Source organism: Lampris incognitus, chromosome 10, assembly GCF_029633865.1.
Source record: "Lampris incognitus isolate fLamInc1 chromosome 10, fLamInc1.hap2, whole genome shotgun sequence".
Classification (NCBI taxonomy): Eukaryota; Metazoa; Chordata; class Actinopteri; order Lampriformes; family Lampridae; genus Lampris; species Lampris incognitus.
In genome coordinates, this window is record NC_079220.1 from 46,701,447 (window position 1) to 46,773,535 (window position 72,089).

Below are 72,089 nucleotides of genomic sequence, written 5' to 3' on the forward strand. Positions count from 1 at the left end.
CAATGGAGGAATGCCCAGATCTAAGTTGATTGGAACGCAGGATTGTAGTGGGAGCGCAAACGCTTGTTCATGACATCGGGTGGGGTGGGGGGTGGGGGGTTGTTTTTCTTAATAAACAGAGTGAGCAATCATATGACACAAATTGCCTGGCAAGCCGGGTGCTGAAAGGGCCTCAGACTTCATCATTGCCATGAGTGGGCAGAATGTGCAGTCATCGAGCCGTGTCCTCTTCTGGTTGTTCGCCGACTTTAGTCAACTTTACGCCTCATCAATTGAGATGCCACCGGCACCTGTCAACAGCCACTTAGTTCCTTTGGATGGGCAGTAGATTTACAACACATCCAGCTTTTTCTTTTTTTTTTTTTGAGCATCGCCCATTTGACTTTGCACCATCCAGAGTGCATATAGTATATGCATTTGGCAGTAAACCAGAAAAAAAATACTGCAGTGGCAGAAATGTTCCATTGAAGTGGCTGGTAATTGATGTATGGCTTCAGTCATGTTAGGGGCTGTGTGGTAGAGAGGAGGGAAGCAATTTGTGGCTCAACTAAGGGCCCTCCCGGCTGCCTCAGTAGGCTCTCCAATTTCCCTTTCATTCTTCCCAGAGCTTTTGTCTGAGAATAAACAGCAAGCTGTGAATATCCACTCATCGCATGGGGTTTCTGTTTCTCTCTCTCTCTCTCTCTCTCTCTCTCTCTCTCTCTCTCTCTCTCTCTCTCTCTCTCTCTCTCTCTCTCTCTCTCTCTCTCTCTCTCTCTCTCTCTCTCTCTCTCTCTCTCTCTCTCTCTATCTGTCTCTCATGGACAGAAATGACAATTTTGATTCTTCTAAAGGATCTTGCCAAAGGAGATGGGGTCGCTGGGGTGGAGGAACAGAACATGGCACAGCGGAGGAGGAAAGGTGAGAGTTTGTGGGGATTTTTTTGTGGTTTTTTTTTTTAAGCTGAGCATTGATCGAGGTGGCTGTTTTGGGCTCACAGAGAGCAGGGAGGAGAGTGATTTGGTTGCATTTTGGTCTTTCAGCTGCTTAGTGAAGTGGTCCCACGTGTGCCTCTGTATAAATATTCATCTTCCCCACTGTTCTGCATCAACAGCTGAAACACTTTCATCTCGCCTCACGTCTGCTGTTGTGGAGAATATATAGCTAGATCTCCGCGCCCGGTTGTGAGCATCATGGCAGGGGTTTATGTGCCGACACGCGGTGACGTGATCAGGACAGTGAATGCCTTTAATCACACCTTTTCTAGAAATGGGTACTGTTCCAGGTGGTTCAGCATTTCAGTTTTGCGTCGTGAAGTGCTTCACCACCAATGTGGCTCAAAAGGGTGCTATATAAATAATAGGAAGTGAGTTGAACTTGCTGACAGAGTAATTCTGATATGGCTATAACTTATGGAGTCCTTAAAGACTTGCTAATATAATAAAGCGAGTAAATACAAGACCCATCCATAGGGGATATGTTTTCTCATGCTTTTACAAACAATTTTCTCAGGATGTCTTTATTTAATTAAAGCCACGTTAAAAATTTGTGAGCTTATTACTTTGCATACTTCACTGGTTTTCTTATTTTTTTGTATAGTACAAAGTGACACAGTATTTAGTGTTCATTTTTCCACCGTATAAGCCAAGCAGATCACACCAGCAGGATAAGTCTGTGTTTTGCTGTGTCTATGGGTTTATCATGCAGTACCACTGTCGATGAAAAGCCTTGCTGGTGTTTTTTCCACGATGTCCAATTTCCAGTTATTGGGAGCAAATTGAACACGCCTGTCAGTTTGCCTCCCTAATGACGTCCATCATTGTACAGTATAGGGGGAACTGGAGGGGGGGGGGAAATCTCTCACCCGGTTCCCAAACACTTCCTTCGGCTCTATTAATCTCTGCTCATTTTTATCCCATCAGCTAATAAAGTGTATCAAACCTTTTCAAAGGAGAGCAGAATAAAAAATAGCTCTTCTGTGATTAAAATGCCCAAACATATTTCTTCCCAAGGAGGAGGAGTTCGGGGCTCATCAAAGCTTTACTTTCTGCAAATTCTTTCATATTTATTCTTCCTCTGTTTTGCATAATTATTTTTCTTTTTATCTCCCGTGGTGATAGCTTTTCCTCCCAGCTGGCTGTGGGCTCTGTGGTGAGGCTGCTGCTGCTGCTGCCTCTGCCCTCAGTTAGGAATGTGCACAAGCTAATGTTGAGTTTAGTAAGAGGGGTGCTGCAGCCTGTGAAGCCTAGGGGCAAGGACCGCCGAATGGCGTGAGTGAAATTATCTGAATTATTGTAGCACATCTGAAAAACCTCTTGGCATTAATTAAACAACCCCTCTCCTGCAAGTAACTCCTGATTAGCCCATAAATTAATCCACCGGCCTGTATGCAAATTCGAAATGTTCCTCCTCGTGCTTTTAATTCCTTAACTCTTTGCAACTCCTGAAGCTGGCTCATGTGTGACGGTTTAGCCAGCCAGTTGCCTTCTCTCTATGTCATTCATAATGCATGAGCCAGATCATATCTCTTCGTTGATCAAAAATTCCTGTGCCCTGGCTCGCCTCAACCAAGGTCCCTATTTTCCTATGTCATTGTTCATTCTTTTCACACACAACCCCTTCCACGAACACATCGGCACGTACGTGCACGCTTATTTTTTCCCCCTGGCAGGATGGTAGGATGAAAAATGTGATTTTTCATCAGGTCAGGAAGTTATTAGCAATTTTGTTAATGTGCTTGCCCTTTTCATTTCCCGTTATCAGGCCAGTCTTGTGTTCTTCCTGAAAATGTGACAGGCACAACGGAAACACGACACGCGCGGTTTTCTGTATCGAAAGCTCAACGTGCTTGTTAAAATAAGCAGTTCTTCTTTTGAGGCATGTAGATTTGCATTTGTGTCACGAATCATTTAGCAAAAGCCTCTGCAGTCCGGGGTTGAATTGGTCAGAGGCTCTCAGCCCGCCCCCCGCCCCCCCGCCACCTCCACCTACCCGAGTTCATGGTCAGGAAGCTGCGGGAGTCACTGAGGTTTAAATGCTCCTACTCACTCCACTGTTCCTGGTCCTTTGAATATGCAGGGACTGTTAAGCAGATTTGTACCCCTTGTAACCATACAGCCCGAGAGCTGCTGCGGGAGTCGTAAAAAACCAAGAGGGAGGAGATGCTGAATAGCAATGAATGAACAAGTGCAGCAATGGGAACTTTTGGTCGGCCTGCTGTGTGCGTGCATGTGTGTGTGAGTACGTGTGTGCGCGCACGCGTGTGTGCGCGCACGCGTGCGTGCGTGCGTGCGTATGTGTGTTGTGCGTGTGCACACATAGACTAGTGTGATGTGAATAATAACTCTCCCTGTTCACCAGTGGCCCTGAGTGTTGGAAAACTTACGACAAATCCTCAATTTTGCAGACAAAGCACAATGCCAATGAGGAAGAAATTAGTTTTTTTTTTAAAGCTTTGTCCCATTCAACAGATTACATTCCTCTCCATCTTAGCCGACTGCACACATCTCAGTTATCTGGCTTCACTCTAAACATGCGGAGACTGTAGCCCACTATTTTATAACCCAATTCGTGATGTTAATGCCCTTGCAATTTACTTCACTTGAGAACTTTTACTCGGAGATGTTTACAGGTATTGCAGACCTTATAGCAAAATCTGAACAATATTTGGTCCAGTCGACCAACAGCTGTGCTTATTTTTCTCTTTTGTAACACTATGGTTTGATCCTTTTTTCTTTTTTAAAAATTTTTTTTCCCCCAATTGTATCCAGCCAATTACCCCACTCTTCCCGAGCCGTCCTGGTCGCTGCTCCACCCCCTCTGTCAGGCACGTGCCGTGAGCTTTGAGATTGGGTAAGCATAAAATATTTCAATACACTTAATTACACATTGTGCCAAGCACAAATGTTATGGGTGAGTGCAGTGTCAAGGAAATGCCGTTCAAGTAAATAGATGCCCTCGAACCCGCTAATAAACATTAAACGGAGTGTTACAGTGGCGGACTTTATGATAAAATGACCAAAAACAAAATGAAACAAAAATTGCCAGTCGTGGTATAATGTTTCAAATCAAGGGCCATACACGTCGGCCTTCAGTCACGATTGAGTCAGAACCACCGGGATGGACAGCGACAATTAGCCTAACTCAGAGCCGTTGATAGACAATCTGCTCTGGCCCGACTAACCTCTCCGCAAATACAACGTTCTCGACATCAATGCACATCGCATAGGCCTACATTCAAAAGGTAAAAAAGGCGGTCTTAAATAAAGTGTAACCAGTGCAGCACAGCGGTCAACTCAGATCGCCACTTCATAGCACAAAGCATACATTCAAATGTAAATTAGACACGGCGGTCTTAAATCAATAACGCATCCAGTGCAACACAGCAGTTAAATCAGATCGCCATCAGCTTATCAGGCTAGCGAACAGTATGAACCAGCAGCCATAACATAAAGTTATAGAAATATGTTATCTTACTTTAATTGAATATGAAATCCATGCGTCTCTCCTTGCGAATGAACACCTCCGGGCAGGCACGGATCTATGCACGGGCTTACCTGGGCTTGAGCCCAGGGGCCAATCAGGAGAGAGGGCCAATGAATTAGGGGAAAACATATATACTTTAATTTTTTTAGAGGCCCCAAGTCCGAAATCTCCCCCGAAACCGAGCCCCCTCCCCCTCCAAATGGTGCTTGTAGTCTATCGTCGAAATGGCAATGTGTGTCTTTCATGTTCACGTTACCTTAGCTGACCCTGGGTTGTACGTGTATCTAAATGCTACCTTAGCTGACCTTGTTTATAACCAATCAGGGCCACGTTCTGTTATAAAAAGTGGTATGCAATGCGCAGGTGCACGTTGGTTTTGAGAATGTGGGAAAACGACAGCTAGTTTACTAATTCAAATCGATGCAATCAAAATGTCAGAGTCTCAGCCACCGCGTAAATTTGAAAGTGGTTATCAAAAAAGAAAGACACAGAAACTCAAGGAGCTTCGTGAGCAAGAACTGCTTAAAAAGATTCCGAAACTTACTGGATATTTCGGTAAGGCTCCTGCTGATCAGTTGCCTGTGGGGGGAAAACTGAGCGCCGCTGCCAAAGAGCTCGACCTAGCAACAAGTGGCAGCGCTGCTAATCATCCAGCAGCAGAAGTAGCAGCAGCACTTCCAGGCCCAGCAGCAGCAGCACTCACTAGCCCTGCTCCCAACAGCACACCATCAGCCGACCCAGACGAAGATCCGGTCAAACAGCCTAGCGACGAGAACGCGGACTTCAATATCACAGCAGCCGACCCCAGAGAATCGACCGCAGAGCCCTTGGGTACTAATGCTAATGATGTAGCAGCAGCTAGCCACCCCGATCAAGCTGCCTGGTCAAACGTGGATGAGGATCCATACAGTACAGATGCAGCACGCTGGGGTAACATTAATGAAGATATGCGGACTTATTGGGTGAGTAAAGGGCAAGAATCATGCCAGAATAAAAACGTGGATTTCTCAGCTTCTGAGAGACAATATAAACATCAAAAGCGGTGTTTTTCAAAATCTTTATTCAATCGAAAGCTTGTTAATGGAGAATATGTGCCCCGTGAGTGGCTCCTTTACTCCCCATCTAAAGGAGTGGTGTTTTGTTTCGTCTGTCGCTTGTTCGGGGACATAACATCACATTCAAAGCCATTTGTTAATAATGGCTATAATGATTGGAAACATGCCCATGATGGCATAGTTGAGCATGAAGGCTCTGACTCCCACAGGAAGGCGATGCTTGCGTGGATTGCAAGGACGGCAGATAAGGGACAGATCGATTCAGACCTGAAAAAACAATTCGAGAGTGAATGTGATTGCTGGAAAGATGTGCTGAAACGGGTGGTCGCAGTTATTAAGTTTTTATCCGAGCGTGGGCTACCTTTTAGGGGTGACAGCGAGTTATTTGGTCTTCCAAGTAATGGCAATTATTTAGGCATGTTAGAAGTGATAAGCCAATTTGATCCTTTTCTAAAAGCACACATCAGTAAATACGGGAACGCTGGCCGAGGAAATCCTTCCTACCTTTCTTCAAATATTTGTGAAGAATTAATCGGGCTGATGGGTCATAAGGTGCTTTCAGAAATAATAAGTCAATTGAAGATCGCAAAGTACTTCTCAATCAGCGTCGACTCGACTGCTGATGTTTCGCACGTAGATCAACTTACGTTCATTATGCGTTATGTGTCGCCCGACGGATCCATTGAGGAGCGTTTCCTGAAGTTTTTACCAACAGCAAGTCACACAGGAGAATCGTTGTGCAATTCAGTTCTCGCTGTTTTGCAGGAGATGGATATCGATATAGCCAATTGCAGAGTCCAGTGCTATGACAATGCTAGCAATATGGCAGGGTCGTACAAAGGGTTGCAGTCACGCATACGGGAGATTAATCCACTGGTGGAGTGGGTTCCGTGCGCTGCCCATATGCTCAATTTAGTGAGAGTAACAAGTGTTAACTGCTGTCTTGAGACAGACGAGTCTTTTTTCTTTTGTGCAGTACCTTTTTAATTTTTGTTCCACATCAGCCTCGCGCAGGCAAATTGTTACCTCGGGGTTACAGCCAAACGATAACAAGCGAATTGACACGCTTAAAAGCCTATCCGATACGCGGTGGTCCGCGCATGCCCAAGCTACAAAGGCACTCTGCCTGAATTATGTTAATATCCAGCAGTCTATTAAAAAATATCTGATGACCCAAACGAAAATTTGACCACTCGTAATGAGGCACGAGCACTCAACAAGAAAACGGAACATCTCGAGACGGCTTTCCTTTGCAACTTGGGGAATACTATTCTCCAACCATTTCAAAAGACGAGCACTTCCCTCCAGGCTGTGGAACTTGACCTATGTAACGCCGCTGATTTGGTGCGCTCATTAAGAGAATTTGTAGCTGGGTTGCGAGATCAATTTGAGCGCTTTGAGTCGGCAGCAAAATGCTTGTCGCCCTCAGTTTCACAACTCTACAAATCGGACACGCAACGCGAGTCAAAACGAAAAAAACATTTTGATGAATCATCAGAACCTGACTGTCACATGTCAATGTCAGGCTGACAAACACTTTCCGTGGGGGTCTTCACTATCATTGACAAACTTGTCGCGGAGCTAGATCGAAGGTATCGTACAAGGAGGTTAACCACAACTTTGGATTTTTAAACAATCTACACAACCTCTCCCCACAGAACCTTCGTCCTTCTGCACTTAATCTGCAAAAGAAATACCGCACAGATTTGCAAAACGATTTTGCGGATGAACTGGCCCAGTTCAGGGAATTCATCAGAAATGAGGAGAAGAAATCTGCGAAGACATTGCTGCAGCTGCTGCTGCTGAGGCAAAGGAATCTGCAGGCTGTGTTTCCAAGTGTACACATTGCACTACGGCTATTCTGGACTTTACCGGTAACAAAGGCGGGAGGTGAGAGATCTTTTTCAAAGTTGGCTCTGGTGAAAACCAGACTGCGATCTAAAATGCATCAGGAGAGACTGAACTATTTGACTTTAATGTCACTTGAGAGTGACCTGCTCCAGGCCCTGGATTTCACAGACATAATCGCGGATTTTGCAGCCTGAAAAAGCAGGAGGAAATGCTTTTAAGGTAGGCTTTAATTTGCTGTATTTGTTTAATAGCAATAGCTAGCTACTACTTAGACAATGTTGTTCGATTGCAGGTTGACACTGACCATATTGCTAACTGTTGGATTGTGAATTTGACTGGTAGAGTGTGCCCTGACAAGTTGAGGGAGTGACTTAATGTGTGTTATAATTCTGATTTCACGTTGCAGTGATGCATTCTGACAGTAAAATGCGACACTGCTGTTTGTAGCGCAGACGGTATTTCAGTAAAATGTAGAGGCGTTGTCTTTATGAATATGGTGTAGGTGAATTGAGATGCAATAAACAATTAAGTCAGTTTGTTTTCATGCAGAAATGTATGTGTTTTGGACGGGGTATAGGGGCTTGGGGGCCTCAAAAAGGTGGGCAGCCCAGGGGCCTATGGTTGGTTAATCTGTGCCTGCCTCCGGGACTTTACTGTAAAAGTCTCCCGCTTGTTGGAGTTTTGAAAGTCTCTCCTTCTCAATTGAAATCAGGGCCAGTGATGAAAGGCGTCCTTGTCCGGTGCGATTTCGACTGAGGAGCTTCACGCCACTCTTCAACATTGAAAATTACCTCTCAACAGAAACTGTTGTTGCTGGTATAGTTAAGACTAATTTTAGCAACTTTTTTTGCCTCGGGAACAGTTTCAACCAAACCATGCTGAATGCGCCATCCGAGCATCTCCCCAGATGTTTTCTCTCTCACCTCCTGTATTTGGTCAAGTCCAACTAAGTCTGCCTTAAGTCTGATGAAATCGAAGTGTTTAGCATACACCGCCAGGCTCTCAAATTTGTCATTGTCAAACATTTTTTGACATTTGGTTAAATTGCATGTTGTCAGCGAGGCCAATGAAATTCAAACTGTCGAAGTTGCTAAATCTAGCCTTCATTTGTGCGAGCGTGTCATTCAAAATTCTGTGAAAAGTGTCTTTCTCTCATTTTTGATGGATTGGTTGGGTTTTGCTCGCCCCTCCATGAGGCTGAGCTGGCTGCATTTCTGGTCAAATTGCGCATAGTGCGCATCAAAGCCCTGCCGTTTGTTTTCCAAAGCTGTCATTGTATTCAAGAACAACAATAACCAATGTCCATTCCCCTTTTTTTGCAACACATTAAACAGCACATCAGTGACAATGAAAATGTCCTCATAGGTGTCGAGGAGAAAGCACGTCGAGGCCTTCATAGCCTGTAGCCATCATCATTTGGGTTTCATTATCCCAGTCAGTAAGATTATCGGTCATGGACTGAAACATGGTCCGCAAATCGGAGTAGCGGTGGCTAATTATCTGAACGAGGCGTGAGTGCGAAGACCACCGTGTCGGTGCAGCTCTTGGTATCCGTCGTTTGACGACCTCATCCAGGAGTTTTGTGTGGTTTGTCGATTTGTTGAAGAATGATGAAAGCCCTTCCACTGTTTTGAAAAAGACCTGGCATTCTGAAATAGACCTCGCCGATTATGATAGTACGAGATTTAATTTACGAGCGTAACAATGTGTGAAAATAGCCTCTGGTATTTTTTGCCTGATCTTGGCCTGAGCTCCATTTAAACTAGATGCCATAACAGTGGCTTCATCATATGTTTGTGCAACTAATTTCTAAAGCAGTTAAATTTCTCCAAAGTGCTCAAAACATAATCAGCGATAGCATCAGCAGTCCTATCACTGCTCACATCATCAAACCCTAAAATGGCTCATTTCACCTCTTGATTCAGTACGTAGCGCAGAGTGACTGATGCCTGTGCTTTATTTTTTACGTCTGTTGATTCATCAACTTCTACAGCAACAAAGGGGGCTTAAGAAATCTCAGTTTTAATGTTGTTGATGATAACGTCTCCGATTGCCTCAATCAGGTGATTTTGGATCTTATTGCAAAGGCCAGAGAAGACGGTAGACGAGCATAAATGGGTGGCTAAATTCGCATCATACTTTGCAATGAGATGAATGAGTTCCATGTAGTTGCCACTGATCAAAGAGTCCTTGCCTTCCTCATCACCCCGAAATGCTATTTCTTGCTTAGCAAAATAGCAGGTGCCATCAATCAATTTGTTTAGAATGTCTCTATTCTCTCTAACCTTTCGATTGTGAAGATCGATTGATAATCTCGTTTGCTCATCGAAAGCTAAATCGATACGGCTGGTGCCAAATTTTTTCAGTGCTACTTGGCTTCTGATGTGTACTGCGGTCTTCTCGTGTTTACTGAGCACGTTTGTCAGGTTATTAAGGTCCCCGTAGCCCGCCTGAGTCCACACACTATAATCACCCGTTGAAAACAACGTACAGGAGTAGCAAAGAGGTGGCTAGTCGCTGCACAGCCATGTAGCCATTTCTTAGGTTCGTACCAGGCTTGTTGGAATCCCCTCACAATCCTTCCCTTTGTAGTGTGAAGGTCTTTCAATGCTGATGTTGGGTGGCCTTTAGAAACCCCAGGCCCGAAGCCAGCCTGGTGGAAGGGGTGGTTCTTTTTTCTGAAAAAGTGGACCTTTTGATATATATATATATATTTAATTTGGGGGATACATTAAGTGGGGGGTTCTGGTGAATTTTACTGCATCAATTTGTGCCTTTTCTGCATCAATGTATGGTGGAAATGCCGTTATATGTAAAGGAAAACACAAAATGCAGGCACCAGGGTGTCAACTCAAAATATAATGGAATATAATGCAGGCTATTGCCAAATGACCTACACCACTCAACAGCTCTAAATATTGACATATTTAATAACTCAAATTCATTGCTTACCAAGATCAGATACACACACACACACACACACACACACACACACACACACACACACACACACACACACACACACACACACATCAGTCCAACTGCTCAGCCTACTATTGTCTCTCTAATGGTCTGGTCTCTCTTTCCTCTCTTCTCACATTCTCTTTCTGTGACATCAACCTGCCAATGGACAACAGATGAAAATTAGTCTGGTGGCTAAATCTGGCATATTACATTTGATTATGTGTTCATTAATATGCACTGTCCCTTAAATAAATACATCTTTCAAATCTCTTTGCTCTCTCTTCTCTTGTCTCTCCTCGCTCCTTTATCATTGTTGTTTCGCCCTCTCTTCTGCTGCATGTCAAGTCTGTCTCTTTCCTTTCCATTCACTTTCTCTGTTGCTGTCTCTTTCCTCTCCTCTCTCCTGGTGTCTCTCCTCTCCTGTTCCATGTCTGTTAATGTCTTTCCTCCTCGCCTCATGTTGCTGTCTTTCTCCTCTCCTCTCTCCTAGTGTCTCTCCTCTCCTGTTCCATGTCTGTTAATGTCTTTCCTTCTCTCCTCTCATGTTGCTGTCTATCTCTTCTGGATAGTCTCTCTCTCTTCTCTAGTTTTTTTGTCATCTTTGTCAATGCCTCTCCTCTCTTTTTGCTGTGCATGTATTTGTCTGTCTCTCTCCTCCCTCTATGTTGCTCCTCCTCTCCTTGTATTCTCTGTTGCTGTCTCTCTCCTCTCATGTTCCATGCCTGTTAATGTCTTTCCTCCTCTCCTCTCATGTTGCTGTCTATCTCTTCTGAACAATCTCTCTCCTCTCCTCCAACTTTTTTGTGATCTCTGTCAATGCCTCTCCTGTCTTTTTGGTGTCCATGTATTTGTCTGTCTCTGTCCTCCCTCTATTTTGCTCCTCCTCTCCTTGTATTCTCTGTTGATGTCTCTCATGTCCCTCATCATCCCCACTTGTCTCTCTTCTACTCTCTGTCAATGCATCTCTTGTTGCTGTCCATGTCTTTGTCTTGACACTTATGGAATGAGAACACTGGTCAGTTCTAATTTCCTTGGGTGCAGTTTGGAGAATGTGTTGACAGCTTCATCCAGGTCCACTGCCATATCATAGTGTGTGTGGATGAGGGCCAGGGATGACAAGCGGTCGTTTGTCATGCTGCTATGCATGAATATGTTCAGTCTCCGGAGAGTGTTGGCTGACCGTTCACACTCACAGGAGGTGACTGGCAGAGTACAAGCTATTTTGAGAAGCTTGAAGATGTTTGGGTAGATCAGCGCATCACATTCTTTGATTGCCTCAGCACATGAATTCGGCCTTTGTTCTGATGACTTGTTTTGCCACGTCAGTTTCCAGCTTTTCAGTTCCTGTCAATCAGTTCTGGTGAAGGTAAGTCATCTTGGTAAAGGTGAACTGCTTCAGAGATGTCCACTATCACATCTGAGTGGCACTGTACAGACGGAATTAAGCGCAGGAGCCTTGATGCTGTTACAGATAGTGGACTAAATCTGGATTCGAACTCCAAGATTACATGGTCTAGGAAGGGTATACCCATGTTGCCACGATAGTAGTTCTGCACAGTTTCAGCAGGTGCATTTTCCTTGTGTGTCTGCCTTCCAGCAGACATTGGTTGACTGGTAGGCTACACATTGACTTGAGCAGCCATCCTGATTGCTTACTCGTAGAGCTGGTTGAAGTCATCCTCAATTGTCTCACGTAGCTCGTTGTAGATATTCTTCACCTCATCTACCATGCTAAATGCCTCGACAGTGTCAACTGAGGTTCTTTGCAGCTTCACTGTTTTTATCCCGCCTGCAAGGTGGGATAAAACTTGGTAGACCGTGAGGAAGGTCAGGATGAAACCGAAGTTTTGGAGCCCAGACAAGAGACCATAGGCCTCTACTTTGTACTTGCCCTCCCATCCAGTGGTGACATCTTGGCCGTACTCTTCTGTTTGGAGACCAAGTGCCATGACTTCTGAAGCCTTAACAATGAAGATGAAGGCACTATAAAAGTGGCTGTAGGCATGGTGTCTTTCTGCCCATCTTGTGCGATATATGTCAGTGAGGGGTTTCTTCTTTCCAGCAGAGTGTGCATCCTTATTTACAACCTCCTTGAGTAGGTGTTCCCTCTTCGGGCTGTAGGTCAAGAATATGACGACAGACTTCATCTTGTCAATCATGTTGTGCACTGTTGGAAAGAGAACAGGAGCGTGCAATGACAAGGTTCAGGCAATGCCTGTTGCAGTGCATGTGCACTGCCTTAGGTGCATCCTTCTTGATCAGAGCCTGGACACCGACATTTTCGCTGCTCATGTTGCTGGCACTGTCATAACCCTGTCCTTGACAATCACCAATCTCAGCACAGCACATCCTTAATTGTGGTTGCAATGTGGCGGCCTGTGATTCATGGCAGAGAACAAATCTCTAGCAATTCTTCCCTGATTTTAAGTCTTTGTCCACAAATCTTACACACATTGGCATCAGCTCTACATTATGGGATGTCACCTCATCCACCATGACTGTATAGATCTGTGCATTTTTGGCCTCTTCCACAATCTGGGCCTGAATCACTCGCTTTCCTATCACGTCAATCATCTCAGTTTGGGTTTGGGGTGAGAGGTAGGTGGCATTTCTGAGCTTTGGCTTTGCCATGTGCTGCTTCAGCATCTCATTGTGGTTTGCAAGTAGATTCATCAGGGCCAAGAAGTTTCCAGGGTTGCCAGTAGAATGCTGCTGCTCAGTTGTACCTCTAAGTGCAGTACACTGGCGACCACAGTAAAGTACAGTCTCTGCTACAGACTTGAGTATGTGCCTGTTTTCTTTGATGTTGGCTTCCTTCCTACTATCCATCAGGACCGATATCTGGGTCTCAGGTTTGTCGACCGACTGGAGAAACAATCTAGCATTTTCAACTGCAGCTAAGTGAGATGATCTTGTTGAATGGTTGCCAATTACCAATGTTTTCTTATGCCATTGTGTGAATGGAGCATTGATCATTTAGCCCATCTGCTTCCTCTCCTTGGCATTCACAAACGGCACAGCACACACAGAAGGCACTATCACGCTTACAACTGTGTTTAACCCATTATTTCTGGCTGAGTTGGACCCTGTAACCCACTCTTGGGATGCGCAATGCTTTAGGTTCGGGAGGAGCTAAGGGCAGAGTGTAATAACCACTCCCACACAAATTAATCTGAACTGCACCTTTAGTGTGCTGGAAAATACAAATACAATTTACAATTCAATGAAAATAATAAACTGGACCCCTAAAATAAAGAAATAGTCCTGAAGTGTGATTTTCTACACTTCAGTGAGTCAGTGACTAGTCAGAGTTAATTGTCAGAGTGTGCACTCTGGGGTTTTGTTCAAAGGATACCAGTCTGGGTGACTGGCACAACTTGCCACACTGGATGGTAAGTAGAGTTGTCCTGCAGAGGTTCAGATCCGCTTCTTACTGCTACTCTGGTGGCTCGCCATCTATCAGCTTTCAAATGACTTCTCAGGATTCCGATCATAATAAAAAAAAACCCGACCTGTACATATAACACAGGTTCAGTTTCTTAAATTTATCTTATCTATGCTGTACAACATTCAACAATCAACATTCAAAATAATACTGAGTGTATTACTTGGGTGAAATAATAGATTCTAAAATATATTCTAAATTAATCCCAAATACTGGAATTATTTAGTTCTACAGCATGTATTTAATATACATGAACATTTCACATCAGGATGTATAACATTCACATGCTTACAGCACAATGCTACATTAACAGCCTTATTGCTAGCGTACACCGATTAGCTGAATAGCTCGATTGCTAGGCTAGCTTACCAAGACACGTGGGATGCGATAACCTCGTTAAAACGGCACTCTTCACAGCCCGTGGCTCATGCTGTAAAACCGATTCAGTCAATTACCCACTTGAAAAGTGTTATGTTTTTATCTCTCAATTTTTCTTTTTATTCTCTTACCAAGCTCACACACGTTGCGAAGCAGTTATCATTTGATAAGCTTCTCGCAGCGTCCATGCTCTCGTCTCGTGTCACTGCCCCTCCCTTCTCTATTCACACAGACACTCTCTCTATCCTAGACTCGATCAATCGAGGCAGGTAAGAATGGAGCCGATAGAGGTAACTGATTTTAATTAAGTAATAAATCATAACTATAATATGAAATATATAAAACATGAACTTAATACAAATTAATGTTTAGAACTTATATATAGTGTTTAAATACGTTTCTTTTTCTTTAACTCATTATTTCTGGCTGGGTTACATTATACCAACCACCAGCCATATTCCTCCAACCACCTGAGCTTGAATGCCCTGTTGCAGCCACCGAGGAATTGTGTTGGGAAAATTAAGTGATTTGATGGCCTGTCATGGTTCCTGAGCAAATAGTATTTCTGGCCTTCAGACATCCGCTTTAAGATTTCCTCGGCTGGTTTGAGGGCTGAATGAAAAATCCTAGGTCACTGAACATCTCATCGTCCTGACGTGCCCCAAGGTATTGTGGACCGTCCTGGGGTTGGGGATCACCCTGTTCTTCCTTGAGGGGTGCTGCACCCCCCTGACCTTCCCTGAGGGGTTCTGCATCATCCTGACCTTCCCTGGGTTCTTGTGGATCACCCTGACCTGCTTCGCTATCTGTAAACATATAGATAGATCTTAGTCAGTGGTGTAGTGGAGGTATATGCAGCTATCCACCACCATTAGTGCATGCTAAATTTACAGTCAACAACAAAATCATGCACAAAAAAAAATTATCCCTGTGATTGACAGCTGAAAACTTGATTTAGTATGGAAAACAAGCATTGTATTGGCAAGAGAGAGCCCACCAGCAGTACATTCTACTGTTTCATTCATTGAAATACGCTTTGTATATTATGCCGTTTCTCCACTATACAGTACCGTACAGTATGGCATAGGATGGCATGCATTTGTGTCACGTAACCCCTAACCCATCACGAGACAACACAGCAACACAGCACAATGGAGGAACTTGAAGCTATCCTGTACTTTTTCATTAAACAAAACCAGCTGTAAACTGATCTGGGGCTAATATCTCTTAGCTAGCTATGTCCCGCCACAGTGTCATAAATGAATTGATTGACTTCATCAACTCAGTCAGAAATCTCCGCTTAGCCACCATGCTGATTTTTGCAATATAAAACCCCATTTACTTATGCTAAAACGTTAGTGATCTAAACTGATTTGGCTGATTGTTCTCCACCACCACCCTCTTCCTCCCTAGCCCTGCTGGGTGAGTCACCGGTGGCGTGGCCCCGCTGGATATCCTCATTTGAAACTTATATCCTAGCGGCTGGCTTGGATGAAATATCTATTGACAGGAAACGTGCACTGCTGCTGCACTGTCTAGGAACAGAGGGACAATGCGTGTTTGGGACTCTCGGCACCACAAATACCTACGAACAGGCTGTGGAGTTACTGAAAAATAATTTTGCCACAAAGTGCTCCTCTCCACCGAGTCATATTCGGACGGAGACACCAACGGTCGGGTGAGTCAGTGACACAGTACGTGGCTGATCTAAGTGGTTTGGCTAGCTCATGCAAATTTGGGGTGTTACAAGACGAAATGATCAGAGACCAGCTTATATTGCACATGAACTGTGACAAGATAAGGGAAAGGCTGTTGCTAGAAAATGATGACTTGACACTTGCAGCAGCTCTACAACTAGCGTTTCAGGTCAAATTGGCTTTGGAATGCGCTGCTAGTTTGTCTGCCTCTTCCAACTCGCCAGCACAGGAAATGGGCGTGCACAGTTCACAGTCACACCCGTCTGCACTGCGCGCGCCTCCCTAACTGCGCGTGCCTCCTGAACTGTGCGCGTCTGCCTCTTCCAACTCATTCTGGTCTGCCTCTTCCAACTGCGTCTGCCTCTTCCAACTCGCCAGCAGAGGAAACGTCTGCACTGTGCGCTCCTGAACTGTGTGTGCCCCTCAGCGCGAGTGCAGAGTCTGCAGACAGCAGCGGGAGAGCATACTACTGGCCTGTCAGTCATGTGACCGCCCGCACCAGACATGTGGGAATTGTGGCTCTTCTACACACAACTCCAGAGCTCAGACCTGCCCTGCCTGTGGTAAAACATGCTCCAACTCTGGAAAACGGAATCACTTCCACAAAGTCTGTAGGTCTGCTCCGGCTAGAGCCTTCCAGCCACCTACCACAATCATCCACAATGTCAGCTCAGGACGAGCGCCATTTAAAACATGTTCATTGATGGTTGATGATGTCACCCTGCCCCTCCTCCTGGACACTGGAGCCACAGTGTCCCTTCTGAACCTGGCAACTTACTCACAGTTCTTCTCCCACGAGCCACTGGAGCCCCCCACCACCACCCTGCTTGGTTATGCCAACTCTGAGATTGACATCGTGGGCTCCCTCCAGCTGCCAGTGAGATGTGGAGAGAAGACACTGCCAGTCTTCAGGTTCAATATTACACGCCACAGGACCAACCTCCTAGGCCTCGACCTATTCAACTGCCTCAGTTTCAACCTGTTAGACACCACTGGCTCAGAGATTCACACCGTGGCCATCCCATGGCAGCAACAGTGGCCTGCACTGTTCAGTAGTGTGGGCTGCCTCGAGCTCTTCACTCACTAGCCCCTGTTAGACCTGAAAGTGACACCTGACATCCAGCCTCTTCACCGCTCTCCGCGACAACATCTCTGCTGAGCTACAGGGCATGCTCGACGGCAACATCATCGAGCAGGTGAACACATCACCCTGGATCTTCAACCTGATGGTGGCGAAGAAGACGTCTGGGAGCTGCAACTCTGAGTGGACTTGAGAGCAGTAAACAAGGCCATCATCCCTGACAAGTACCCCCTGCCAACGACAGAGAAGCTCACTGCCCAGTTCCACGAGTCCATGGTCTTCTCTAGACTGGACCTCCGCCAGGGCTACCTCTAGGTGCCACTACACCTTGAGAGCCGCAACCTCACTGCGTTTATCACCCACAAAGGGGTCTTCTACTACAAACGCATAGCTTTTTTTTTTTTATAACTTTGTTTATTGAATTTTCCGCACAATCAACATTTACAAAATAATTGTCCTCATAAGTTGTACAGCATGAACACAAAACACATCCAACAATACACTAACACACCAGAATACAATGAGGAATAAAAACACACCCTCAAAGGAGGAAAAAAAAAATCAAATCAAAACAAATTAACTAAAATAATTTCTAAAAAAAATAATAAAAAAATAAATAAATACAAGTACACATATTCCAATGCACTTGTCCGCAGGCCAGCCAACCCAGCACAGTCCCTCACAGACATCATGTACACATACACCCTGCCTCCATCACCGGAGCTTGCCACGCCCCCACCTCCATCCAACAAGGACATCAATAAAAAGGAAAGAATATGTATATATATATACACACACATCACTCTGGAATAACAGGGAAATGAAGTCGCTTAACATAAGAAAAGAAGGGGGTCCACATTGCCCAGAATTTGTTTAGAGACCCTTTGAGTGTGTGCCTAATTTTTTCCAGCTTTATACAATTTAAAACAGACTTAATCCAAAGAGCATGAGAAGGGGGTACAGAGGATTTCCAACTAAGCAAAACCAATCGTCTCGCCAACAGGGTAACAAAGGCAATAAAATCCTTATTAATATTGGTCAGTTGCAATGTGGGCGAGGGCACCCCAAATAGCGCAATAAAAGGGTCTGGCTTGATCTGTGTGTCACATACTTCTGAAAGTGTGCTAAAAATATCTTTCCAAAAACCATCAAGAGATGAGCAACACCAAAACATGTGCACATGATTAGCAGGAGACTGGTTACACCTCACACAGTTAGGATTTATGTCTTTGTAAATTTTCGCTAGTCTCGCTTTGGTCCAATGAGCCCTATGAATGATTTTGCATTGAATGAGACCATGTCGGGCGCAGACCGAAGAGGTATGTACCCTTCCGAGTGCCCTCTCCCACAGCCCATCCGATATTCCCTCCCCCAGTTCCTCCTCCCATGAGGGTTTAATGTCATTAAGTGAGGCAATTCTTAAAGAACAAATTTGTCTATAAATTATTGACAAGGTACCTTTCAGAGTGGGAAGCGGGGTAAGAAAGGTGTCAAACTGTGTTTCACCAGGAAGGGTGGGGAAATGAGGATCCAAATTGCGGACGTAACTCCGAATCTGTAAAAATCTAAAGAAATGATGCCTTGGAAGACCAAATTTAACTGCTAGTTGCTCAAACGTACTAAATGTATTGTCAATGTAGAGATCTTTAAACCCTTTTATACCAAGACTAGACCATATTGAGAAAGCACTATCAACCATAGATGGGGCAAAAGCAGGGTTCGAGGCCACCGGAGTAGAAAGAGAGGTTGTCTGAAACCCAAAATGGCGTCTAAATTGATTCCAGATCCTCAATGTTGTTTTGACACACACATTCTTGGTGAAAGAGGAATAAGGGCCTGTAATGGAGGAGTGAGCGAGGGAAGACAATGATGCCGGTACAGACGAAGCAGCTTCCATCTTTAACCAAATTGGGGACGGGGACATCTCTCCACCTCGCAACCAGAACTGAATGACCCTAAGATTAGCCGCCCAATAATAAAATCTAAAATCTGGTAGCGCCATACCTCCGTCTGACTTGGGTCTCTGCAAGAGCTCTTTTCGTATCCTAGGAGTCTTCTTATCCCATATGAAAGGTAGAATTAGGCCGTCTATTTTTTTGAAAAATGTGTTGGGAAGAAAAATCGGTAGGCACTGAAAGAGATATAAAAATTTAGGGAGTGTGTTCATTTTAACAGAATTAATTCTCGCTACTAAAGAGAGGTGCATCACTGACCAGCGTTCAAAATCATCCTTAGTGCGGGTTAAAAGCGAGGAAAAGTTGGCCCGAAAAAGGTTTTCAAATCGACTCGTGACCTGTACACCAAGATAAGTGAAACAACTATGAGCAACTTTGAATGGCAAGGTATGTAATGGGAATTTTTCCGCGGTCACATTAAGCAGCATCAATTCGCTTTTACTGAGATTCAGTTTATACCCTGATAAATGACCAAAGGATGTAATAGTAGCAAGGGCAGCAGGAACAGAAACAGAAAGATTAGATGTGTATAGCAATAAGTCATCTGCATATAAAGACACCTTGTGCTCATGTCCGTATCGAACTATACCTTTGGCCTCCGAGGTGTTGGTGTCAGAGGAATTGTACATGATATTAAATAGTCGCCTAAGATTGAAGAATGAATGTCTATTTCTAATAAATCCTGTTTGATCAGGGGAGATAATCGATGGGAGAACTGTTTCCAGGCGTGTTGCCAGAAGTTTGGCTAAAATCTTATAGTCAACATTTAACAGGCTAATTGGACGATATGATGCACATTCAAGAGGGTCTTTATTATTTTTAAGAATTAAACAGATAGTCGCTTGAGTGAGAGTCTGTGGAAGAATACCATTAACAAATGCTTCATTATACATTTCAATTAGAATAGGGGCTATTTTGGGGAAAAGCTTTTTATAAAACTCTGTCGAGTAACCGTCAGGCCCTGGGCTTCTCCCGGATTGAAGGGATTTGACAGCTCTAGACAGTTCTTCAACAGTGATTGGTTGTTCTAATTCTTTAACCAAATCCTGGTTGACTAAAGGTACATCAAGGGAGTGGAAGAAGTCATCAAATTCTGATAAATCAGCATCACTTTCAGAAGTATATAGAGACTGGTAGAAACTTCTGAACTCATCATTTATCTCCCTAGGGTCTAATGATATTCCGGATGATGTATGAATTTTGGCAATTTGATGTGATGATGAGACTTGACGCAACTTGTGTGCTAATAACTTACTGGCTTTGTCTCCCTGTTCATAGTAGGTGCTCCTAGACTTGACAAGCAGCTCAGTAACTTGATCTGTTAGCAAAGTGTCAAATTCTGCTTGCAAAGTTAAGCGCTCCTTATAAATATCTGGAGATGGTGAAACGGAATATGCGTTATCTAATTGGGCAATGCGGCGTGTTAGCATGGACAATTTATCTTTTTTAAGTTTGTTCTCGTATGTGGTGTAGGAAATAATTTCACCTCTAAGATAAGCTTTCAAAGTTTCCCATAGGGTAGACGCAGAGATACCTGGGGTTCTATTTGTATCCATAAAAAAGTCAATTTGGGCCGAAGCAAAGTTAATAAAATTTTCGTTACTGAGTAATTGAGTGTTAAGCCGCCAAGGCGGTCTCTGATTATTAGCTGTTTGAAAGACTACTCCCATAGTGACAGGGGCATGGTCCGAAACCACAATTGGATTATATAAGCACGAAGATATGGAATGGAGAAGTCTATCATCTACAAGGAAGTAGTCTATGCGCGTAAAAGTGTGGTGTACCGAAGAGAAAAAAGAGTATGCCCTCCCAGATGGATTAAATGTTCTCCAAGGGTCTGAAACCGCGAAATCAGACATAAAGGTACGGACAACCCCAGCTGAGGTTGATAAAGTAGTAGATTTAGTGGAGGGTCGATCCAAATGTGGGTCCAACCAGCAGTTAAAGTCACCGCCTATGATCAGCATATGGGAGGACATATCAGGGAGTGTGGAGAAAACCGATTTGAAAAAATCACCATTGTCCCAATTAGGACCATAAACATTAAAAAGAACCACCTTCGTATCGAATAACCTACCACTGACAATTACATATCTACCATTGGGATCAGCTATCACATTAGAACATGTAAAAGGTACTGATTTGTGAAGTAAGATAGCCACCCCTCTTGACCTACTCTGAAATGAGGAATGGAACATCTGACCCACCCATCTGCACCTAAGTATTGAGTGTTGTGATACCTTGAGATGAGTTTCTTGGAGGAAGATAATGTGAGCTTTCAACTGATGGAGGTGGTGGAGAACCCTACTGCGTTTAACTGGGTTGTTAATGCCCCTACAATTCCAAGTGAGAAAATTAAAACCATTCCCTCCAGCAGGATGAGCTACGTCAGGCTGAGTCATGTCTTAAGAGAGAGAGGACATGTTAAGGACAAGGCATAATGCAAATTAAATATTTTGGCTGACCTCAATAGTGCAAATTCAAAAAACAAAAACAAGTGACAAAACACAAGAAAAGAAAACACAAATACAGAAGGAAAAAAACCCTCCCACAAAATCCCTCTTGCCGAAGCATCTCCCCAACTGAGATGCAAGCAAACCCCTAAATACAAAAAACCTCTAGAGCGACGCATACCAACTTAGCTAGCTTACTCTTAGCTACCTGAGATTTGTGACCATTGAACTAGAATAAAGCAAATGTGCATAAGTCGGTCTCCAATAACATTAGGACCCGAGGAAAACTAACTCAGTTAAGAGAGGTACAAAATCTATAAAGTGGCAAAATTGAACTTCAACCATGTAAACAACCAAATACTGGCAGTGCAGGCAGCTCAGATCAAAACAAAATGAAATGAGAATGACACAAATAGTAGGCAGTAATGTAAGTGGAATAAAATATATCTCCACATTATATCACCTTAATGTGAGTAGTCCGCTGTATACTCATCAACATGTATTGAAAATAAAAATAAAAAACCCACTACATTCAAGTGTCAACAATGAGCACTGCAAGGCTAGCTTCACTCTCCAACATGTACTGAAAATAAAAAAACAGCTGCGTTCAAATGTCAACAATGAGCACTGCAAGACCAACTTCACTAGCTAATCTGCCTACCAGCTAGCCCGCTAACTAGCCTGCTAACCAGACCAGCCAACTGATATTTTGAGCTACAGACCCGGCGGTGGCATGACAGCTTTTTTCACCCTGTTTTTGATGAAATCGGCCGCAACAGCCGGGTCCTCAAACCTGTGTGTGGAGCTGTCCGGCAGGGTCAGTCTCAGAACCGCAGGGTAGATGAGACCATACTTCACGCCGGGACAGGCGCGCAGCTGGCGCTTCACATCTCCGAAGCTAGCCCGCTTCTTGGCCACAGCCGTGGTGTAGTCCGGAAATATCGAGACTCTTCTGCCCTTGTAGAGGAGAGGAGACGCATCTCCAGATCTCTTCAGCATGTCGTTCCGGACGTGAAAGAAATGCACCCTGATGACAAATGGTCGCGGAGGTTCACCCTCCCGGGGTCGGCTCCGCAGGGTGCGATGGGCCCGGTCTAGCAGCGGCTTCTCATCCAGGCCGAGCAGCTCCTGAAGCAGCCCGGCTACGAATTCTGTCGGTCGCGGGCCCTCCACTCCCTCCGGTATTCCCAGAAGACGGATGTTGTTCCTCCGCATTCTACCTTCCAGGTCCTCGCATCTGTTGCCCAGGTATGTCACCCTAGTTGTTAGTGAGCCGACGTTCGCCTCTAGCTCGGTAATCCGAGTGCTGTGATCTGTAGCACTGCGCTCCAGCTCCGATAAAACGACTCCATGTGCGTCGAGTTTATTCTGGATCCTCTCGATGGATCTTTTAAGCTCGTCTTTGACCAGTATCATCTCTGATCTGAGAGTGGTAGCTGAAGTGTCAATCTTACTGAAAATATCGGTTTTGAGGGTGCTCATCATGGTTTTAGCATTTCCGCGGTCAGTACTGTCATGCTGTCAGCACTAGCTGTAGCACCCGATGTTGAGAGCGGATCAGATTCAGGAGAGGGCGCAGGCTTATTGCGGCCTGCTCTTGCAGACTCCGTTTTCGGTCGATTAGATGTCATTTCACCTTCAAAGTCCTCAAATATAGTGTGAATCGTTTAAAGGACTCTTTAGACGCTTGACCACCAAAGACATGCACGATTTAGCGAGATTAAATATATAAATTTGGTCACTAACTCAGGAGCAATAGAGAAACGTGTCCTACATCCTCGACGTCCCGGCCACGCCCCCCACAAACGCATAGCTTTTGGCCTAAGCTCTGCCCCCAACTGCTTCCAAAAGATCATGGCCTCCATCTTCGCTGGAATCCCAGGTGTGGCCATCTACCTTAATGACATTGTGGTGCACGGGGCCACCATTGAGAGCCACAACGAGCGCCTCCACAGTGCGTTCAGTGCGATGGTCAAGCACTACTTCATACCCAATGGCGAGAAGTGTCTTTGCTGCCCCAGCCGTTGAGTTTGTGGGGTTCCGCCTCTCAGCCGATGGCATGTGCCTACTCCACTCGAACATGGAGGCCATCCACCGGGTCCCGGAGCCCACCTCAACCACCCAGTTAGCCTCCTTCCTGGGCATGACAGCGTTCTACCTCCGTTTCCTGCCACAGTACCCGGCCACAACTGTGCCACTGCGACAGCTACTGAAACATGGTGAGCCCTGGCTCTGGACACGTGCCTGCTTGGATGCCGTGCACCTCCTGAAGTCCCAGCTCACCTCACTACCAGTTCTGGTGTACTTCGACCTGGCCAGCCCCACCCTTGTCACATGAGGCGCCTCCACCACAGCCATTGGTGCTGTGATGTCCCAGCTGCAAGACAATATCGTGAGGCCGGTTGTCTTTGCCTCATGAGCTCTCAGCCCCACGGAATAGAGGTACTCAGTTGGGGAGCGGGAGGCCCTAGCGTGCCTCTGGGCATATGAGCGCTGGCACATGTATCTCTACAGATGCTTATTCACGCTGAGGACTGACCACCAGCCCTCACCACCCTCCTGGCCACATCTGGCACTGACCACAAACCACTCCGTCTCCACCGTTGGGCCGACCGCCTGCAACAGTACAACTTCCGCCTGCAGTTCACACCAGGCCGGGACAACACAATGTGGTGACTGACCTGCTATCACGTTTGATCCCCAGCCCACCCTCAGCCCCAACTCTGGGCCCCGAACGGGACCAGGCCAAGCCTGACCTCGTCCAGCTCCTCCACACACCCCTTCAAGGGATGGTGTCCCTGCAGGAGCTCCAGGATGCCTCAGCTGATGACCCCACCCTCTCTACACTCTCGACTTACATAAGACAGGGCTGGCTGGCAAGGGTACCAGACGAGCTGCTCCCCTACGTCAGGATCAAGGACGAGTTGTCGTGTTGGAATAACACCTGCATCGTTCACGGGCTCTGCACTGTGGCCCCAGGTGCCCTTTGGGTGTGTATCCCACCTATGGTGCACGAAGGCCACTTGGGCGTAGTCAGGCTCAAACAGCGATGTCGCGATGTCCTGTGGTGGCCAGGCATCGACAGGGAAATCGAGACCCTGGTCAAGAACTGCACTGCCTGTCTCCTCAGTGGTAAGACCAGGAACCCAGCCCCACCCCCACCCCATGCAGCCGTCGGATTAGCCGTCCCAACCTTGGGAGCACCTGCAACTTGATGTCTGCGGCGAGCTGCATGGGGTACTGCATCACCAGCACTTCCTTGTCGTGGTCTACGATCTCCACTCTAAGTGGCCTGAGGTGACACCTGTGGGCTAAGTCACAGCAAAGGCGTTGATCGGCATTCTCGACGCCCTGTTCACATGTTGGGGCCTGCCCAAGAGGATCACGACCGACAATGGTCCTCAAATGGTCTCCCACAAGCTGTCCTCCTATCTGGCGGGGAAGGGGATCCGCCACATTCGCACAGCCTTTTACAACCCTGCTGTGAACGGGGGGGTGGAACGGCTGAATCAATCACTGAAAAATGGAATAAGGGCCCACCTGACACAAGGGTGCATGCTCACCACCAGCCTTCTCCAGACGCTGCTGCATTACCGGGCCACCTGACACGCCACCACAGGAGTCTCACCAGCTTCCCTCATGCTGGGGTAGGAGCTCCAGCTACCTCTGGACAGGCTCCGCTCTACACCAGCTCAGGCCCCAGTCCACCAACTTCAAGCCACAGTTGCCACACGCCAATGCCTGATGAAGAATCGCTTCGACAGGGCCCGACATGCCAGACCATCTGCCATCGCCATCTCGGACTGGGTCAGGATCCGGCGACCCCACTGTGACAACAAGCTCCAGTCGTTCTGGTCAGACCCTGTTCAGGTCAGCCAACAGCTTGGCCCAGCTTCATTCAGGCTCACCGACAGCACTTGCTGGCATGCTAGCCGCCTGCATAAGGTGCAGGCCCCCCCCTGGCCTGAGACTGAACGTGCCAGCCGCACGGTTCGATGCCGCAGCAACACCAGCCCCTCCAGCCCAGCCTGACACAGTGGGGTCACCGCCAGTCGTTGCTGCACCCGAGCCCCGTGCGGTCAGGGCACGCAGCAGGCCCGGGCATCTTCGTGACTTTGAGACTGAGTACAACTCCTAGGTTATGGGAAGGGGGGGGGGATGTTACATCTGGCACTGTTATGACAGTGCATCGTTTTACGTTAATTACAGTGTTGTGTTTATGTCACCTGTTTGCTTGATGGTCAGTTCGGTATGTTGATTAAATGGAGTAGGTTCAGCTCCAAAGACACCTCTCTTTTTGTCTGTTATTTCAACATAACATAGTAGTGGGCTGAGGGAACAAGTTCAACGCCTGTGGTGAATAATGCATTCGAATCGACGCTAGAGAAAGCAGAGAGAGAGAGAGGGTGCTTACACCTGCGGGTGGCGCCAAAAAGCTAAGACAAAATTAATGACTTCTGCTGCACTGGAACCAATGATGACGACTCTTTTAATGAAGACAAACAAACGGTTTATATTAGCACTTTTATTTTAATATTTCCCAGTGTTATTTTGTCTTTTTTTCTTTTTTCATTGGGTAAGCAGTGCTTACCCTGCTTATATGGACAACACGTCCCCGACCCTCTGCTTATCCAGGGAAGGCTGCAGACTACCACGTCTCCTCTGATACATGTGGAGTCGCCAGCTGCTTCTTTTCACCTGACAGTGAGGAGTTTCACCAAGGGGGACGTAACACGTGGGAGGATCACACTATTCCCCCCAGTTCCCCCTCCCCCCTGAACAGGCGCGCCGACCGACCAATAGGAGACGCTAGTGCAGCGACCAGGACACATACCCACATCCGGTTTCCCATCCGCAGACACGGCCAATTGTGTCTGTAGGGGCGCCCGACCAAGCTGAAGGTAACACAGGGATTCGAGCTGGCTGTTGTTAGGCAATGAAATAAACCGCTACACTACCCGGACACCCGATCCTCCTATTCTTAATCTACAATATGCTCTTGGTCGGAAGTCAATTTTAGCTGGCATCCTATGACAGTGTCATGTTGAAAGTCGCTGAGCTCTTCAGTACGACCCATTCTACTGCCAGTGTTTGTCTATGAAGACTGAATGGCTGTGTGCTTGATTTTATGCATCTGCCAGCCATGGGTGTGGCTGAAGTTGCCAAATACACTCATTAGGAGGAGCGTCTACATACTTTTGGCTTTATCGTACAAACAAATGTCCTCTTTGATACTTTCTGTCGCTGGTGTATTTGAGACTATAGCCAATCCATGAATATCCAAATCATAAATGCTTTTTTGGTTGCTCATTTTAGCAACATCAGATGGGATGGTCCTAACATGTTACATCTTCAGCATGACAATCATTTCATAGAAGAAGTGGAGGATGAGCAAATAGAAAAGGTTTGAAGAAGAAGTAAAGTGAAGTTGTTGTGGCTAGCAAGCAGATATGGCAGAACAAGCCTGGAAAAGATTCTTACCAACAAATACTACAAGATCAGCTGCTAAAACCATCTCCTCTCTGTTTCATGTGGAATGGATCTCCAGAATGGCATGCCTAAAGCTCACTACAATTACCACGTCACCATAGGCGCCAGTGATTTGAAGAGAACACTATAACCTTCAGGATTGTAAATGGGTGTGTGTGTGTGTGTGTGTGTGTGTGTGTGTGTGTGTGTGTGTGTGTGTGTGTGTGTGTGTGTGTGTGTGTGTGTGTGTGTGTTCTCCTGGATCGCCACCTTGCCGTGGTGGAGATGCTTGTGTGTACCAATGATCCCAAGAGTTATTCCGTCCGGAGCTTGGCTCCTGGTAGGGTCACCCAAGGCAGATAGGTCAAGGGGGAGGTTCCAGACGAAGTGCGATCCAACAAAGACCTCAATGGCGGAACTGGCGAAAGATTTTTCCAGGTCACAATGTCAGTGAAGGTAGATGAAGGCTGCAATAGAGTGTGGTTGCCAATCGTCTTGGTCCTCCATGCCATTGGACTCTGGCCACCCACTGCCAAGGACTGTGTGATGATTGCAGGTGCATCAGCCACTCCATGTAAAAAGCTGGCATGCGCAGGCGTCCTCTCATTATGTGGCTCCAGGATCGGCCTCTACACCCACCTGAGGACCCAGAGGGAGGACGGTCATACTCAACCCTGAGTGACCACCGATCATGATGATGATGATGATGATGACAATGTGTGCGAGTGTGTGTGTGTTTGTGTTCTATACTTTTTAAAGCATACTTGAGCAGGGTAATTAGCCCTACTTCCTGTCAAAAGAGGGTAAAGGAAAGAAGAAAGCAACTAGGAAAAATAAATTGGGAGGGATTTCATCATCTAAAACAAAAACCACAAAAGAAATCCTTGCTGATTGCTGTGTGTGCGCATGCTGTTGTTAAAATCAAGTGCGGCACGCAACCTCGTTCTTGCAGCTGTCATTGCACCCTTTGATTTTCATACATTTAGTGTGATATGATGTGAAACATCAGTTTTGTTAGGAATCTGTTAGTTCCATCCGTTATAAATTTATTAATTCCAATATACACAGCACAGTTTACGTATGCATGCTAATTAAGCAGCTAAGAAAGTTGATATTGACATTAGGTCTGAACTGATATAACAAATATGAATATCAAAAAAAAATAATATACGTATATATACATATATATATATATATATATATATATATTGTAGTGACCTACTTTAGGCAGGTTAGATATTCACCAGGTGGACCAGAGACTGTCCCTTTATGACAGTGGGTTCAGAGGTTAGCAGGGGGGATTTTGGGTAGACAAGAGGTGGAGGTTTTGTTGAATGTGAACTGTTCACTTGAAGTTAGCTGGAGGAAATAAACGACCCCACGGCTGTGTGGTCGAAAGGAGAAGTCGTCTCGTCTCCTTTCTGTCACCCTTCACATTGGTGACCCCAGCGTGAGCCATGGAGAACGCAGCTACCAGTGCAGCGGCAGTGGCTAACGCCGTCACGCTCAAATTTCACGACTTCTGGGAGACGGCTGCGGCAGCATGGTTCGCTAACGCCGAGGCCCAGTTCGCTATTAGGAACATCACCGTGGATGAGACCAGGTACTACTACGTGGTGGCGGCACTCGGAACATCTACGGCATCATGGATATTGGGCCTGCTGCAAGCCCCGCCGCACGTGGATAAATACGGCACGATTAAGAGACACTTGCTGCAGGCTTTTGAACTAGCAGAGTTGGAGCGGGCGGACTGGTTGTTTTCGCTGCAAGGCTTGGGAGACGGCAAGCCATCGGAACTAATGGACAACTTGTTGACTATGTTGGGTTCGTGCGACCCCGCCTTCCTTTTCGGCCAGCTGTTCCTCCGCCAGCTCCCCTCAAATGGCCATGCTGCCTTGGCCAGCTCCAAGTTGTCCACAACCAGCAACTTTCGGGAGTTGGTCACGGAGGCTGACAGGATTTTTCTGGCCAGCCGACAGCAGTATGTGACCACTCTGCTGCCTGCCCACGCTCTTCCACCAGGCTGCAGGCATCGCCGCAGCAGCAGTTTCTCGTCGGCAGGAGGACTTGGAGACTGTGCTTCTACCATGCTAGGTTTGGAGCCAAAGCCAAGCAGTGCCATGCACCGTGCACTTTCAGTGGGGCGGGAAAAGCCAGGGCCGGCGCTCAGTAGTAGCCCTGAGCGTTGGTCAGGAAGGTAGGCTGCTGTTTATTAAGGTTACAACCTCTGGCCGGCGGTTGCTAGTTGATTCAGGCGGGGAGCTGAGCATCCTGCCTGTGACAGCAGTGGATGCAATGGCCGGCAGATTCGGCCCCCCATGTATGCTGCCAACAGCACCCCGGTCCGCACCCATGGCACGAGATATGTGGAGGTGGTTTCTGGAGGTCGGCGGTTCCGCTGGGACGTTTTGATGGCGAAGGTGTCCATTCACCTCCTGGGCACAGATTTCTTGTGCACTTATGGACTATTGGTGGAAGTTAAAAACCGCCGCTTGATTGACGCTGTCTCCTTCTGCTCCACGCTGAGGGAGGTGGGTCCCATCGGCTTGTCTAATATGCTTGCCACCGGGGATGAGTTTCAGCGTCTGCTCACTGAGTTTCTGGGCCTCACAATTCCCATCTTTTTGTCAGCAGTCACCAAGCACGGAGTGGAACGCTACATCACCACCACTGGCCCCCCAGTCTATGCCCGTGAATGGCTCCTCGACCCAGCCAAGTTCGCCATCACCAGGGAGGTGTTTGCCAAGATGAAGCACCTCGGCATCGTGCGCTGCTCCGACAGCCCATGGGCCTCCCCCCTGCATATGATTATGAATGCTAATGGTGGCTGGCGCCCATGTGGTGATTACCACCACCTCAGCATCGCCACGACGCCAGATCGCTACCCCGTCCTGCACATCCAGGACTTCTCCGTGCACTTGGCGGGGGTGGTCATTTTCTCCAAGGTGGACCTCGTGCGCGGATACCACCAGGCGCCGGTCCGCCCGCAGGATGTGCCGAAGACGGCAGTAATCACGCCGTTCGGCCTGTTCGAGTTCCTGAGGATGCCATTTGGGCTAAAGGGGGTTGTGCAGACCTTTCAGCGGCTCATGGACTCTGTGTTGTGGGATATGCCATTCCTGTTTGTTTACCTGGATGACATTCTCATGGCTAGTACATCCGTGGCGTAGCACCTGGTCCACCTCTGGCAGCTGTTCGAGCGGCTCAGCCAGCATGTGCTCGTTGTCAGCCTGGTAAAGTGCCAGTTGGGCCTGCCAGCCATTGACTTCCTTGGGCACCGGGTTATAAAGGATGGCGTAACCCCCCTCCCCAACAAGGTGGACGCTGTTGCCAGATTCCCTTGCCCGAACATGGTGAAGTCCCTGCAGGAGTTCCTGGGCATGGTGAACTTTTACAACTGGTTCATTCCCTGGGCAGCTCATCTCATCTGTCCCCTGTATGAGGCCCTGAAAGAAGGACCCAAGGGCCTGGTGGACTGATCGGAAGAGAGAAACCAGGCGTTTGAGGACACTAAGGCTGCGCTGGCTGACGCCGCCTTGTTGGCGCACCCATCACCAACTGCCCCGGTAGCACTCACCACGGATGCCTCAGATTACACTATGGGGGCAGTATAGGAGCAGTGGTTGGGCGGAGCCTGGCAGCCGCTTGCTTGTTTCAGCCGCCAGCTGTGCAGCAGTGAGAGGAAGTACAACACCTTCTACCGGGAGCTTCTTGGCCTGTTTCTCACCATCCGCTGCTTCCGGTTCCTGCTGGAAGGTTGCTGGTTCTCTGTGTTTGTGAACCACAAGCCGCTGATGTTCGCCATGGCCAAAGCCACCGAGCCATGGTCTGGGTGCCACCAGTGCGAGCTCTCTTCCATCTCGGAGATCACCACAGACATCTGGCACGTCACCAGCAAGGACAAATTCATCACCAACTGCCTCTCCCGGGCGGTGGTGGGGACCATCCACTTAGAACTTAACTATCCTGCCACGGCTGCAGACCAGGCTGCTAACACGGAAGTGCAGGCCTACCAGACCGCTGACACCAGGCTGCAGTTGAAGGATGTTGTGTTCGATCATGCCAGGGCCATGCTTCTCTGTGACATCTCCACCGGTCAGCCCCGGCCCATGGTGCCCACTGGCTGGTGGTCGCAGGTTTTCGATGACAACCATGGCCTTTCACACCCAGGCGTGAAGGCGTCAATGAAGTTGGTGGGGGCCAAGTTCGTGTGGCATGGCCTCAGGAAGGACGTCAAGGATTGGGCAGGCACCTGCGTGGCGCATCAGCGCTCCAATGTTCACCGCCACACCAAGGCATCCATGGCACTGTTCCTGGTGCCTGGGAGGCGTTTCGACCATGTCAATGTGGACCTAGTGGGACCCCTTCCCTCCTACTGTGGTTTCACTCACCTCCTCACCATGGTGGACAGAACCACCAGGTGGCCGGAGGCTATTCTGTTGTCATCCACCATGTCTACTGAGGTGGCCCGGGTGTTCATCGGGTCCTGGATAGCCTGGTTTGGCACGCCGTCTGACCTCACTTCTGACCGGGGCCCGCAATTCACATCCGAGCTGTGGACTGCAGTCGCTGAAAGCCTAGGGGTGAAGCTCCACCGCACCATGGCATACAACCCACAGGGCAACAGTTTGTGTGAGTGGTTTCATCGTTCTATGAAGGCCGCTCTTCGGGCCAGCCTCACAGACAGCAGCTGGATCGACCAGCTCCCATGGGTCATACTTAGTCTGTGGACTGCCCCTAAGGGAGCCCTCCAGTTCTCGTCGGACGAGCTGGTATACAACAAGCCACTGCGGGTCCTGGGAGAATTTCTCCCGGATGGCGTGGCACCCTGGTCTGCTGCCTGCCAACGGGCTGTTTTCCAGGACGGTGCCGGCGTTTTCACTCCAGTCCCAACTTTGCGGCAAGGCCTCCCTCAGCCTTACGTACCCAAGTACCTGCAGTCGGCCGGGTACGTCTTCATCCGGCACGCCGCCCACCGTACCCCTCTGCAGGCCCCCCTATGACGGGCCCTTCTGAGTCCTGGCAGCGGGGGCTAAGAACTTTGTGGTGGATGTGGGCGGTAATCTGGAGTGGGTTTCAGTGGACCGCCTCAAGCTGGCTCACCTGGAATTGGACAGGTCAGTTCAACTGGCCCAGTCCCTTAGGTGTGGACACCCCCCCCCCGCCCCTACATCCTTCAAGAGGAGCTGTTTGGGCCGCATTATTCATCCCCTGCCATGTTGATTTTTTTTCTTCTTTTTCTCATGGTGAATTCGTGGGGCGGGGGTGGGCATGTGTAGTGACCTACTTTAGGCAGGTTAGATATTCACCATGTGGACCAGAGACTGTCCCTTTAAGACAGTGGGTTCAGGGGTTAGCGGGAGGGATTGTGGATAGACACGAGGTGGAGGTTTTGTTGATTGTGAACTGTTTGCTTGGAGTTTGTTGGAGGAAATAACCGACCCGATGGCTGTGTAGTCAAAAGGAGAAGTGCTCTCATCTCCTTTCTGCCATCTTCCACAATATATATATGAACATCTGATTCACCTACAAACATCTGTAGAATAGGAATCGTCTGCTTGAATATCAGGACTGTTAATATCAATGTTGCAAATGAAATATTTTCACATTTTGATGCATAGACGAACCAGATTAATTAGTTTTGCTTTTCATAGCAAAACCTGCCAGTCTAGCACAAAACACATCATCAGTGTGCACCCGGAAGGTGTTGAATACTGCTTTTGAAACAGATTTGCAGGATGACATTCTGAGTTAAATATGTCAAATCACTTAAGACCACAGACATCCCAAATGTGCTGCCCAAACAAATAAGCCTCCATTACATTTGGGTAATTTCAAGCTCATTCCCATTCATCTCTGAGCTGCGAGGTCTGCATATTTTAGAGTATGCCGCCTCGCTTTTCAGTTACCATGTCAGAGCCATCACATCTGTCTTGTTACAACTTCGTCTGTAGTATACACTTTGGCCATTTCCTGACAAATGATCTCTGTCAAACTTTCAGCATTCGTCTGAAAGTACATGGCTCTTTTGATAATAATGTTGGAGCTTGTAGTTCTCTAAGCGACCCAGTGTGTTTTCCACAGAGGGAGATGTGATGGAAAAGTTTGGAGGTAATGCAAGGGCACAACCCCGAGCAAAAGTATCGAAAAGAAACATAAGTGCCAACATGAACGAGGGCTTCGTTTAGGTTGTTAAAATGAGGCTGTCGTGGAGCCACTTTCTTTTCTTTTTTTTCTTTTTTTTTTTCTGTGCCTCGCTCTACCTGTGATGGTCGCTTTAGGAATAAACATGTGAAAAAAAATCCCCTAAGTAACGAATTGCATTACATTGCTGGGACAGCAGTTCAACCTCAAGGGACTTGCCAGGTATTCCTTGGTTGGAATGGGGCTCCTGGTCTTACATGAGGCAGCAATTGAAAAAGGCAATTCTCGCAGTTAACAGTCTATGGCGATACCATTCTGATTGTTTTACGTTGCACACTCACCCATGCTGTTTCTCTTAAGCCTGCCCACAGAAATGGCTGGGCCCCTTGAAAAGGTCCAGTGAATGCCCCCCCACCCCCAATTCGCTTTACTCATATCAATGCATGTGCATGCTCTTTCTCCCATACTAAACACATGAATGAATGAGGAATGAAAACCTGACCGTGATGTAGAAAGAGGAAAACGGAAGAATAAAGGAGTAGATAGAGGAAGTCCTGGCTAGCATTCTGTTGACTGTTAGCCAGGACTTCCTCTATCTACTGAAAAAAAATCCCCTAAGTAACAAATTGCATTGCTAATAGTTGTTACTATTAGAACATGTCTCGTGATTTCAACCCCGGGCATCCCGAAGACCTTATCCTGGGCAGGAAAATTAGGGAATTGGTTTAGAAGCCAGTGTCCATAAATATTTAAATAATACATGTAGGTGTGAGTGCAAACATTGTGTAAGGGCAAGTAAAATCAAACTTTATATAATAAATTCGTAAAATATCTATATAAATCAGCGGCATGGTGGCACAGTGGTAAGCTCAGTCACCTCACAGCAAGAAGATCCTGGGTTCGAACCCCAGGGTAGTCCAACCTTGGGGGTCGTTCCAGGTTGTCCTCTGTGTGGAGTTTGCATATTCTCCCCGTGTCTGCGTGGGTTTCCTCCGGGTGCTCCGGTTTCCTCCCACAGTCCAAAGACATGTAGGTCAGGTGAACCGGCCATACTAAAATTGTCCCTAGGAGTGAATGTGTGTTGTGTGTGTGTGTGTGTGTGTGTGTGTGTGTGTGTGTGTGTGTGTGTGTGTGTGTGTGTGTGTGTGTGTGTGTGTGTGTGTGTGTGTGTGTGTGTGTGCGTGCGTTGGCCTGGCAGCCTGTCCAGGGTGTCTCCCCGACTGCTGCCCATTGACTGCTGGGATAGGCTCCAGCATCCCGCGACCCCGATTGGGATAAGCAGCTTGGATAATGGATGGATAAATGGATGGATGTAAACTGAGAGAGACTTAGTGACAGGGCTTACATAGGCACATGCACCACACACACACACACACACACACACACACACACACACACACACACACACACACATACCATAGTAGAATACTTTGACACACTTAAACACACCAAGGTCAACAAAGATCTGCTACACTTACACAACACATTTCTTAGCAGGAAATGCAATTTCTTACCTTATGGCTTCATCTTCCCTATCTTACTGGATGCAAACTCTTTATAATGTCTTTAAAGTCCATCTGTTTAGCCAGTTCACACTCAATGGCAAGTATTGCCTTTATCATTGCTAATCTTTGTTTTGAAAAGAGCTATATAAATAAAGTTTTATTATTATTATTATCCATCGATCCAATCCATTATCCAAACCGCTTATCCTGCTCTCAGGGTCACAGGGATGCTGGAGACTATCCCAGCAGTCACTGGGCGGCAGGCAGGGAGGCACCCTGGACGGGTCGCCAGGCCATCACACGGCCGACACACACACACACACACACACACACACACACACACACACACACACACACACACACACACACACACACACACACACACACACACACACACACACACACACACACACATGTAATCCTAGGGACGGTTTAGTATGGCCAGTTCACCTGACCTACATGTCTTTGGACTGTGGGAAGAAACTAAAGCACCCAGAGGAAACTTAAATAGACATGGGGAGAACATGCAAACTCCACACAGAAGACAAACCCCAAGGTTGGACTACCCTGGGGCTCGAACCCAGGACCTTCTTGCTGTGAGGCGACCATGCTAACCAATGCTATTGTTGCCATTCAGAGCTTTCAGGATACTTTCATATCATTCTGCTCTCAGGGTGTTGGCAAGCTCCCTGAGCTGCATCAGCTCCCAGTTGTCCTGATTAGTCGTCATCGTTAAACTTGAGAATTCACAACTTGAGAAAAAATATGAGAAGAGACTTATCATTCACCAAATATGATACTTAAAAACGTTCTGATGGCAGATATTATTATTATTATTATTTCTTTTATGTTTCCTGTTTTACATCCTGTAGAGCCGGGTCCAAACTATGGACCTGAGGCACTATAGGGCAGATGTTACTTGATTGACAGTACTCGTCGTAATATGTGGGCTGTTCCGAGTAGGGCGATCTTCTGGACTGTATGGATATTGAAGTTGCTTGGGATACAGTAGGTGAACTTTTCCATTCCCTTCTTCATGAGTCCTAGAGCTCTGATGACCACTGGTGTTGTTTCGGTCTTCATACCCCACATCCTTTTCCATTTCAATCTCCAGGTCTTTGTACTTGGTCACCTTCTCTGTGACTTTCACTGAGGTATTTTTTTCGGATGGTATTGCCATGTTGATGGTCATGCACCTCTTTTCCTTCCTGTCCTTGATTATGATGTCGGGCTTGTTGGCTTTTATCTCGCTGTCAGTGTGGATGGGCATGTCGCAGAGGATGGTGACATCATTGTTCTCAGTGACCTTTTTTTGGCTGATGTTCGTACCACTTCTCAGTTGTCTTGATCTTGTAACTCCTGCAGATCTTCCAGTGCAGGTATGCTGCTGCCTTGTTGTGCCTGTACATGTACTCAGTCTTTGCCAGTTCTGGGCAGCTTGAGACAATATGGTTGATGGTTTCTTTGTACATTCCACAGATTCTGCATTTTGGGTCTGTTCCATCTTTGATGATGTGATGGTGATAGGATCTGGTTGCCTGTTTCTGGTCTTGTGCAGCAATTATCAGGCCCGTCGTCTCCGCTTTTAGTCCGATGCTCCTTAGCCACTCGTGTGTCTTTTGTTGGTCCATGTCTGCATCTCTCATTCTTTTTGGGTACTTCCCATGCATTGCTTTGTCCTCCCAGGTTTTTTGCAGTTGCTGCTGGCCATGGTGTTTTTCCTTCTGCTTCACTCGTTTGGCATCGATGATAGTTGCCTCATTTTCTGTTGGTGGGGTTTCTGGGACATCAAGCTCTTTCTTGAATTGTGCAGCTTCTTTATTGATGGAGTAGATCTGATGTTTTACTATTCGGAGGAGTGGGTCATCTGTTTTTGTCAGGTATGCATCCAGCCCGATAGTGGTAGTCTTGAAGATCGGTTTGAGTTGGACTAGGCCTCGTCCTCCTGAAGCTCTTGGTAGGTACAGCTTGTCGACATCTGATTTGGGTGGTGCATCTTTTCCATGGTCAGCATCTTTCTTGTCTTGGTGTCTAGTCTCTTGATGTCGTTCAGTTTCCAATTGATGATGTTTAAGCTGTACGTCACTGCAGGTATCGCTAGGATGTTGATAGTTTCAATTCTTTTAGCCGCATTGAGTTCGCTCTTCAGTACCATACACACTCTCCTGTGGTACTCTTTCCGGATATTCTCCTTCATGGTTGAGTGTTGTATGCCATCTCTTTCGTTTACTCCTAGGTACTTGTATGTTCCGTCTTGGTCTAGCTCTTTGATTATGGTGACAGTGTCAAGGTCTAAGTCTGCAGTCTTGGTAAGTCTTCCTTTCTTGAAAGTGGCTTTGGCACACTTGTGGATTCTGAATTCCATCTTGATGTCAGTGCTGAAGGTCTTTATGATGGTGAGTAGACCCTTCTACTGATTGTTATCCTTGGTAAACGTCTTGAGGTCATCAATGTAGAACAGGGGGGTCAGTTTGCCATTCTGTGATTTGTACCCATAGCTGCTGCTGTTCAGAAGATTGCTGAGTGGTGCTAGTGCAAGGCAGAAGAGCAGTGGTGATAGTGAGTCCCCCTGGAAAATTCCGCTTCTGATGTTAATCGGTCTCGATGTTAATGACCCCTCTGCATGATGGAGATTCAGTGTCGTTTTCCAGGTCTTCATGCTCTCCGTGATGAATTTCACAGTTGTTAGGCAGACTCTGTAGATCTTGAGGCTCCTCTCTATCCCGGAGTGTGGCATGCTGTCAAATGCCTTCCTGTAGTCAATCCATGCTGTTGACAAGTTCTTCTTTGATTTGACCTCTTGCAATATGGCTTTAATGGTCAAGGGCCAAAAGTTGAATAGAAAGGAATATGATTATCTGGCCATAATAGCTATGGGGGCATTTGTTATTTGTCTTGCTAAAGACTTAGCTGTTTATGCATTAAAGTTCAATAACATAGTTGCATGGTTGTGGACACATTTGTCAACTATACCAATTACTATACCAATTACTTGAAACGCCCCATGCCGCCATCCTGCCCCCGATGTCCTCTTTTTTGAAAACCAAAATATGGTCACCCTATCTTATGTACACATGCACACACACTTAGACATGCACACATCAAATGATAAGCTTACACACGTTCGTACACATGTTCACAAAGTTTTCACGGACACATGCACTTTATCACAATGCCTGCATACTTTAGTTGTATTTTATTGTTCTGTGCCACCAGCACCTCTATAATGATATGGCTTGTGTCTGTCAAGAAAAAATAAACAATTTCTCTCCCCCCCCCCCCCGATCCTGCAAAACAGCCTTTTAAAGCTGCCAGTGTGGCTCCTTTTTGTTCCCCTTTAATACACTTTTTATATGACAATTCTTCCATATTATGCTCCCAGTACACTTCAGGATAAATCCTTGATTTTGCAGTCACTAAATGTTTTTACTTGTGTCTGTTAAGAAAAGATAAACACTTTCTTTCTTCTCCTGATGCTGCAAAACAACCTTTTAAAGCAGCTAGTGTGGGTCCTTTTTGTCCCATTTTAACACACTTTTCATCTGACAACTCTCCACATTATGTTCTGAGTACAGTTCAGGATGAAAGCCTTGATTCTGCAGTTCACTGATTTTCCTTTTCCTGTGAAGCATCAAGGTTGGCTCTGATGGAGCCAACTTGGGGGAGGGGGGGGGGGTCCAGTCCAGTCCAGTCCACTTGTCATTCCCACTCTCCTTTAATAGGGCAGGGACAGTCATGCAGTTGAAGCCCCCTTTGAAATGCTGTTTGGGCTGTCATTGAATGTTTGCCATAGAAATCAAATCTCTCCTGCTCAATTACTGATACATACAAGGCACCCACTTTCATTATTTCTTTATCATAAGAACATTTACATGGCTTTATTGTCCCATATATAAAGTTGGGATGACCTCAGCATATCAAGGTGGAGGTACTTCCTGAGTGGTGGATTTTAAAGTGTGATTTCAACTACAACAAACATTAAACTGGCTTTGTCACTGCCCACATGTTTAGAAAAAAATGACAATATACGTCCAGTGAAGTCAATTTTATTTGTATAGCCCAATATCACAAATTACAAATTTACCTCAAGGGGCTTTACAGCAACACAGCATCCTGTCCTTGGACCCTCGCCCCAGGTAAGGAACAGCTCCCTAAAAAAGTAATTGGTAGTGTAGCGGTCTATTCCGTTGCCTACCAACACGAGGATCGCCGGTTCGAATCCCCGTGTTACCTCTGGCTTGGTCGGGCATCCCTATACACCATTGGCTGTGTCTGCGGGTGTGAAGCAGGATGTGGTTATGTGTCCTGGTCGCTGCACTAGCGCCTCCTCTGGTCAGTCAGGGTGCCTGTTCAGGGAGGAGGGGGAACTGGGGGAATAGCGTGATCCTCCCACTTGCTACGTCCCCCTAGCGAAACTCCTCACTGTCAGGAGAAAAGAAGCAGCTGGTGACTCTACATGTACTGGAGGAGGAATGTGGTAGTCTGCAGCCTTCCCCGGATCAGCAGAGGAGTTGGAGCAGTGACCAGGACGGCTCAGAAAATAGGGTAATGGCAAAGTACAATTGGGGAGAAAAAGGGAGAAAAATTAGGGGGGGACAGAATAAAGGAGCATTCCTGGGGTCGTGCCTGGTATGGGACACCGAAGCTGCAATTCTAAAATGCATCCTTGCCTCTCGCCTCTCCTTCTCTGACAGGGTGTTAAAATTAAACAGCACTCTTGCGGTCATGCAGTGTATGGGACACGAGAGTTGCAAATAAGAGATCTCTGTCTCTCCATTCTTCCACGCCGGCTCGCCACATTGGTACAACATGTACAGAGTACAATATAAGCACATATATTTCTTTCTAGCGTATAGCTGACACGCTCTTGTTTCGCCATTGTACTTAGTATTCTGCCAAATATTTGCATGATAGTTTATGCTGTGTTGTTGTGATTGTACTTGTATTCTTAGTGTTGTTTGTTCCGGTGGATGTTCTTGTGACTGAACTGTGGGGTTCCTGTCCTGATACTGCTGAGTGTTCCCATTTGCCTGTGTTTGTTTCTATGACTTTGATTCCTGTTTTCCTATTAAGAAATTGCAAGTTGGCACTTAGTGTTCACAAAGGCACTGATCAAATAAATTATTATTATTTATATTATTATTATACAAATTTCCTTTAACTTCATGCCATAATGCAACACGGGCCCATTCCTTGGGCCTAGGGTTAGAATGAGGTGGAAGTCTATTTGATGGCTAGTGCCTTTCTTAGGATATGAGATATTCCAAGCAGTGCGATCTTCTGTAGTTCTTGTATTCTGATGTCACCCGGGATCCGTTGGGTGTATTTCTCCACCCCTTTTTTTTACAAGTCCCAGGGCTCCTATCACCACTGGTATTGTTGTGGTTTTCATTCCCCGCATACGTTCAATCTCGATTTCAAGGTCTTTATATTTCGACAGTTTTTCAGTTACTTTTACTGAGGTGCTCCCTCCAGTCGGGATGGACATGTCGATGAGTAGGCAGCTTTTTTCTTTTTTTCTTCTTGATGAAGATGTCTGGTCTGTTGGCCTTTATCTCACGATCTGTCTGTATTGCCATATCCTATAAGATTATTATTATTATTAATGTCCATCCATCCATTATCCGAACTGCTTATCCTGCTCTCAGGGTCGCGGGGATGCTGGAGTCTATCCCAGCAGTTATTGAGCGGCAGGTGGGGAGGCACCTTTGACAGGCCTTCAGGCCATCACAGGGCCTTCTTGCTGTGAGGCGACTGCGCTAACCACTGCGCCACCGTGCTGGCCTTATTATCATTATTATTATTATTATTATTATTATTATTGTTGTTGTTGTTGTCATTATTTTTTTATTTATGTATTCTATTGACATCTATTGCGGTAAGACTTGTCTCTATGGAGAAAAAACACTATCTCCATGACTGATCCTGTTCGACATTAATTGTATTTTTACCTTTTCTCAACATGCTTTTGCCCGACACGTGCACATTTTGCTTACTGTACACTGCAGGACTAAAGCATTGATTATACCAAGGCGTCATTAGTCTTTATGATCTTTTAATGCACACCAATCTGAGGCATAGTATGGGCATTGTAAAAAAAAAGTTTCGACGTAGCCTTAGGTGAGAACATTTCTTTCATGGACTCGGTGTACCAGTCAGATGCAGTAATTGTGTAAAAAGAAATGAATCAAGCGTGTTCTGCTTCCATCTAAGTAAACAGTTAGAGAATAATTGAATGAGTGCCCCTCAGACTGAGACAAATGACTCTCATCTATGACTGATTGGACTTGTTCCTGCCTTGCCCTTCCCTACCTTAGTTTTCATCATTTCCCCCCCCCCCTCCCTCGCTCTTTGCTTCTTATTGCCTCCCTCCATACTATATTGAAATTCAAATGAGTCCCGCCGACATGGCAGCATGGATGCATTTGCCAGAGCATTTTCAGGGGCTTTGAAACGAGGACTCTAAAAGTTGTTGGATGAAAAGGAAATTATGATTGTGTCTTTTATTGGCAATATTTTAATCAGTGTAGTTTCTTGTGAGAATACTCAGTCGTAGTTTTGCCTTACAAGCTCTCTCTTCCCAGTTGCCATAGCAGCTGATGTTGTGTTTTTCCTTCACAGAGAGTGAGGCAGCCCAATGTCTCGGGACTGAAAGAGAGATGAATACCAGATACAGGGGCTGCAACTAACCGTTATCTTGATAATCTACTAATCTGATGATTACTGCAATGATTAATTGACTAATCAGCTTTTAGCTTGACAGTGTCACTTAACAATGACAAAGAGGCCTACAAAAAATGGAGGGAAGCCGCTGCCGCTGTCCGGTGATGCCAGCAGCGAAGTTTACCCCCCCCCTCTTTTTCTCCCCAGTTGTATCCGGCCAATTACCCCACTCTTCCGAGCCATCCCAGTCGCTGCTCCACCCCCTCTGCTGATCCGGGGAGGGCTACAGCCTACCTGCCATGTCTCCTCCAATACACATGGAGTCGCCAGCCGCTTCTTTTCACCTGACGGTGAGGAGTTTCGCCAGGGGGATGTAGCACGTGGGAGGATCACACCATTCCCCCCAGTTCCCCCTCCCCCCTGAGCAGGCGTCCTGGCCGACCAGAGGAGGCGCTACTGCAGTGACCAAGACTCATACCCACATCCGGCTTCCCTTTCCGCAGACATGGCCAATTGTGTCTGTAGGGACGTCCGCCCAAGCCAGAGATAACATGGGGATTCGAACTGCAGATCCCTGTGTTGGTAGGCAACCGAAGTAGACCGCCACACTACCCGGACGCCCAGCAGCGAAGCTTTAAGGAGTTTGTCTCTTATGATGAATGAACGGTTTCCACAAGATCATGTGTAGTTTTTATGTTATCATGAGCAAGAAAACACCCCAACATCGTTACATTTTAGGGGGAAAAGTGTTTAAATAATACAAAAATAACATAGCAATTTTTATGGTAGTAATTATCACTGACACCATCAGTATCAAACAACATGAGAAGTTCCAGCTGAGCAGTCTATTCTGTTGCCTACAAACATGGGGATTGCTAGTTCGAATCCCCATGTTACCTCCGGCTTGGTCGGGCATCCCTACAGACACAATTGGCTGTGTCTGTGGGTGGGAAGCCGGATGTGGGTATGTGTCCTTGTCGCTGCACTAGCACCTCTTCTGGTCAGTCGGGATGCCTGTCCAGCGGGGAGGGGGAACTGGGGGGAATAGCTTGATCCTCCCACGTGCAATGTCCTCCTGATGAAACTCCTCACTTTCAGGTGAAAAGAAGCGGCTGGCGACTCCACATGTATCGGAGGAGACATTTGGCAGTCTGCCGCCCTACCCGGATCGGCAGAGTGGGTGGAGCAGCATCCAGGACGGGTCGGAAAACAGGGTAAATGGCCAAGTACAATTGGGGAGAAAAGTGGGGGAAAACCGCCGAACCCCCCCCCCCCCCCAAAAAAGTGCTCATATTTATTTTCTTTTGTCTGAACAAATAATCTGTTTTGTTTACAAGTTGCTGTTGCCATTTACTATTTATTTACGGCTGCTCTGACGGTCTGTTTTCAATCTCAAAGCAAAGTTTGGGAAAATCCAAGGTATCCACCTTACATTGGTCAGCCGAGCTGCCATCCACACAGGGGCACTAGCCTGTTACTGTACGCCATTCAACCACTATTCCAATGAATGACTTCTGGTCTCCGTCAATAGTCAATCCAAAAAACTGCACACATGGAGACAAAATCATCCTTGGCATCCGGGTAGCGTAGCAGTCTATTCCATTGCCTACCAACATGGGGATCGCTCGGGACGAGTGTCATTTAAAACGTGTTCATTGACATCACTGTACCCCTCCTCCTCGACACCGGGGCCACAGTTTCACTGCTGAACTTGGCAACTTGGAAATGATTCTTCTCCCACAAGCCGCTGGGACTGCCCTCCACGACCCTACATGGCTACGGTAATGCTGAAATTGACATTGTGGGCTCTCTTCAGCTGCCCATGAGGTATGGGGACAGGACTCTGCTGATGTTCGCGTTTCACGTGTCACGCCACGGGACCAATCTCCTTGGCCTCGACCTCTTCAGCAGCCTAGGTTTCACCCTGTTAGACACTACTGGCACAGAGAGTCACACCATTGCCAACCCCTGGCACCAACAGTGGCCTGCACTATTTGACGGGCTGGGCTGTCTCACTGCCTTCACCCACCAGCTCCTGTTAGACCTAACAGTAACGCCTATCATGCAGCCGCTCCGCCGCTCTCCTCTGGCCCTGAAAGACGACTTCTCCTCTGAGCTACAGCGCATGCTTGATGAAGGCATAATGTGCAGGTGAAAGCTTCACCTTGGATATCCAATTTGGTTGTGGTTAAGAAGAAGAACGGGGGGAGGGGTGCGCATCTGCGTGGACCTGAAAGCAGTAAATAAAGCCCTAATACCTGATGGATACCCCTTGCCAACGACGGAGGAGCTCGCTGCCCTGTTCCATGGGTCTACCATTTTCTCAAAACTTTACCTCCACCAGGGCTGTCTCCAGGTGCCCCTACACCCTGAAAGCCGCAACCTCACTGCCTTCATTCCCCACAAAGGGGTCTTCCGCTACACATGTATGGCTTTTGGGTTGAGTTCAGCTCCAAGTTGTTTCCAGAAGTGCATGGCCTCCATCTTTGCTGGGATCCCGGGTGTGGCCTTCTACCTTGACGACATTGTTGTACGCCTCCACAGCGTACTTGATGCATTAGCTGAGCACCATCCGTCTCACACTAAATGGTGAAAAGTGCATTTTTGGGGCCTCAGCCATTGAGTATGTGGGCTTCCGCCTCTCTGCTGAGGGCATGCGCCCATTTCACTCGAACACAGAAGCCATCCTACGTGTACCAGAGTCCACCTCACCCGCCCAGGTTGCCTCCATCTTGGGCATGACGGCATATTATCTCCGATTTTGCCGCTGTACTACGACACAACGGCACCGCTGTGCAAACTGTTGAGGACTGATGAGCCCTGCCTCTGGACACCAGACTGCTCTGACGCGGTGTGCTGCCTGAAGTCACAGCCCACCTCACCACTCATCCTGGCGCACTTCGACCCAGCCAGCCCTACCCTTGTCACATGTGACACCTCCGCCATCGGTGCTGTGATGTTCCAGCTGCATGGGGGAGTGGAAAGGCTGATTGCTTTCGTGTCCCGAGCACTCAGCCCCACAGAACAGAGGTACTCAGTAGGAGATCGAGAGGCTTTAGCGTGCCTCTGGGCCCATGAACGCTGGCACATGTACCTTTATGGACACGAATTCACCTTGAGGATGGATCATCACCACCCTCTTGGCCACATCAGGCACTGGCCACAAACCACTCTGCCTTCACCATTGGGCTGACCGCTTATAGCAACACAACTGTCGTCTGCAGTTTACGCCAGGCCAAGACAACGTGGTGGCTGACCTGCTACCACGTTTGATCACCAACCTACCCACACACCTGGTTCCGGCCTCTGAGCATGACCAGGCAGAGCATGACCTTGACCAGCTTCTCCACACACCTCTTCAGGAGACGGTGTCACTGAGGGAGCTCTAGGATGCCTCAGCAGCTGACCCTGTCCTCTCCTCAGTTTCAACGTACATCAGGCGGGGCTGGCCCGTGAAGGTGTTGTATGAGCTGTCTCCCTTCTTCAGGATCCGGGAGGAGCTGGCATGCTGGCGTGACACTTGAGTTGCCAGAGGGCTCTGCACTGTGGACCCGAGTGCCCTTCATGCACGTGTCCTTGCTATGGCACTTGGGCATAGTCAGGCTCAAACAATGATGCCGGGATCTCGTATGGTGGCCAGGGATTGAGAGACATCACGACCCTGGTCAAGGACTGCACTGCCTGTCTGCTCAGCGGCAAAACCAGGGGCCTCATGTACAAAGCCTTGCATAGAATTCATACTGAAACGTAGCTTACGCATGAAGCTGGAAAGCTGTGTGAGCACCACCAAATTCAGATGTATGAAACTGCGCACGCAGGATTCCACGCACATTTTCTTTGTACATCCCAATCAAAGGGAAATTGAGCGCACATGCACATGCATGAGCACCACACTCCACCCTCTCTCCACCCTAAATTTAATATGTTATTGAGTATAAACACGCCTGAGCTACCCCTCTCTTCAGAATCAGAGAACATGGCAAAAGCAAGCGGAAAGTCAACAAAAAAAGGAATTTCAGTGAGTGCGAGGTGGAGGTGCTGGTATCAGAGGTCAATTCCAGGAAAAATATCTTATTTGGCATTCTGTCATCAGGTATTAACAACAAATGGGGGGGGTGGTGGAGTGGGACACTGGCAGAAGCAGTTAATGCGGTGGGGTCGGAGAACCGCACAATAAATGAAATAAAAAAGAAGTGGTCTGACATTAAGGTCGAGGTGAAGTGGAGGACTTCTGCCCACTGCCAAAGTGTGGCCAGAACAGGCAGAGGGTTTGGAGTCGAGGACCTCACTCCTTTTGAGCAAAGAGTTGCTTCCGTTGTGGGCGACACAGTTCTAAGTGGGGTATTGGCAGCATGTGATGGAGACACTGATTGCATACAATGAAGGTAAACAAACAGTGCTCTTACTTGGGTATACTACGAGACTTACGTTTAGGCCTATTATGCTTTATGCAAAAGCCTTACCACAGCATACCAGATAATATTTTATGTGTAAAGATGCAATCATAGTTTACAAAGTAGGCAACCCAATTTAATGCATAGGCTGTAGCATATGTTCTTTGGTTAAAGTGGTTTTATTTTGTTCCAGCAGCGGCAGGAGACCCCTCTGGCACGCACTCTGTGTCCCTCTGGAGCAACCAAGTGTCTCCGGCGTCTTCAGTGCTCCCCATCCCTCGTGTGCTGAGGCCCACCCGACCAGCCGTGTCCTGACCAACACCGTCCTTTAATCACAAAGAGAAATTGTGAGGTCAATTGGGGACATCCACCACCAACTGAGGAAATTGACGGATGTTCTCACAGACATAAGCGATTCATTAAAATAACTTGTTAAAAATTGAGTTCTGTCTGCTTACCGTTTATATTGTTCCAATTAAATTTAGACGGGCCTGAATGGCAACTTCATTTGCTGGAACTTGAATGGGTCCAGGTCCTGGTCCTCCGGAAGGTTGGGCATCTCTTGCAGTGGTATGCCGTGCCTGTGTGCAACATTGTGCAGGACACTGCATGCCAGCACAATGCAGCAAACCTTTTCAGGCCGGTACAAAATAGGGCCACTGGTTCTGTCAACGCAGCGCCACGACTCTTTAGCTGGCCTATTGCTCTCTCAACAACTGACCGAGTGCGGCAATGGAGGTCATTGTACCTCCACTCTCGGTCAGTTTGGAGGTTGGCGAGGAGGGTCAGCAGCCACGTCTTCAGTAGGTAACCACGGTCTCCTGATGGGTGGTTGAACAAATAGAATAGCTGCACACATAACTTTAAGCACACATTAAGACCGTTCCGTTTTTGTATACCTCGTGTTTGTCCGATAGATAATTTCTTACAGTAGACTATCAAGTTTTACACATCGCAGAATCAGCACAACTTCAGCTAATTAACCTTTATATGTCACTCAAAGACTTCTGTGCACTATAATAGGGGAAATTAGCCCATTAAACGGAACTTCAGTTTCTGCTTATTTTGTTCAAAACAGCACTGCAAGCCATAATAGCGAAACAAACTTACAGAGGGTTGTACACATTGCTTTGGTCTGTGCTACATGTGATTTGAAGGTTTCAGCTTTTCCTGCTTGCATATTCCTACACCTGATATGCATCATGGTAGTTTCTGTCCAGAATCGCACACAAGGGCACCTACACGCCTTGCAGCAGTATGGAGTATTTTTCTTGTACATCATGCACTGTCTCTTGACTTAAATGACTAAAGTAGTTTATAGTAGTATTAGGTTTATTTCACATACTATTTACTTCCACCATACACTATTTTCGATATGCATACAGATGGAATGCAGCTATGCGCCATGCGGGCAAAAGGGGAAACTATCCAAATCCTTTCCAACCTTACGCATTAGTTTATTGACAGAAGTCAATGACAGACACGAACAAACAGGAACTTGCTAGAAAGCGCTGATTCTCTAGTTTAACAGGAAACAAACGGCATGTCTCTAGCTCAAACCACTGAGGAGTACTGATGCTCTAAAGCAGGGGTGGGCAATCTTACCCAGAAAGGGCTGGGTGTGGGTGCAGGTTTTTGTTCCAACCGAGCAATTACACACCTGTGTCTCCTAATTAAGTTCCTCAGCAAAGACTCTACTGGTTGATTAGAGGGATCAGGCGTGTAACTGCTTGGTTGGAAGAAAAACCTGCACCCACACCCAGCCCCTTCTGGATAAGATTGCCCACCCCTGCAAGACAACATGATATTTGGGGTGTATGTGCTCCCGTGTGCTTCAGAGGAGTTGATTTTAAATTAATTTAACTATAAATTAATTACTTACCAAGAAGCCACCCATTGCGCACCATGCCAGTTTGCAGCCTGTTCCTAACCATGCTGTTTGTTAGGATAAAATGAATCGTGGGTTGATCCAGGCCACCTTGCCACAAAATTAGTTAGTTGCATGTGTGCATCACATATTATTTTCACGTTGATGGAATGAAAACGCTTTCTGTTCACATAGGCAAATTCATCCTCTGATGGTGCCTTTATAGCAAGATGTGTGCAGTCGATCACTCCGATTACATTAAGGAAACTGGCTCTCGCTGCAAATTGCACTTTAATGTTAGCCTGGTCAACCACATCATATGGGAACTTTATATACCTGGCTGACATACGGATGATCCCGTCCCATACAGCTGGCATGGCACGGCTCAAGGACGACTGGCACAGTCCTGACCGGCCTGCCAGTTCTCACAGAAATGCCCCTGTTGCCAAGAAACCCAGTGTGGTCAAGACTTGTAAGGGGACAGGAAATGCATAACTCCTCGCTGTGTCCCTCTCTAAAGCCAGACCCAACTCAGCACACAGTTCCAATAGGACTGCTCTTGGAAATCTGAAAAGGCTGACAAGCCAGTCATCATCATGGGCCTGAAAATCGGCATGGTCTCTAAATACCCGTTCCCTTCTAATTCTGCCATTGGCAATGTCTTCTAATGAGGCTAAAGCTGCCATCGTTATAAGGGTATGTGTTGCACCCTTTTGTGCATGCTTTTATATCCACTTATTTAATTGCATACACATGGCTGTGTTATTGTTTCCAATGAGGCCCATCCCTCTACGCGGTGCAAATACATTTGAGGAGTAATTGTGTTCACATTTGGTTCGACAGACTGTTAGTAGTGTCACTGTATCACCTCTTAGGGTCGCTAATTGACTAAAACCATTAGAAACATGCGTACACCAGACATGAAGCTGGCGCAGAGGAATGCAAATTCTCACGTTCATTTCAGTCTTGATACATGTGAGCGTGAGCGTGAAAGATGGCACACAATGTTTTTGTGTGTATGCAATGTTGGTACATAAGGCCCCAGGGCTCCAGCCTCGCCCCCACCCATGCAACCCCTGAACTGGCTGTCCCAACCCTTGGAGCATCTACAACTCGACATCTGCTGCTAGCTGCGTGGGGTACCACACCACCAGCGGTTTTTTTTGTTGTGACCTATGACTTCCACTCTAAGTGGCTGGAGGTGACACCTGTGGGCTCGGTTACAGCCAAGGTGTTAATTGATATTTTAGGCTCCCTGTTCTCACAATAGGGTTTGCCTAAGAAAATCACAACCGATAATGGGCCCCAGATGGTGTCACACGAACTGTCATTCTACCTGGAAGGGAAAGGGATCCGCCATATTCGCACAGCTTTCTATAACCCAGCTGCAAATGGGGGGGGGGGCAGCTGAGTCAGTCCTTAAAGTCACATGCCACCACTGGGGTCTCCTCAGCCTCCCTCATACTGGGACGGGAGCTTCAACTACCTCTGGATAGGCTCCGCCCTGCACTGGCCCATGCTCCAACTCACCCAGTTCAAGCCACGGTCAACACATGTCAGAACCAGATAAAGACCTGGTTCAACCGGACACAACGAGCCAGGCCTCCCGCCATTGCCGCTTACGACTGGGTCTGGATCTGACGACCTCACCGCGACAATAAGCTACAGTCATTCTGGTCAGATCCTGTCTAGGTCAGCCGACAGCTCGGCCCAGCCACATTCAGGATCATGGATGGCACTCGCTGGCATGCTAGCCACCTGCACAAGGTACAGGCCCCTCTTGGGCCAGGATTGGGTGCAGCCCCTACAGTAGCCTACCAACCTGACAGCTTGACACCCCAGCATCCACAGTCTCTCTGCAGCTCAACACCTCAACTCCTCCTATCCAGTTAAGAGTCGTGGAGCCAAACCCTGATGCTAGTGCCGCACCTGTGCCCTGCTCAGTCCGTGCATGTACCAGGCCTGTGCACCTGCGTGACTTTGTGACTGAGTAGAGGGGGTGATATGTTAAGCGTTTTGACCCGAGTCACGTGGTGAACGTTGTTAATCGTGTTGTTTGAATAAATGGAGTATGCTACGACTAGAGCTTCGCCTGTTGTTTCTTTTTTCACAACATAGCACTTTCGTTGGCCATCTCATTACTGCATGCTACTTTTGCCTCTAGAATGTTAATGTGCATTAACTAACTTGGTGGTGATTGGCCAGTGAGCCCAGTCCTGGAAGATGCATGCAGCGTGCTCTCATGCGAACCCCGAATGACAAGCACACAGGGCCTTTTATGGATTTTTGACAGCCCACCGGCCCACTGATATGGCAGCCTACTGAGATTTGTCTCGGTATGACCGATAGCCAGTACATCATCATCATCATCATCATCATCATCATCCTTCGACCGCAGTCGAGCAAACAAGCCGGTACACCACTGCTTACCTTTACTGAACAAAAGTTCATTTGAAAATTCCAACGACTAGTCAATGTTTATTTTTGTTGACGATTTTTTTCATTGTCAACAATATTGATAATGTTGAATAGTCGTTTCAACCCTAGTTTGGTATATAACAATAAATGCACTTCTGAGTCATACGTGCTCTGATCTCTAATAGGCTTTGCTGTTGGTGTACCTGAGACAGATCTGGCGATGGTTCGGGCGACAGGGAACTGACCTGTTTGCAAGCAAGGAGAATGTCAAGTGCTCCCTGTGGTTCTCTCTGAGAGAGACCGACGCCCCCCTCCCCCCCCACACACACACATAGGGGGTGGGTGTGTTTGCTCACCAAGCATGGTCTCCTGGTCTCCTGGACTGCTGTACGCGTTTCTGCTCCTGCGGCTGATGATGCAGCTGCTTCTCAGGATTCGGATGCAACACCTATCTGTGATAGTTGTGGCACCAGAGAGCTGGGGGCCAGGTGGTTCCTGGACCAAGTTCAGCTGACAGTGGTGGGTCTGTGGCCAGTTCCAGACCAGCCCACACCCTGCAACAGGCAGAATGTGCAGTCCTCTCGTGTCCAGTTCTGAGACAGCGCCTCATGGTTTGGAGGTTGAGGGATGAGATTAATTAACATGGGCTCCCCTAAGGTGGTGGTCACAACTACTCAGAATGCGTTTGCCCCTTCCACCTTCAGGGGTTATTCTTGGTGAAGGTTTTTGTGGTCTGGTGTGAGGCCAGGGACCTCAATCCACACTCCTGCCCTTTGCAGGATGTTCTGCAGTTCTTACAGGACCTGTTTGATGGTGGCCATGCTGCTTCCACCTTGGGGATGTTTACAGCAGCAATGACGGTAGCTCATGATGGGTCAGTAGCCACCCCTTGGTCAAGCAGTTCCTGTTAGGGGTCTGCAGGTTGAGACCCCTACTTGAAACTTTGTTCAGTGGGACCTGCAGATGGTTTTGGGTGGGTTGACTGGTCCGCCTTTTGAGCCTCTAGGCCACGCAGACTTTTAGTTGTTATCTATCAAGATGGGCAATTCTCTTGGCTCTTACTTCGACCAAGAGAAGAGATTCTGTGTGCCTTGTTGGTAAATCCCTGCTACATGTCTGTCAGTGATGACAAGGGGTCGGTGGAACTGTTCCCCAACCCATCCTTCCAGTCGAAGGTCATCGCCTCCTAGTTCAGGTCGAGTGTGATTGAGCTGAGAGCATTCTCTCCTCCTCCTCCTCACACTAACGGGGGAGGAGCGCCTCCACACCCAGTGTCTGGTGAGGATACTTTGCTGTTATGTGGAGTGCTCAGTGATGGTCAGGAAGTTCGACTGGCTGTTTGTCTGCCATGACGGTTGGGCTCAGGGGGCTCCTCTGTCTGCACAATAGCCTGCTCACTGGATACTGGATTTGTGATGCAATCCACAAGAGTTATAATTACATAACTCTCATATGATGCAATAGGCCGCCCCGCCCCAGTGGGCCTCAGGGCACACTCTACTGGAGGCATTGCATCCTCAATGGCACTTTTAAGTGGAGGATATCTGCTTGGTGGCTTCCTGGTCCTCAACTTTGACCTTTATCCAGTTATATCTCAGGTATATGACTGCTGACTCGGGGGTGGGGGTGGGGGGCTCGGCAGGTTGTTAGAAGTACGAGACTGTCAGAGGGGGCAGTGCTCGACCGTTGGATTGCTGCAGTGTAGTTGGTAGTTTTAGCTGGTGTCGGACTAGTATCAGTCAGGCTCAGCTGTGACTACACTCATCTCTAATGGTCTTTGTCTGAGGTGTGAACCAACAGTGAAGCCAATTAGAGGGTGGAGCACATACGACGAAGTAGTAGTTACCCTGGCTGTAACTCCAGTTCTATGAGTACGTGCAGAGGCCTCTAACCTCAAGCCCAGATGGCCCCAGTCTTTCTTGCCCCGCTTCTGCGTCCTGTCAGACCGCCCTCAGTGTTTCCTCTTCGGGCGCAGATCCGGGCACGGCCGTGGTCCCTGGGCCCACAGGATGCAGCGAACTAAGCTCTCCCAGCCGATTCAGCGCCAGCTCTCCCAGCTGATCCAGCACCAGCTCTCCCAGCCCATCTAGCGCCAGCTCTCCCAGCCCATCCAGCACCAGCTCTCCCAGCCATCAAACGAAGACACAACTTGGATGTGGACAAAGACACTGCATGGACGGTACTGGGTGAGGCCGCTGCAATCGTGAATTCGGCTTTATAAGGGTTTTAGCAAAGTAAGGGCATGAACTGTATGGCTGTGTAACGCCTACCTCGCTAACATTCACATGTGCCCTGATGAAGGTCTATCAGATCAAAAACTCACAATAAGATATTAAATACACACTGAGCCAAGTGTGCCAGAGAGTGCTGTTCTTGTTGTTCCAGCGCCTTGTGGTAGAGGCTGTAGCTGAGGGAGTGAGAGATTCCTGAATAGATGTTATAATGCAACTTCGGAGTATGAAAAAGCTCAATGAATTTATCTTTGTAAAATCAGGTGGGTGTTTTGTCTGGTTTGAATCCCTTTTTTATCCCCAGCTCTTAAATGAAGAACTAAAAAAAAAAAAAAAAAACCCTGATCTTCACTGATGAATGCTGTCGTTCTAGTTGAATAAACTGCACCAGGTATTGCGCGGGGGGGGGGGGGGGCTGCTGTCAAAATTACAAATTACACAGCCCTTATCTGCAAATCTTAATCCATTTCAGTTAAACCAAATTTCAGTTGGATTTATGATCAAATGTGGGATAATTTACCTCTTTTGAGTTAAAACGCTGTTTTCTTGTAGCCGTTTATTGTAGAACATTACTTTTCTCTTTTCTATATGTCCTCAGACTTTTCTGGTCCCTCCATTCAGATTGCTGCGTTATGTCCCATGTGTCTTTTATGTCAGCGTCACACCGAGTCTAATTCCCACTGGCTGCAAGCTTTTTGGGGATCAATAAAAACTTGGAAAAACAGAAATATTCCCCGTGGGATTTCAGTGTGTCTGAGTTTTACTGGTTTTACCAATATTGTTTCACCAGACCTCATCATCAATCTTGCCTCACATCATTAAATTAAGTTTTAAATTGTTGCCTTTATTAATCCCCTTGGGGAAATTCAGTTACTGCAAATTAACTCATTTGTAATCTGTGTAGGTAGGAGCAGTGGGGTGCCGCCTTCATGCTGCACCCGGGGACCAACTCCAGTTCTGTTCCCACTGTCTTGCTCAGGGGCACAGACAGGAGTACTAACCCTAACATGCATGTTTCTGTTTTGATGGTGGGGGAAACCGGAGCACCCGGAGAGAAACCCATCGCAGACACGGGGAGAACATGCAAACTCCACACAGAGGACGACCTGGGATGACCCCCATCCCCCAAGGTTGGACAACCCCGGGGTTCGAACCCAGGACCTTCTTGCTGTGAGGCGACAGCGCTAACCACTGGACCACCGTACTGCCCTATTGTAAGTCATAAATCATCGTTATTTCAAGGTGAATGACTCAAGGAGCTCCCGTTTCTCCATAAGAAAGGCTTCGAAATAGACATTTTTTCAATACAATGTTTGATTCGGCGAATAGATCCTTGTCACTCTGTGTGGTGGGCGTCACAGCACCTGTTTCCACTGTGCAGTCGTTTGCCCTGCAACCTAATGCAAGAGCAACTGCTTTATTTCTTTTCGTTCACCTGAACATAGAAATCGCTGTTGATAAAGCAAAGTAAAAACAAAACAAGAATTGGCTGTCTTTGGAAGAGACATCTGTCATTTCCGCCAGAAGTAGCCTCTTTTTTTTCCATTGGCATACTTGGAGTTGCCTTCCAGAAACGGCTCATGTGTATCCACCGACTTCCCTTGCAGGAGTGCTGAGAAACAGGATCCAACCCTGCGCTCTGTATTTCGAGGCTGATGTGCATGGAGGGAACAGGGCAGCTGGGAGGTTAATTAAATCTACGAACTCCCGGGAGGCACAGCTCCAATCAAACAAACCTGCCATCCATTTCTCTGTTATTATGGGCCTTGTTTCCATTTGAATCTGTGTGTGTGTGTGTGTGTGTGTGTGTGTGTGTGTGTGTGTGTGTGTGTGTGTGTGTGTGTGTGTGTGTGTGTGTGTGTGTGTGTGTGTGTGTGTGTGCGTGTTTGTGTGTGTTTATTTGTGCATGCGTGCCATATGTCAGAAAGATTATATTGTACATAGAGAAAGTGGGACAAGCGGTACTATTTAAAGAGACACTGTTAATGCAGCCTGTACTCTCCACAACGCAGCCGCTGTTGACGTCTGTGAGCTTCTGTCAGGCGCGCGTGGAAGAGCAGCTTTCGATCGCCACACCGGATGTAAATGAAGACAGTGAGCAGATAGATGGAGGAGGGGCTCATTGTTTAGGTCACAACCGCGACCTTCCCGACTCCTGCTGGGGTACAGAAACCGTTTGACCCTCAAATCTGTTGCCGCCTTATTGGCCCAACATAGCCCCTCGGCATTGAATGAGCGCTGCCACTCCATCAGTTTTGACTTCATGTTAACTTGTCATTGCCTACACGGTGGCCCAGTGGTTAGCGCTGTCGCCTTACAGCAAGAAGGTCCTGGGTTCGAACCCCAGGGTTGTCCAACCTTGGGTCATCCCAGGTCGTCTTTTGTGTGGCGTTTGCATGTTCTCCCTGTGTCTGTGGTGGGTTTTCTCCGGGTGCTCCGGTTTCCCCCACCATCAAAAAAAGGCATGTCTGTGCCCCTGAGCAAGGCAATGGAAAGAAAAACTGGAGTTGGTCCTCGGGTGCTGCACAGATAGGATGGGTTAAATGCAGAGAAGACTTTCCCCACGGGGATTGATAAAGTATTGTAGCGAATTCAGGGGACAACACAACCACAGCAACTGCAGCGGCTGGGAAGCGAACCCGTATCGCCCGCACCGCAGGAGACATCGCTAACCGCTCGACTAAAGAGTCAGACCCGCCAGTCAGCGGCCAGCGTGTCTTCTTATCCGTGCACGTTACACTACCACCCCTCCTTCGGGAAACGCGTCCCCGCGCTTAAGCATATCAGCACCTTCACGCCTCAGGGCGCATACGCTTCCGATGGCCCTACGGTCGCTCCATCCCACTTCTGACACCAATGTAGTGAATTCGGGGGACAACGCAACCACAGGAACTGCCGCGGCCGGGAAGCGAACCCGTATCGCCCGCACCGCAGTAGACATCGCTAACCGCTAGGCTAAAGGGTCAGACCCGCCAGTCAGCGGCCAGGGTGTCTTCTTATCCATGCACGTTACTGTATATATGTATTATGACGTGGTTAAATAATGGACTTTTTAGCCAACCTTTCGGAGTTAACAAGCAAGCCTTTAATAACCGCAAGTCAAAACAGACAAAAGGTTGTATGGGTTTTCGCTCCACCCTTCTTTTGGCCACCGAAGCGACCATATCTATTTGCCTACTCTTTACCCTCATGGTGGGAAATAGCATGTTGTCTAATACAACTTCTCTCATAACGTCCCCATTACCTTCCACCACGTCACCGCTATCTGTAACAGATATGTCCGTTTTTAACATGTTCAATATCCCACAACATAACAAAACATTGACACCTCAGTTGCATTGTGGGTAATATGCGAATGAACCCGGAGCAGAAACACTGGTAGAATTCGCCACTACATATATATATATATATATATATATATATATATATATATATATATATATATATATATATATATAAATCCCATACAGTGTCCAATCAGACAGAACAGAGAGCGAGGTTGGAAATCGTTATCAGCCTTAGACCAGTGGCACCGTTGATGTAGCCTTCATTAATGATGAGCAGCGATGGCGTGGGAATAACGAGAAAAACAATTTTTCCCCCCCTCCCACTCTTATATGTGCTTTATGGGAGGATGCAAGGGGGCCATCCTGCTTTGCTGTTTTCAATTAAGCTTGTCCCTATAATGTCGTCTCCTTTTTCACGTTGTGTGTGAGATAAGAGGTGCCCATTAAAACAGAATTAAACATTAAACATTTTGTAAAAAGGTTTGAGAAAGACTTCGTACGTAATCAACATCAATACGCAAGACGACCCCAATCACCCCCCACCCCCACCCCCACCACACACACATCCCATTTCCCACCTCACGTGCATGCTGTTTCTCATCTTCCTCCCAGCCTGAGTGATGGATGGCCACAGCCACGATGGTTCCTCACATCGCTGTTGTACATGTACACACTCAGACACACACAAGCAGTGTTCGCGGGTACTGTGGGCTTCAGATCCAAATCATTTCAAACCTAAACTGGTCTCAGAACTGAGAAGAGCCGTGCACTGGGTAAAGACTTGTGCATGAAAACAGGCTCCTCTGACGCGGCGATTTGAATAAAGGCAATCCAAAAATGTAAATCCACACGCTTGGATGAATATGGTGATTGATTTATTTTACGCGTTTTACATGCTCCATTTGAAACTTAAGATAATGCAAATGATGTCTGAACCACAGGGGGGATGTTGTTAAGCACGATGCCTGAGGATGACTCGAGCCCTGCGAGTTGTAAGCCCTATTTCATGGATGGGTTTTAAGCACAAGCACACAACCTGGGGCTGAACAATATATTGTCTCTGCATCAACATCGCAATGTGTAATAGTCACACTGCAGAGGAGGCAGTGTAAGGAAAATTGGGCCCATCAGTTTTTACTGTCCAGGTTCCCATTTCCTCATGAGGTACCTTGAAGACAAACAGTCTAGCAGTCTGGCGTAATGACTTCCTGATTACTGGTCTTACACACATGCTCTGTGTGCACAGCGAATGACCCACAGCAATCGTTTCCTTGAAGGACCGAGATACGAGGCCCTCTGTGATGTCCCGAATCCTCTCTAGACAGCACATGTCTTTCTCTCATTCACACACGAGCCCCATTTTGATAGGCTAAGCAAAGTGCATCATAAGTATTCTGCTGATTATGGACTTACCTGGGCTGATGGATGAATATTAACTGAATATAATGGTGTCGTTTTAAGTCATCCAGAGTATTGGAACAACCTCCTTAACTATCCATCCGTTATCCAAACCACTTATCCTGCTCTCAGGGATGCTGGAGCCGATCCCAGCAATCACTGGGCGGCAGATGGGGAGACACCTGGACAGGCCACCAAGCCATCACAGGGACAACACACACACACACACACACACACACACACACACACACACACACACACACACACACACACACACACACACACACACACACACACACACACACACACACACACACACACACACACACAGAGACAATTTAGTACGGCCAATTCCCCTGACCTGCATGTCTTTGGACTGTGGGAGGAAACCGGAGCCCCCGGAGGAAACCCACACAGACACAGGGAGAAGATGCAAACTTGACACAGAGGACGACCCCCAACGTTGGACTACCCCGGGGCTCGAACCCAGGACCTTCTTGCTGTGAGGTGACTGCGCTAATCACTGCGCCACCGTGCCGCCCTCCTTAACTAAAACCACCCTAATCATTGCTGGAATGATGCATTTTTTCCAAAAGCAGCTATTGAAGCTAGAATCTGCATATATCTGGTGAAATTATGTAAATCCCATTTTTCTTTAATATTTCATTACATACCCTAAAAAAATAAAAAAATATTGCAGCGTCAATTTTTCTGAAGAAATTATCCAATTTTGTCAGGTGCTGTGTTATTTATTCAGTAGGATGCAAAGACACATTCCTCTGCTCGCGTTTTGGCTTCCCCTCTCTGTGATGCTGCCGCGTAGCTGTGGGTGGGTCTAGGTGGGCCTGGGCTCACCCACTTGGCACTCAGGCCCACCCAATATGAAGGCTTCCTTTTTTGCCAGATCATCCAGTGACTAGCAGTCAATGAATATTGTTTCAATTATCTGACTACCCGACCAATAAAAACAAAAGAGTTGTGGTCTATTCCGTTGCCTACCAACACGGGGATCGCTTGTTCGAATCCTCGTGTTACCTCCAGCTTGGTTGGGCGTCCCTACAGACACAATTGGCCATGTCTGCGGGTGGGAAGTAAGATGTGGGTATGTGTCCTGGTCGCTGAACTAGCGCCTCCTCTGGTTGGTCAGGGCGCCTGTTTGGAGGGGGGGGGGGACCGGAGGGAATAGCGTGATCCTCCCATGCGCTACGCCCTCCTGGTGAAACTCCTCACTGTCAGGTGAAAAGAAGCGGCTGGCGACTCCACATGTACCGGAGGAGGCATATGGTAGTCTGCAGCCCTCCCCGGATCGGCAGAGGGGGCGGAGCAGTGACCAGGACGGCTCAGATGAGTGGGGTAAATGGCCGGGTATAACTGAGGAGAAAAATGGGGGAAAATGGGGAAAAAATACAAAAATAAAATAAAACATTTCTTGCTTCTTGTTTACCATATGATGATGATAGGTCAGATTTTTCGAGTGGCAGTGCATTTCACAAATGTCAGATTGTGAGCAGCCCCTCCTCTTCCGCTCGCTGTACAGCCCGCACGCTGCACAGAGGGACAGAAGCCCATTTCCCGCTAGCTAGCGGCTTTAATGTAGGTTAGGAGAAAATCATGGTGAAACAAAGCAGTTTGCTTAAGTTTGTCACTAAAAGATGGCGTGAGGAGCAGGAGGAAGAGAATTCAGCTAAAGTTCAGCCATCATTCTCAACACAGACACCCACGCCAGGCCCTGTTGTCTCCTGCTGTAATCATCAAAACTAACCCAATTTACACTTCTGGGCTGTAGTTCCCTATGGCCTGTTTCAACATTATTGTTTATTGCGTATAGTTTTTGTTGGGTGTACAATTGGATTTTATGCTGATGTGACTGCGTGTGTGTGATGTTACTGCTGTGTGTGTGCGCCTGCGTGTGTGTGTATGCAGGTGCTGCATGAGTGTGGTTTATGTGGCCACCGTGCCAGGCTATGTTCAAGTGTCATCTTTAATATTACCGAGCATGTTGGTGCCGGTGTACCTCTATCCATACGCTTGATTAATGATGCTGTTGCATCTGTCAGGTCAGTTGTGTGTGTGTGTGTGTGTGTGTGTGTGTGTGTGTGTGTGTGTGTGTGTGGCCACCGTGCCAGGCTATGTGATGCTGTTAATGTTCGTCTTGGTGCCTGTAACATTACCTCTGATGAAGTGTAAGGCTTGTATAATTAAACAGGGGTGCATTCAGGCAACTATAGTTGTACCGGCCTATTTTGGTTAACATACCTGTTTCAGAACCTGTTAAGTATGATTTATCTTGGACGGGCGAGGCCCAACGGATTTCCTCCATGCCCACACACACACACACACACACACACACCGTGATTTCTGCCTAGCTGTGATGACCCAAGAATGTCAGTTTGTCTGTGAGACTCTCCACATCCCATCTCCTTAACAATGTTTCTCAATCCCTCACTCCTGTCAGGGATGGAAAAGCCATCTTTCTCTCTCTCCCTCTCTCTCCTCACCCCCCCCCCCCAACCACCACCTGTCAGGCAGTCGGATGCAGGTTCAACCTTAAAGCGGTGACCCGTTGAAGAGTCGTACTGTTTCCAACAACATTTGAGAGCAAATAAGAGACAGAGGGCTGGCCGAGGAGGAGATCAGGGAAGCAGAGGAGGAGATCAGGGAAGGAGAGGAGTCGCAGAAGAGAAGAGGCTGAAGAGGAGATCGGGGAAGGAGAGTAGTCACAGAAGAGAAGAGGCCGAAGAGGATATTGGGGAAGGAGAGTAATCGCAGAAGAGAAGAGGCCGAAGAGGATATTGGGGAAGGAGAGTAATCGCAGAAGAGAAGAGGCCGAAGAGGAGATTGGGGAAGGAGAACAGTCGCAGAAGAGAAGAGGATGAGAGGAAGGGTTGTGTATGTTTGGAAAGTTGGGGCCGGGGGAAGATCAAGTTAGGCAGTGGACAAAAACCCTTGAAGAATGTTTGTTTTGTGGCAACGGCTGGGGCGGAACCAAAAGAGGCAGTGGAATCTTGAGCCGCCGGGAGGGCGGATTTATTAAAATTAAACAAGGAAAAACATGTGTATTGTTTATGGTGCGTTGTTCGTCTTGTTTGTGGGATGTGTGTCTAAACTGTGTGATGACCAGCGGGTTGTGTGTCTAGACTATGTGGAAGTGTTTGCATGTGGTGTGGTATGTAAATGATGTGTCCAATGTATGAAATGTGAGGCAAAGGTGTCCGGTCTGTGATCCAAGAGACAAGTCCGAACGTGGTTTTCCAGGGTCCGTAATTCGTGAGAGAGAGTGAGTCCTTTAGTGGTCTAAATCCAAAAGCAGGGAGTTCCAAGTGAGAGGTTAGGGTCCGTGGGAGAGGGCAGAGCACGAGGGGTTCTTGAGGAGACGGGGGGGACAGGACACCAGAAGACGCAAAGCAAACACGAAGGAAAACTTGGGTTGACAATTAGACTAGAAGGCACGAGTAAACTAGGTAGGCTAGCCAGTGTTTCCCAACCCAGTCCTCAAGGACCCCCTATCCTGCAGATTTTCTTTGCAACCCTGAATAGGTACCTGTTTGTAGTTGTTCAACCAACCAGCAATGAAGTATGTCAGATGTTGCACACCTTGCATAATTAAGTGCTGTGAGATGATTGGTTGAGTAAGTACAAGCCGGGCTACCTATGCAGGGTTACAATGAAAATCTGCAGGATAGGGGGTCCTTGAGGACTGGGTTGGGAAATAGCGGCTAGACAGCGTTACCGACTGTCGCTTAGGCCCGACCTGGTGACGACACAGTGGGTCGGCTGGGGTCTTGTAGACTGGTGATGAGCTGATCACTCGCACGTGTGGTGGTTGTAGATTGTAGACAGCTGCGTAGTTGCTGATTGTGCCCACGCGCGCAGACGTGCCTGGTGTTTCAGAGACAGATGATGGAGATGTGCTTCGCGACCTCACGGTGGCGCCAGAGGGCCGAGCAGGGGGCTGAACCGCAACAGTACGCCTCCTCATGGCAGGCTTGTTGCTGTTGAAGTCAGGGATGGGTTGTTTGCATATGACGCGCCAACTGTAGGTGGAGGGCGGGAAGTGATTTTCTACATAGGAGGCACGATCACAAACTCTCAAAATGCCGGTTGCTCACGTCGACCAAACCGAGAAACTACGAGGAGTGTTTATCAAGTACCAAAAGCAGTTGTCCGTAACGGGCGGAAATACAAGAAATTGACCGGAAACGGCGGGAAAAATGTCTTGCGAACCGCCGTCTGCGGTGAGGAGGAGCGGAGTCGGATAACGTGCGTGTGTGCGGTGACCACTTCGTCAAAGGTAAAGCAGTTTTTTGTTTATGTAGCTTAACTGTTTCCTTACTTCATAACGCTAAAGTTGTTTTTCTTTGCTTTTCCTCCATCTCGTCCATTCTGGGTTTCACTTCCTGCCCTCCATCCGAATCTCATGCGTCATCAGAATCACTTGACTGCAAACAAGCTATTAAAGCTCCAGAGATTCCCTTCAGAGTGGCATTGTTAGTCTATTGCCCCCCCCCACACACACACACACTCACTCACTCTTTCATTTACTACTTTCTCCCAACAGAACGGCACACTGCACTGCATGATTTCAGTCATCTGCTGCCCTGAATACTCCAGAGTGTACGAGCAGAGCGCCATCACTGGGAGAGATGATAAATACATTGAAAGCCAAGCTCGGACCTCCCGGTATCTATGCCTGCAGCCCTCACCATGTGATCCTCACAACACTCTTGTACAAATGAAAGACATAAGCATCCTCCTACTCGTCCCCAACGTAATGGTGTTGATGTTGTGCTGATGCATGTGTTTTGTGTGCGCGTGCGCGTGCGCGTGCACCTTCTCCTGGATCGCCATCTTGCCGTGGTGGAGAAGCTTACGTGTACCAATGATCCCAAGCGCTATGCCGTCTGGAGCTTGACTCCTGGTGGGGTCACCCGAGGCGGATAGGTCAAGGGGGAGGTTCAACAAAGACCTCAACGGCGGAACTGGTGAAAGATGTCTCCAGGTCACAACGGCAGTGAAGGCGGATGAAGGCTGCAACAGAGGGTGGTCTCCAATCACCTTGGTTTTCCATGCCATTGGACTCTGGCTACCGCCTGCCAAGCACCGTGTGGTGGCTGCAGGCGCATCAGCCACTCCACCTAAAAAGCTGTCACACGCAGGCGTGTGAATGAGCGGTCCAGACAAAGAGAGTCAGAGAGCTGGTTTTCATGATCCCAGTGCCGTTGTCCTCGCAGGTCTGTTGCCTCTCTCAGTTGTTGTAACCAAGCAAATATAGTGTATGGTTGCAATGGGATCCATACGCCCCCCCTTTTTTGTCTCCCAAATTGTATCCAGCCAATTACCCCACTCTTCCCAGCTTTCCTGGTCACTCCTCCACCCCCTCTGCCGATCCGGGGAGGGCTGCAGACTACCACATGCCTCCTCCGATACATGTGGAGTCACCAGCCGCGTTTTTCACCTGACATTGAGGAGTTTTGCCAGGGGGGTGTAGCACGTGGGACAGGCGCCCTGACTGACCAGAGGAGGCGCTAGTGCAGCGACCAGGACACATACCCACATCCGGCTTCCCTCCCGCAGACACGGCCAATTGTGTTTGTAGGGAAACCCGACCCAAGTCGGAGGCAAGACGGGGATTCGAACCGGGATCCGCGTGTTGGTAGGTAACGGAATAGACCGCTACGCTACCCGGACGCCCAAGGGATCCTTACACTCTTATGTTGCCTTTCCTTTATTTACAATAAAGTCACTTTGAACATCTCATCAGTCTCTCCTCTTTTGCTTGACTGCTCATCACGACTGCTTCTTCTCTTCCCACCACTCTCTGCATTCCCCCTGCCGATGAAGACACGGCCTCAACATGGGACTTATCCCCCCCCCCCTCACAGTCTGGGGTCTATGCTTTAATGCAAATTTTCGTTTTAGCCTCTTGCTTTGGCTCCAACCTCTCATCTGTTCAAGCTGACAAAATCTGACAAATAAACCAACTGCACAAACAGCTGCATCTGCGTACTTTATTAATAAGTAAATGACTGGAGAAATATTGCCTTTGTGTTTGCACCTGATTTATGCTATCACTGAAACTGCTGTTGCCTTCATGGGCAACGATGTTGACAGCAGTTGCAGAGGTAGGTGCTGGGTTGTTGATCAGTCTCTCTTTGGATTCAGTCTGCTTCACAGGGAGACAGGAGCTGGGATTTCGCTCTCCTTGTATCGCCATGGACGCTGGAAGGCCTCTTGAGTTGGGGTGCTGAAATGACCAGTGGCAAGTATAGAAAGATGCCCTACTAAATGCTGTATGAAGTTCACATTTTTGTTCCCCATTAAACTGAATAGATTGGACAATTCGTATCTACTTAACAACTAATAGCCATAATGTTCACCCTTTACAATGTATTGACAAAATCACGACTAAGGTATAAATATCACTGATAATGCAAAATGGCCCATATTTTATGGCTTATATAAGAAGCTGAACTCTGAGGAAACTCATGCAAATCACCCCAGCCCCCAGAGACATCTATTTTGGTAGTTTTAAACGGTACATCAGAGGGCCACATTAAATGAGAAACAATTGTGTTATTGCAAAATGAACGTGCCGCTAAAAAAAGTAGAAATTATAAAATCTGGGTAAGCTCATGAATAGCTGGTGGTGCGATCGGGGTTCAGGACTGAACTGATGGAAACCCAATCACTGTCAGGCGTCCTCGGCCATTTTGATCCGATGGGGCGCTTGCAAATAAAATAAAATAATAAATAAATAAATAAATAAATGCATGGAGCGTCTGGGTACCGTAGCAGTCTATTGCGTTGCCTACCAACATGGGGATCGCTGGTTCGAATCCCTGTGTTACCTCCGGCTTGGTCGGTCGTCCCTACAGACACATTGGCCGTGTCTGCGGGTGGGAAGCCAGATGTGGGTATGTGTCCTGGTCACTGCGCTAGCACCTCCTCTGGTCGGTCAGGGCACCTGTTCAGGTGGGAGGGGGAACTGGGGGGAATAGCGTGATCCTCCCACGCGCTACGTCCCCCTGGCGAAACTCCTCACTGTCAGGTGAAAAGAAGCGGCCGGTGGCTCCAGATGTATGGGAGGAGGCATGTGGTGGTCTGCAACCCTCCCCGGATCGGCAGAGGGGGTGGAGCAGTGACCAGGAAAGCTCGGAAGAGTGGGGTAATTGGCCAAAGTACAACTGGGGAGAAAAAAGGGGAAAAAATCCCCCCCCCAATTTTTTTTGTTTCATAAATTGGCTTATACAACATGATGAGGCTCCTACCTTGCAAGTCAACACACAAACCTTTACCGGGTATGGTAACGGTAAATGCAGTAGACTAAACAATGAATGAAGTTAAAAAATGAATAACACATAATAATGAATAAATAGAAAAAACCCCACTTGCCATAAACACACATGGGCCTCTATATACTACACCCAACATAGCCCAGTAATGATAATAATAAAAGAAAAGTTCATACTTATTTGTTGCTGCATGTAAATGACATCAAGTGACGCTGGGGGCGCTCCGGTGGCTCACCTGGTAGAGCGCGTACCCCATAAGGCAGAGTCCTTACCGCAGAGGCCTGGGTTCGAGTCCAGCCCGGGCCCTTTGCTGCATGTAATCCCTTCTCTCTCCCCTGCCTTTCCCGTCTCTCTCGATTTATCACTATCCAATAAAAGCAAAACATGCAAAAAAGAAAAAGAAAAAAGAAGAGAGAGAGAGTAGGGGATGCTGCAGCACCCCGGCTTCCCTCATCCTTGTGTGCTGCTCTTTGGATTAAACAGACACACACACACATAAAACCACAAACACATAAGTACACACAACCAGGAGTATGCTTACATTTGTGTCATGAAGTAGCATGTTAGTACTTGCACAGCAGAAAACAACATGAATGAGCACACATGAGAGAGAGAGAGAGAGACTGTTCAGGTGTCTTGCTCATAATAAGGGCCAAAATGCATTTTGGATGGTACGTTTCACCTCCGCCACATAATTTCACCGTCCGCCAGACATTTATAAGCAGGTTAAGAAGGAAAAGGATGGATGAAGAGGACGGAGAGGAAAAACGCAAACCTCTCTTTCTCTCTGGCCCGGCAGCTCGGACTTTCTTTGGCCACAGAAAATCCCTCAAATTCAGGAGAAGTCTGAGTCAGATCCAGCTGGCAGACTCAGGCCCAGTGTTAGTCCAGCCAGGGCCACGACGTCCAAGAACTGTACACACACGTGCGCGCACACACACACACACACACACACACACACACACACACACACACACACACACACACACACACACACACACACACTAAAGGCAAACAAACATGTTCAGCATGTGTGCTGTAGGGATGACTCTCCATTAGCAGCCATAATACTGAGCAAGCTTTTACACGTGACTCTGAAACGCTGCCTGCACGTACGTGTTGGTTTGCTGATGGGCTGCACATTATAGGAAATGCCAATAACAACTCCACATACGGCTGATTTAGTGTGTTATTCAGATTGTCTTATACAGCTGTATCTACTGTTCATATTCATGATTTCTTCTTTTTTTATATTTCCCCTTTTCTCTCCAGATATATCTGGCCATTTACCCTGTTTTCCGAGCCGTCCCGGTCGCTGCTCCACCCCCTCTGCCGATCCGGGGAGGGCTGCAGACTACCACATGCCTCCTCCCATTACACGTGGAGTCGCCAGCCGCTTCTTTTCACCTGACAGTGAGGAGTTTCGCCAGGGGGACGTAGCACGTGGGAGGATCACGCTATCTCCCCCCCCACCCAAACAGGCGCCCCGACCGACCAACCAGAGGAGGCGCTATATATATAGTGCAGCGACCAGGACACATACCCACATCCGGCTTCCCACCCGCAGACACGGCCAATTGTGTCTGTAGGGACGCCCGACCCAGCCGGAAGTAACACGGGGATTCAAACCGGCGATCCCCGTGTTGGTAGGCAACGGAAAAGACCGCTACGGTACCCGGACGTCCGATATGCATAATTTCTTGCAGGAAGCAGGAAGTAAGTAAATGTGTTGTCCGCCAGTGATTTCTTGAATGTTACCGCTACAACATATATATGCAGAGGTAAAGCTGAAAGTGGTGATGGTTCCTTCTGATCACTGCCGTGTCATTTCACTACACATGCTGCTGCAGCCACGGCTTCCCCGTCACGCTGACAGCACTTTCTTCAGAGGGCTCTGAGTAGAGACAACGCTGCATTTTGACACGTCGAGTCTGTATTAAAAATTGAAGCGGAGTAGCGGTTGGGGTTGGGGAAACAAGTCGGAGTTGAGAAAATTGGAGCAGGGAACATCACCGCGTTGGCCTCTCGTCAACGGCAAGGATGTTCAATTTGAATTTTCATTTTGTTTTTTGGCCCCCAACGTGTCCACAAGTGTCCTCTGGTGTCCCGACAGAGCTGGATGGCTGGCTGCTTCGTGTGTTTTGCCCCCCGCCCCCCCCCAAGTCAGAGGGATGGCTTGGCATCGCTCTCCCCACGTCCTCCGTCGCAGCTGTGCTGGTGTTTGATCCACTGGGTGCCCTGTGTGTGTACTTCTCCCCCTTCGTCCTCTGAAAGTCAAATACGCACAGATATGAATAATTAAAATGCCGGGGAGCTGCTCATTTTTGTCTTTTGCAGAGTCCCCAATCCCGGCAATGTTAGTTAGTTTGTCTGAGTGCTTAAAAGCCCCCCCCCCCTCTCTCTCTCTCTATCTATCTATCTATCTATCTATCTATCTATCTCTCTCTCTCTCTCTCTCTCTCTCTCTCTCTCTCTCTCTCTCTCTCTCTCTCTCTCTCTCTCTCTCTCTCTCTCTCTCTCTCTCTCTCTCTCTCTCTCTCTCTGTCTCTGTGTCCTCTGATGTGAAACCCCCCTCTCCCTTCTGCGGTTTACTGGAGCAAAATCCCCTGGTTACAATGGCAGCGGCAGTATAAATCAACATTTTCTTGGCTATACAGTAGCTGCGCCCTCTGGTCCACCACCTCCAACCCACCACCCCTCCCCCAACCGCCTCTTTACCCTCTCACTTAGGCTTTTCTTGCCCTCGTTCATTCATTCTCTGTACCTCTGTCCCCCTCTCCCCGTCCGGAAGGAGATTGGAGAAAAGAGGCGCGAGGACCCTGTCGGTGATATGAAACGTTGTGATTGCAGTTCAGACTCCCGGGTCCGTCAGGAAATTGAATCCGCCGGCCGCGAGTCGCAGCACCAGGAGCGCGCTGACCTTCCCCCTCCTCGCGCTTATCAGCCCGGCCCCAGACTCGCGCACGCCGTGTCGCCGGGCCGGCCGCTGGCACGCTGACAGCGCGCGCCGCTGCAGCGGGCAGACGAGCCATTTGAATTCTGGCTCAGAGGACTCCAGCCCTGCATTACACATCCAGGTTATCACAGCGACGGGAAATGTGGGCTCTTGAGACTCAGAGAGCACTGCTGGCTGTTTCACTTTCCCCTCACCGGCGTTCACTCAATCCATTTTAGGAGTCCACTTCCTTCCCCCCGAAATTCCCTTTTCATCCCCTCTCGATCCTCTCGCAAGCACGCCTACTGCCCTCATCTGCTGCCTCTGCTCCGAATGCATCCCCTTTCTTCTTCATCTTCTCTTCTCATCTTCCTCTCCCTCGCCGTCCTTTCTCCTTTTTGCCCAAAGTCCCCTTGCCCCCCCCCCCCCCGCTCTCCTTTGCAGGATTGCAAACACAAAGCACATAATTGCTCCCCGTGGCCCCATGATTTCCTAGCAATGGCTGTAACGATGCTAACAGTGTTGCTGATTTCCCTTTACTTTAGTCTTTGCCCAAGGTCACTGCACACACACACACACACACACACACACACACACACACACACACACACACACACACACACACACACACACACACACACACAAACACACACAAAAGAGGCAAAGCAAAATAAACAATCAAACCGCTTCCACAGAGCTCCCCGAGGGGGAATCCTTATTCTACCTCCTTTCCTATTCGTTGACTTGACCTTAGAAAGTCAGCTATTTTCATATTGCGGTGAGATGGTCTGATAGAAGACTCTTCTCTGTGTGTGTGTGTGTGTGTGTGTGTGTGTGTGTGTGTGTGTGTGTGTGAGAGAGAGAGAGAGAGAGAGACGTACACTGAGCTGCTATCTATTTCACCAACCTGTAAGTACAGTGGATTGAGAAAGACATTCCTTCGAGACTTGTTGCTGTCGCGTCAACAATTTGATCATGGCGTCCTGCTGAGCGTGGGGGGCCTGGCCGCCACGAGCAGGACGGGGCGGGGTTTATAACGGAAGGCACACGACGGGGTGACATGGACAGCGTGTCCTCTGTCTGTGTCCCTGGGCTGCTGTGGGTGATGGACGACCCCGTGAGGGGCACTGGCTGTGGAAAGAGGAAGGCCTGCCGGAGACAAATTAGTCCGGCTACGCCAACAAACCCCCCTCCCCCACCCGCAACCCCGCCGTGAATCGTCGCATTCGTCTCCCGGTCTGCCACCCACCCCTCGCCACCGCCCCTGTGATGAATGTAAAATTGATAAGGGCTCCTTAATATGCACAAATAGGAGGAAAGCCCGTGGACTACCTCCTGCAGCCTGCAGCTGAAATTAATTTAATAACGGGATCAGTAAAACACCCTGATCACAGTCCTAGCCCCAATTTGCATATTAATGCCGCGTGGTGTGTGCTGTCTGCAGTGTTTATGGACGGGTGGGGGCGATGGGAACCATTTTTAATTACCTTCACTTTGTGATGCTGCAGACGTGACAGAGGTGGGGGCCCTGCTGCGTCACAGCAGAGCCAAGAAAAGGAGGCATTTCCCTGGTGGGAACTTTTCAATGCCTCTGCACAGTTATTTTGATGCCCCGTCCTGCCCACAAACAATTGGTGTGGGAGTTTCATCGAACGCATGCTGTATCAAAAATAACCCTTTTTTTGTCTGCTGTGTTACCAGTTTAAGACCTTTTGTGTATTCCCACAAAAATGAAAACCTAGGCCCCTGGTAGATTCGCAAGTCTGAATATAAATGCGTCTAAATGTATATGTATCGTATGGAGAAAAATTGCTTTATGAATCAGGAGGGATAATTCAGATTTATGCTTCCTTTAAAATCGAATTCATATTTCATTCCACAGTATGGGCATGAATTATACAACAGCATTATGGGAGGAACATGTACTCACACACGTCTAATCCTAGAGTACAGCTGAATGCATAGCGAGAGATGGGGGGGGGGTTATCCTTGGAGGATGGATCCCACCGCATTTACTGCAATTAGTCCCATGTTTCAGATACATGGCGCTTTGATTCTGTAAAAGGGTCTCTCCTCGGTAGCCATCCAGGGTTTAGTCCCTACAGTCCTCTGACAGGCTGATCTTTTCTCATTCAGAGGGAGGCAGCATTCTCATCCGTGATGAAAAGAAGACGGGGGGGGGTGGCTCCTCCATCTTTCGCGAGGCCTTCCCTTCTCTCATCAGACTGCACCTTGTTCCAGTCGCGTACGGGCGAGAGGGCCCGTAATGTCGCACTCCTCTCACCTCACTGTCTGACACGCCATCTGCCCTTTTCACACGCATCCCGCCCCTTCTCTCTCCCACACCCTCCAATTTAAAGTGTCAAGGTTTGAGACTGGTTATATCAAGTGTCTGCTCGATACCTGTGGCGCTGCCCTGCTTCTCCTCTCGGCTGCTGACGCTGTGGCGTCTCCCGTGCAGAGGAAACACTCACTAGGTGTGATTCAGACGGAGTAAAGAGGGAAGGAGGCAAGCGAGAGCGAAGACATGGGGTAAGGTGTGAAGTGGCAGGGATGGAGGAGAGGCGGTATGGCTGACGCTCATTACCACCTTCTCACAAACAAACGCGTTGACTTGGAAAAGGTGATCCGAGGTGGGAGGAGGGGAGACGAGCGACGGGGGAGCGAGCAGGAAGGCTCAGGGCTGTTCGCTCACAGACATGTAGGGCTCTCATAACGACATCGTTGTATAATCACGTCATTACTAACTGAAGTCTTTGATTGACAGATGGGTTTACCTGCCGCTCCTCTTTCTTTCTTTCTTTTTCTTTTTTGATCCCCCTCCATTTTTTCTCCCCAATTGTATCCGGCCAATTACCCCACTCTACCGAGCCATCTCGGTCGCTGCTCCACCCCCTCTGCCGATCCGGGGATGGCTGCAGACTACCACATGCCTCCTCCGATACATGTGGAGTCACCAGCCACTTCTTTTCACCTGACAGTGAGGACCTTTGCCAGGGGGGATGTGGGAGGATCACGTTATCCCCCACCCCGTTAAGAATCAGAATCAGAATCAGAATCAGAATACTTTATTCATCCCCGAGGGGAAACTGGGTTCTATTACAGACACTCACGCTCTAATAACTAAAAACTAACAAGATACAAGATAAGAAAATAGAAACAAATAGAAATAAGGAAAACAGAAAAAAGTAGAAATAAAAGATAGAATAAGAAATAGAAATAAGAACAAAATATATCAACAAGCATGGTGCACATAACACCCTATCTATACTGCACTACCGCAGCACAAAACAAGCAGCACAAACAAAACCTGACAAGGCCAGTCCAGTGACCATTACCTCCGAGTGTCTCACAGTCTGAGTCTGAGGGAGGAGTTGTAGAGTTTGATGGTCACAGGCAGGAATGACCTCCTGTGGCGCTCCGTAGTGCTTTTCTATTACTAAACATACTCCTGTGCCCAACTAGCATGTCATGGAGTGGTTGGGAGACATTGCCCATGATGGCACATAATTTCAACAGCGTACTCCTCTCAGAAACCACCGCCAGAGAATCCAGTTCCACCCCCACAACGTCACCGGCCTTGCGGATCAGTTTATTGAGCCTGTTTGCATCTGCTACCCTCAACCTGCTGCCCCAACACACAACAGCAAACAGGAGAGCACTGGCCACCACAGACTCATACCACATCCTGAGCATTGTCTGGCAGATGTTGAAGGACCTCAGCCTCCTCAAAAAGTAGAGACGGCTCTGTCCCTTCTTGTAGAGGGCATCAGTGTTCTTATCCCAGTCCAGTTTGTTGTCTATATACACCCCCAGGTACTTGTTGTATTCCATAGTGTCCACACTGACCCCCCTGGGTGGAGACAGGGGTCACTGGTGTCATGTCCCTCCCTCAGATTAACAACCAGCTCCTTTGTCTTAGTCACGTTGAGCTGCAGATGGTTCTGCTCACACCATGTGACAGTTTCCCACCACAGCCCTGTACTCAGCCTCCTCACCCTTACTGACGCAGCCGACTATAGCAGAGTCATCAGAGAACTTCTGAAGATGGCAGGATTCTGTGTGGTAGTTCAAGTCCGTGGTGTAGAGGGTGAGAACGAAGGGAGACGGGACAGTCCCCTGTGGAGCCCCAGTGTTGCTGACCACTCTGTATAACACACAGTGTTGCAAGCGCACATATTGTGGTCTACCAGTAAGGTAGTCAAAAATCCAGGACACAAGGGGGGCAACTACCTGCACTGCTGTCAGCTTCTCACCCAGTAGAGCCAGCCGGATGGTGTTGAAGGCACTAGAAAAGTCAAAGATCATGACCCTCACAGTGCTCGCTGGCTTATCCAGGTGGGTGTAGGCACAGTTAAGCAGGAAATGATGGCATCCTCAACTCCCAGTCAGGATTGGTAGGCTGATATTGCTGTAAGTCAAATATGTTCTTTCTATAAAGAAAATATTTTGGTAAAATATTCAGTTTTCCAAATCTCACTGCACTCATTTCAGTGTGAATTGAATCCAAAAATGAGTGAGCATTGCCTACCTGTGTCCGCCCTCAGTTTTCAAAGTGCTCCTCTTCGTCTCATCTCTTGGGCTGGTTTTGAAAGTGGGCTTCCTATGATCAAATGTTATTTAAAGGTTTCAGGTTACCTTCACATTCAACAGTATCAACAAACAGATGACAGAGCACAGCATCTACCTATTGCCATTCTGTCCATTGGCATCTTCACCTCTCTTCCTCTTCTTTATGGCACTGGGAGAGACATTTTGGGGGGAGGGCAGCTTTTTGGTGGGCAGGGGCCTCTCATTCTCATTGGTATTCTGGCCTGGCATCGTGGCACCAGGCCAATCTCACTGTTTGAGTTTGTGGATTCAGACTGCTGCCGAGGTGGTGTGGGTCTCTGTCTCTGGTCTGTTTGTTGATTTGCTGTTCACAGCGGTCTGACTGACCCTGTCCAGGTTGTTTTCAACCTGGCGGTGAGGATGCCTCTGGTTGATCTGTTACCCGGCCGGAACAATCCCTGCAATGCCGGGCTAAGATCAAAAGATCAAAAAATGATGTCAGTTTATTGGACACTATTGAGGCTTCATAGACTTGGGCCAAAGGACACTGCCGATTGTTGGATGTGTCTTGCGTCTCTCGATACACACATAC